We start from the raw sequence: 70832 nt of genomic DNA, 5'->3' as shown, positions 1-70832 counted from the left end.
GAATGCACTGAACTTTAAATGCATGGTTGGTCTTTCTGTGATGCTTTCAGGTGAGGAAGTACCTTCTGATGTTAGACTCCCGTAAGGATCATGTAAAGTTCTGGCGGCCTCAGGTCTTACTGATGGTGGCGAACCCACGCTCCTCCTGTCAGCTCATCTGCTTTGTCAACCAGCTAAAGAAAGGAGGGCTGTTTGTTCTTGGGCATGTGCAGATTGGAGATCTAGGTAGGACAACAGGGGTAATGGGGTTAGGGGGCAATTTAATGTTTCACAAGGCATATTGAGCAAAGATTTACCACATAAAGTGTGTTCACTTGCTTCTTAATCTCTTGAAATGTATAGAAAGGCTGTGTCTGCAGAATCTCTGGACTAAAACCATTTCCTGTGCATGTAAGCAGGGTCATTGTTGCTATGGCTGGTCGGGATGCTTAGAGATTTTGATAATATCACAGTCACAGTGTTTTTACACTTTGCAAGGACATCTAGCCTCCAATGACAATGAAAAGTGGTCTACAGAAATCTAATTTAAGATGGGAGGAATTCTTATTATTTTCTTATTTGAGCAAATCCACCATAATGCCTAAGGATGGTTTCTGTTTGTTCGTTTGTTTTTTCTCATTCCATTGTAATCTGGTCATTTCAATCAGTCTTAACTCGGGCATACCCACCTCCATAGGATGAGTTTATGATCTTAAAGGTATTGTTTGACAAAAAATATTTACTTGCCCTCATGTCATTTCAAACCTGTTTGACAGTTTCTTCTGTGGAACATGAAAAAGAAAGAAGATTATTCTGAAGACTGTTAAAGGGATATTTCACCCAAAAATGAAAATGACCATAAGATTTACTCATCCTCAATGCATCCTGTATGTATATGACTTTATTCTTTCAGACGAATCCAATCAGAATTATATTAAAAAAATGTCCTGGCTCTTCCAGGCTTTGATATGGCAGTGAATGGGTGTTATTTTTAAATGGTCCAAAAGAAGTCACACAGAAACAAAAAGCGGATTAATCCATCATAAAAAAGTGTGGCTTTCATTGTATGTACGAAAAACATTACTATCTTTTTCAGGACAAATACCTATATGATGAAAGTATTTTTTGATTGGAATGTACCTTTAAGATTACTAAACAGCCCTTCTGCTGTGAATCCATTTTACTTTCATGTTGTTGCACACTGATTGTCAGAATAGAAAGGGCCACACAACCAAATGTAATCTTTCTTTCTGTCTCTCACAGATGTGTTGCCAGCAGACCCGGTGCAGCCGCAGTATAATTTCTGGTTGAGTCTAGTGGATAAGTTGGGTGTGAAGGCCTTTGTGGATCTGACTCTCTCTCCGTCTGTCAGGCAGGGCACTCAGCATCTGCTCCGCATCACTGGTCTAGGTGAGACATTTTCTTATCGCGTTATCTTTATGGCACAGAGCCAGGATTAATCATTTAGACTATATCTTTGTTTACTGTACAAAGTACAAGTACTGTACATATCTAGTGAAATAATACAGTAAATACATTATTGTAGTGTTTTCAACACCATTTGTGTAAGAGCTCAGCTAGTTCAGAGATGGCATCTGCTCCACAATGTAAAAAATTGCAGTGTAAAAAAAGCATAGTGTATGTTAATCATTTATTTTTTAATTGATCCTTTATTTAACCAGGAAACTTCCATTGCGATACAAGATCTCCTCTTCCAGAGTCCTAGTCAAGATGGCAGCACAAATAGTTTCACATAAAAAAAAAAAACAATAGCATAAAAACATCACAAAAGTACTCCAAGAATACAGCATGTTTGCTTTAGAGCTGTTTTTAAGATAACAAAGTTATTCAGATAAAAAATTTTACACACTTGCATGCAGATGAACTTAAGTTTATCTGAACATAATCTTGAGCTGACTGTAAATGAGCACTGCTATCACACATGAAATCACATACTGTAGATTTTCTGATAAATTGCATTCTTCTTTTAAACATATTTTTAGTTGTAGTCTGTACTCTGTGTGATGCACTAAAAAGGCCAAGTGTATGGCAAAAAAAAGGGCAAGAAACAACTTTCTATGGACTTTTTTTTTTCCTCTTCAAGTTGCATGCAATAACAAACATGGCAAGATAGGTGCAGCCAGGTTTTTATACATTTTTAGACGATCAAAAGCATGACAAACAGCCTAATAGATAAATAAGTGACTCTTATGAGATGATTGTTTTTAATAATTCGGAAACATGGAGCACAAATAGTGTAGCCCATTTCACAAACAAATGACTCTAATGAGCTAGTTCCTTCTAATGAATCAAAAACATCTAAAACCACTGTAGCCTGATTCGTAAACAAGTGACTCTTATGAGCTGGTTCTTTATCATGATTCAAAAACTTGCAGCGTATCTATATTGATGTATTATGTAGTCGGACCATCATTTTTATCTTCTTTTCCAGGAGGCATGAAGCCTAATACCCTGGTCTTGGGCTTCTATGACAACTGCTATCCAGAGGACTACTTCCTGCAGGACCCTGTCTTTTGCAAGGGTGATAGGGGTGAGGGGGATAATTTTGGGGTGGACCTGCCATCCTTACAGGCTCACTTTCCACCCGTGCGCCATGCCGAGAGCCCTCGCGCTCTGCAGCCCGAGGAGTACGTGAGCATCATCTGTGATGCCATAAAAATGGGCAAAAACGTTTGTTTAGGCCGCTACTTTTTCCAGTTGCCGCCTGAGAGCAAAGGCAGGGGAAATGACAATGTGGACACCATTGACGTGTGGCCGACTAACCTACTGTCTCCAGGCAGTGCAAGTTACGCAGACGTGTCAAGTCTTTTCCTGCTTCAGATGGCGTGCGTGTTAAACATGGCCAACAGGTGGCGCCGTGCCAGGTTACGCATATTTGTCTGTGTGGCATCAGGGTCAGGAGACCAGGGCTGGCTGGCCAATGAGGAGCAGTTTAGAGAGTTGCTGGGAATGCTTAGGATTCGTGCCGCTATTAAGATCGTGGCCTGTGATAACGTGCCATGCATGTTTAGAGGGCCAAATTCAGAGGGTCAAAAAGTGCCAGAGGATTTCTTGTGTACCATGAACGGCTTGCTGAGGGAACACAGCTCTACGGCAGCAGTCCGCTTCCTGTATTTGCCCCACCCTCCCTCCAGTTCTGAGCTTTCACAGCAGTACCTGACGCAGCTGGATACGCTGACGCGAGACCTGGGCCCGACTCTCTTGATTCACGGGGTCACACCGGTCACATGTACTGAACTCTGAGAAACAATAACCAAAACATGTTTGTGTGATGAGTGGAATACAGGTGTATTTGATTCCTAATATTCTCAAAGGGCAGATGATTTTGAGGACCATATATCATAAACTGGGGAATTATTTCCTCTTGGTAAAAATGTTATTTAAAAACATATGGATGGAGTTGGTGTCATTGGTGAAAACTGCTATTTTGGGTTTATGTGTAAATACTACCAAATCATGATGTAGTGAACAGTTATTTTTGAGTTCTCCATGTGCCTCCATCTGTTCTCATTAACAGTACGTTTAGAGTTTGTGGAAAGTGAGTGCTTGCATATCCTGTGATCCATGTTTATGTGTTTGATCCATGTTTATGTGTTTGTGCAAGATGCAATATGGAAAAAACTAGGTTTGACTAATTAGGATGGAAAGAGTTTGCCTTAAAGGAGATGTGGTTACAGTTGCACTGTAATAGGGAAAGGTTAATGTGTATTTGCTTTTTGTTATTGTAATGCACTTTTGGAAAATTGTGTTAATCATTTCTGCTTTTTCTTGGTATAAAACAGTTTGAACCCCTTGTGAGCCATTGAGGAGCCCTTGTGGATTTGTTGGTGACATGGAAGAACTTTGATTGAATTTCTGCATTCATAGTTTATTTACTGTCATTTGAGCAATTATATAGACATGTTATTTATTATTACATTTGTGTGTGTGTGTGTGTGTGTATGAGAATGTAAGTCTTCTTGAGCATCTGTTTTCATTAGTAATTCTGGATTTCATATTGTGGACTTCAAGAAATTCCCCTGACCATTTGCATTACCTTTTTGCACCCTGTTGATTTTGTGTGTTTCTTGCAGTTTTTACAGTTCAAATGCTCTTTGTGCTCATGATCATGCTGATTGGGATGAAGCGGAGCTGAAAGCTCATGGACGGCGTCTGATTGGTCAGGGCTAAAGATGATGTTTGTGTTGAGACTCTGCTGGTCTTTGCCAGCTAAAAAAGGGACACTGGTTAAAATAATACTTGAATATTCTGCACATTTGCCTGCGTGTTAAGCATTAACAAAAACACAAGTCCAAGAATGTCGGGCTTTATCGTATCTGTAATAATAAGAGTCTTATGCTAAACAACAGATGTGTACAAGTAATTCCATTCTGTACATTTATTATATATATATATATATATATATATAAATATTTTAACAGTGCTTTCAGTGTGCAAAAATCACTTTACACAATCCAGCTTCCATATAATCTGAAGTATTTAGAAATCTGAGATCAGTAATCATTGAGGTGCATTATTTAGCTCAACAAACAGTTCAGTTTGGATGTACTGTGGCTCCTCAGCATTATATACAATAGCTCAATCATGTGACTGAGTGTAGAAAACTGTCATTAAACAAAATAATTCTGTTTTTTTCTTCATTGAGTCTTTTTTATGTTAAATATAATGTTTTTTCTTTCAGTCTAGACTGATTTTTAATGTCACATTATTGGAAAGCAATAAATACATGATGCATGTAAAAGTCATAACCAATAGTATAAAGTAGTTAATGTTCTTCAGTGCTATCCTATGGATATTTTTCACATTTCCACACTTCAACTGCATGAAAGGCCCATATAGTTAAAAAGTATAGTATCTAATCATTCATATGTTAATTACTGCCAACATAACAAGACATTGAAGCATCACAACTGGCATATTGCATTTAAAAAAGAGAAAAGAAAAAAAAGCTGATTCATTCAACACATAAGACAAGGGGAAACATGATGCCGTTGTAACTAAACAGATATCCATCATAAAAGTAATCTTTCAAGGTCTTGATGCCTTTTGAAAATTAAATGTTAGCTTATATAATTAATTATTAAACTTTTGAACCACAGTGTAGATATATATATTAAATTAAACAATATACATTTATTTAGGGAGGGAAAGTTAAATGTACATACCCTTCTCAATTTACCCTGCTGTAAAATGTAAATGTCATTGAACTGAATCATGAAAAGGGTCCATAGGTTCAGATTCCTGATTCTGATTCAAATACAAAAAGTTATTTTTATAAAGACCATATATCTGCCAACTTACCATAAAAACGAAAATTGTCCCTATTGTAATAATACATCTGTTTTCCTGCCACTGCAGTAAAAACAGTTTTTGTGCTAAGTTCTTACTGTTGATGCCATTATACGCATGTTTGTGTATCACATCTTTGTGGTCCACGGTTTGTGTCAGTCCTGTTTGTTTTTTGGCTCTGCCATCATCTCCCTTAACTGGGGTTCAATGCTATTAGCGAATTTTGCCATGCGTTGCACACAATAGGACGAGAGACGCAGCCAGCCCGGGAAAACAATCGACAGAGCAAAGTGCTGAAACCACAAAGGATGGTAAGTAAATTAATCCATAACATATTCATACTTCTAAATTATTAAAATAAAATGTATAGGACACTACAAAACAAACCCTGTATGTTTATATAGTACATACAACTGTTGAGATATATATTGGGAAGAGGGTATAAACGTTTATAAATCTGTTATCCCACATTATTCAAACTGACTGTGAGTGGTGTTTACCTGCAGTGCATGAGTTAAACATCCGCTTGTGTATGTCGTGTAACCCACAGTGTTCAGAGCATCTCTAGCAAACGAAGCGGCACTTTTCACCAGCGGACTGACAGGCACGTTATGAGTCATATTAGTGGAGACTACAAACGGGACCACACACTGGACAAAGGCAGAGAAACAACATTAAGATTCAGCAAAAACAAAGGTACAAGATATTTACTAGTGCTGGACTTACTTGAACCGTGATTCCTTTTGACCTGTATTCCGCATGCAGACAGCGAGAAAAATATGTTACAAATATCTAGGTGTAGGAGAAGAGGAAGACCCACTTTAGTTGTTATTTCTGTGTGTTATGCTGTAAGGCTGCATGGCATTTGTTTTGTGTGTAGCAAAGATGCACCTTAGTGGCAGAATACAACGACAGCATTGGCTGGGGCTGAGATGCAGCTTCTGATGATATGTTTATAATGAGGCCTTTCCCCCTGAGAGTAAGCACAAGCCCTCAGTTAAAACACAAACACAGTTTTCATAATAATCAGATATGATCAGATCCGGCTATGTGTTTACCTTTCAAGCATGGCTGGCAAAACGAGTCTGCTCATCTACAAAACAACACTTGTCATCAACATCGCCACCAAATCCGTATTGTCATTAGAATCACAGATCATTGCGCCACAGTAATATTGTTTAACATTACCATTTAAAATGACTGTTTTGTGTATTTATATTTCCTTCAGATTCTAATATGCTGATTTGGTGCTTGAGAATTATTATCTTATCAATGTTTTTCAATCTATGAAACACTACCATTTAAAAAATTCATTTAGTATTTAAATTAATAGAAACTTGGCTGTTTTTTAACATTGACAATATTATGTACCATTAATAAGTGAGAACCAAATCAGTATATTAAATTACATTTTCAAAAGTCTGTGTGTGTGATCAAGCAGAACAACAAAGATAATGATAAACAGTCTTTATTAATCCACATAGGGGTAATATCCAGATGGGTCAGGAAAACATACATGAGAACACATTCACAATAACTGACCGAGTGGAAAATGAGCGTCAGGAACTGATATAGGGCAGATAATGAGGGGTAGACAGGTGAGCACAATGAGGTGATTAACTAATAATGAGAACAGGAACAACCAAATATGGACAGAGGGAGAAACCACAATCAACAGTCCACAAAAGGCTCTCAAACTAGGTTGTTGGAAAAACACATTATTTTTCACATATTTTACATTACAACACCTCTCTCCTCAGTCTGGCATGAATGGCTCGAATAGTTCCTGTATCAAATGAAAGCCCGCATTCTGAAATATGAAATGTGCTGTGGTTGGTTAGCTGGGCCAGTTTGTGTTGTGATTGGCTCCACTTGGCGCCATCACAAATCCCTGAAAATATGCATTGTAGTCCAAACAAATCGTACGACATTCGTTGTAGTTTTTAAAAAGTAACTTTTGCAGATCTTTTTTCAACATTGTAGACTAACTAAAGTTAAAAAAGCATAATAGGACCCCTTTAATATTGGGTTTGTAGGCTGCAGTAAAAAAAAAAAAAAAACCTTGCCATTATCTTTATTTATTTTTCTATTGTCTAATATACCAGGGTTGCCAACTCTCACACATCTGGCGTGACACTCAAACTTTCAGCATCAATCTCATGCTGAAGTCCAAGCGCGAGTGTCACGCCAGAGGCCTGAGAGTTGGCAACCCTGAATATACTCTTCTAAGTTGTGCTCAGCAGTGTTTAGTAAGCCATAGGTCAATAGGTCGATGACTTGCAAAAGACTTACTAAAAAGACAAATCCCGGGAACCTGTTCAGCAGGAGCGTCTGTTAATCGCCCAGTTGTTTGGTTACTTTATGATTATGATTGCCATCAACAAAGCATGGCAAGACTTCTTCAGCGTGAATGAATGATAGGAAATGTGAATGATAGGAACTGTCAAGTACTAAAAATGTTGTTTCCAAACAACACAGAACAACTACTGCAAAGGGACAGCAAACTTAATCTTTCACCTTGAAGTGAAATGAAGTCACTTGTGTCCAACTATGTACACTCTCTTTCCACAGGAAAAAACCCCAACCACAGGGCACTTTACAAAGCTAAAACACATGGAGCTGTAAGTGCTAAAACTTTCAATATGAACACCAATGCTAAAATGCGAGCAATATAATCAGAAAACCATACAATATGATCAGAAAACCTCTGCAAATGGAGCTCCAAGATGAACTTCAACATCTGCCCTGGCCTTTTCAATCAGCTGACTTTAATATTATCAAATCCCTGTGGCCAGTTTTGGAGAGTAGATTAAGAAGCCAATTCCCTCTAACATTTCTGAAGCAATTGGCAGATTTTTCTTTTTTTTAGACAACATTCAATTGGAGACCATTTAAAAGTTATATGAATCTATTCAAATAAGGTTGTAAGCTGTATTAAAGGCAAGCGGTGGTAACATGCCACTAGAAAGAAATATTGCTTATTTCCTAGGTATTCACATCATGTTTTCCCAACCCCTGTATATGTTGTTTTACACATGCACACAAAGGACGAAAAAAAGGCACACATTCTGTAAACAAGCCTATGTATGCTGCTATGTCAAGATGATATATAACAAATATATCTTATAACAGGCCATGCATAAACAAGTTCACATACAGATAGTCTTACCTGAGTGACGGACAGTGTGTTACAGTTTATCACCTGTGTGATTCTCTGGAGACAGAAAAAAGTACTTCATGTAATAGACACTTTCATACAATCGATTCAGATTACAATAGAGCAGAAAGTCAAGCTGTGTGGTGTAGAAAAGCTGAGCCAGACCTGGTGTGGATCAGGAACATCCAGAAAATTTGCCAGAACCCCTGTATAGTTCATACCTACATTGTTCACTACAGAGAAAGGGACAGGATTAATAATGGATATGAATAAATGTAGACAGTACTTTGTACTGAGTGTGTTTTATTATACTAACTATTGAACTGTTGTAAGTTAATGATGATTTTTGTTTCCAGAAATGAAAAGCATTTAATCTATGGCCCCTATATGGCTTGCCAAAATTAATTTCATTCTTTTGCACCATCTTCAGTATTTTACACATCGTTGCTGATCTTTATCTTACCCAGAATTCCGATCTCTAGGCCCTCTAGCTGTTGTGCGATAGCAGAGTAGATGGAATGTCCCTCTGTGAAATCTGACTGAATCACACGTGTCTGCCGCTTGTACTGAGATTCTGAAACAAACACATACAGATTTACAGATTTATACTCTTTGTGCTCTGTCTAAATGTGTGAAAATAACATTTTACAGTCCTACAATTCCTAAATCTTAAAATGATGTAGTTGAGGCTTTGTGTACTGATGGATTTGTCTCTGCTCTGATCACTTAGAGAAGCTACATTTTTCATCTTGACTTCTACTTTGTAACTTACCTATTTCCTTGGAAACGCTGCGAAGCTTGTCCTCCGAGCGACTGATCAGAACAATGTTTAATCCTCGTTTGGCAAGCTAAGGCACAAATACACCCACAAAGATTCATGTATATAGTAAGAATAGTAAATATAACCATGCATTTCAACAGATTTTTATCCATCCGATCACAGGAGTCCCTCTTATTCTCTGTTAGATGTGCAGGAGTGCAAACACATTGTTTTTATGGACATCCTCTCATTAAACAGACATACTTACTCCTTCACAGAGGACAAGAACAACACAATGTGGTGGTCAAGAGTGTCCCAGATTTTTAGTTGATAACATACTTGACCACATCCATGCAGATTTTGGAAGTAATAGTGCTTTTGGATCCTCCAGACTAGTTGATTGTGGCAATTTCCTATATTGTCAAACGCTGCATTCTAATGAAAATTATTTGATATTTCTTGACTTAAAGTGAAGGCTAAAGCCATTTTAGGACACCAAAATCAGTCAAATATTGCATGTGGCTTAGAGGAAGCATCCAACTCAGATGAAAAAGTACAAATATCTGCAGTGAATTTTATCTTTATATTTTTTTTTGTATCAAAACAGATGCTATTAAACTCCCACATAATTAATGTTTGCAGAAAAGAGAGTAGCTTACTGACCTCTTCAGCATATGCACGACCAATCCCTGATGTTGCTCCAGTTACAACTGTGAGAGACATGAAGGTTTAGTGAAATATCCCATCCTTTCTGTTCCATTGTCAGTTATCATTAGATCACCTAACTTCAACCACTATAATTCTTTGTGTCTGATTTTTAAGGCTGTTTTCATTATGTCTGGAATATGCACATTTTATGTAAACAAGAAAAAGGCAGCAATGTTGAGTTTCTGGCTATGCAGATGCCCTGAGCAGAATGAGTACTGTACAACCAATGCAAAAGAACACCCCTGCAGAAAAAAAAAGCAAAGCAGGTCACACGCACATGCTGTGTTTCAGATGTTGGTGTGATGTCCCCATCCTACGTAACCACAAACATCATGCTGACCCTGCTGCATCACCTGCCGGCCTGCTGGACTCCCTGTGGTCCACCAGCTAATTACCAGGATTCTACTGGTTAACATGGTCCACCAGGTGGGCCAGCAGAAACCAGTACTGAGCAGTACAAACCCGCACAAATGTTAGAAATTAGAATTTTATGGCAAGCTATTTTAACATGCATTTTTTTAAGTTGTATGTTTTTTTATTACTAGTACACAATGTTATAGTAACTAGAATCTTTTTGAATCCTATATAATTAACTATTCATTAGATACTAATACTTATTACAGTGGTGACTAGCATCTGTTCAACTGGTCACTAATAGTTATTTATTTAAAAAAAAATAGTAAGACATCAAAATGTTATTAGTAACAATTAGAAAGGATTTGCATAAATGGATACTTGAATCTAATAAATTGAAAACTAAGTACTAGTGCCTGATGATTCGTTGCTAGAAGAACTATAATGACTACCAGGGACAACTGGAATGCACACTAGTTGGAAGTGAATAGCTAACACATTTTAGATATAACCCCATAAAATTCACATTTTAATTTGTTACCAGTAGCACTGCTGTATTAACTCATCACTCTTATCACAAATAATTTAATTGAAAAGAATTAATAGCAGCATAATACATTTTGGATCGCTAGTCAAAGGGAATAAATGCTACAACAGCTTGCCATACCATTAATAGTTAAAGAAGAGGAAAATTGTTTAGTGGCACTAGTATTATTAAACGTGATTGGTGTATTCCTGCTCCTCTAATGCATTTATACTAAACAATAGATAATTTTATAATTAAATAATAATCAGAAAACGGAACCCACTGTGCATCTTTGAAGAAAACCTTACCAGCCCATTGGCCATATATCCTCAGGTCCGTTTGCCAGATCTCAGAGAGCACGTACGCTTTGAACCCCTGCCAACACTGCCATGACCACCTCAGCAGGTAATAAACAACCGTAATAGAGCCGATGCTGCTCAACACCAAGGAACACCAGCTCCACTCTGCAGTGTCTCCCATCTTCTTTGCAACCACGCGTTTCTGTCACACTTGTACAATAAAACGAGCTTCTTCTGGTATGCTCCAAAGTTTGGAAAAAACTCCACACACACACATTCACAGGCGTAATTATATGCATGCTCCTCCCTTCGCCGAGGCCTGTCTGTCATTGGTCAGCAGAATAGAATTGAACAGATCCGCTGAAGTGTAACTCCTCTTCGAAACAAACATTGTGCTCGTGTTAACAGGTGAGAGGTCGTTTACTGTATGTAGGCCTGCTCTCCACAACTGTAATATTGTGTGGATCCTAAGTGTGGTTTTTGGGATATGTCTGTTATGTGGTCCGACCTGCCATTCACGTCAAAGTTTATCATTTACTAATGACATCCTGTTCGCACAATACATTACTGTACGGGACAGATAAAAAGCCATGTCTTATCCCTGACTGTAGCCTTGCTCATATCACAAACAATCGCTGTCATTTCTTGATCATTTGTAAACATTGATAAGTGTACACAGGAACAGCCCAGAGTTATGTAAGCTGTACAGTACAAGAGTAGATGAAAGATTAATGTTAAGAACATGCAGGTACAGCTTGTTCGAATCGTTCGTTTCTGTTTCTATTTTCAACACAAGATGGCGATATCGACTTGCCTCAATGGAGCTTAAATAAAAACTGAGAATAGGAGCTATTATCATCTGCTGTGTCATTTATTAATTTAACACCATATATGATAGTTTCCCAAACACAAGTATTCTGTTTCAGGTATGATTTTGTTATGTCTATCCATCAGTTTACACTATGACGCTTTTGAACTTGCACTGTGCCGCAAATTGGTCTGTTCTAAAGGGGTCATATGATGCAATTTACATTTTTCCTTTCTCTTTGGAGTGTTACAAGCTCTCGGTGAATATAGAAGATCTGTAAAGTTCCAAAAGTCTCAAACCCAAAGAGATATTCTTTATAAAATTTAAGAGTCAACCAAGGCCTCCTAAAACAGCTCGTTTTAACACGCCCCCACATGTCTACTACACTATGTGGAAATATTTGCACAACACCACCCAAATGTTCACGAAAAGAAAGAAGGCGTAACTTACAGGTAAGAAAAATCATCAAAGTAGTCCGTGTGACATCAGAGGGTCAGTTAGAATTTGTTGAAGCTTCAAAATTACATTTTGGTCCAAATATAAAAAAAAAAATTACGACTTTATTCAGCATTTTCTTCTCTTCCAGATCTGTTGTGTGTGCGTTCACGATGCTGCTGATGTGTTTTCTGGTGCGCCCAATAACAAAGATAACACGTCAGCAGTGTCACTGCAGTGTTGTGAATGCACAAAGAAAAGACAATGCTAAATAAAGTCGTTGTTTTTCTTATTTTTGGACCAAAATGTTTTTTTGATGCTTCAACAAATTCTAACTGAGCCTCTGATGTCACATGGACTACTTTGATGATGTTTTTCTTACCTTTCTGGACATGGACAGTATACCGTACACACAGCTTCAATGAGGGACTGAGAGCTCTCAGACTAAATCTAAAATATCTTAAACTGTGTTCCGAAGATGAACTGAGGTCTTACGGGTTTGGAACGTCATGAGGGTGAGTCATTGATGACATAATTTTAATATTTGGGTGAACTAACCCTTTAAGATAAGTGAGTAAAGACAAAAGTGAAAGATACATATAACTGTGGAAATCCCCCTCATTGGAGTTGTGCTTACAGACAGGAACACAGCTTCCTTCCACAGACAAGTGTTGAGTATGGTGTGTTTGTGATCTGCCAGTGAAGAAGGTATTTGTTTGCTTTAATTATTATTGTTATTATTTTATTGGCCTTTTACTGACTGATTTGAAAACTGTGCTCATGTTTTTCACCAGTGGCTTATTATTACATTACTTTAAGTGAACAGTTACTCACTATTGACCGTAACTAATATTGTTCACAGGTTTCTCTTTTGATCTGTGGATGTGGAACAACAAACTTTAAACATGAGCAGTCTAAAGGTGCTACTGATATTTTCATTTTATTTTTATGAATTTGTAAAAACTACCCACATTACGACAGCATACTAAGAAAGAAAGGAGATATATTAATTTGGAAGTTTTTAGGATCTTTTTAAAATCTGTTTTTCCAAAAGATGACACTGCAATATACTGCAACCTGTGTTAAATCATGTTATGCTCTGATACAGTTCAACCGTTCAATAAGAAGACAACTTTAATATAATAGCATTTATAATAACACTCATATAATAACATTTTAAATAGCAGAATATTGTGTTTTTTATAGTTCCAAACAATTCTGAGCAAATTAATCACTGAATCTCCTGAGTGAATGATTCAATGACTCACTTATAGTGACAAAAGTATTCTGTCATCACATACTGGCAATGATTTAACTTGTCTGTCTGCCTTGCAGTGTCCTGGCTGTCAGCAGTCTGATTTCAGAAAGTTGGATGGACAGAAAGCAGTCTGCAGACCTTGTTCTAAAGCAAAGAGGTGCGTGTTTCAGTTCTGCTGGGCGTGTCAGAGGGAGTGGCCATGCAACGCTTCAGCCACCAACTCCTGCGGGCTGCCGAACTGTGCTCTCCGTGCTGCCCTCCTCAGCGTCAAACAGATCAGTGACCCGCAAAGCTCAGTGGATGGATGCCCATACTTCAGGGCCTGTCCGGGATGCCAGGCCCTAGTAACACACAGTGGTGAGGGCTGCCCTTACATTATTTGTCCCAACTGCGAAGATGAGTTCTGCTTCCGCTGCCTCCGTCCACAGTGCTACGAAGATGGATATGATGATGAATATGATGAAGATGATGATAATGATGATGATGATGATCTTGAGATAGGGCCCTGTGTGATAGTGGATAATGCTGAGATCATTAATCGCATGGGACTCTAGTAGATGAGCATAAACAATTAAAAATAACTTTAGAATAAATAAATAAATAAATAAATAAAAAACTTCTGTTTTTGTCTTTTCTTTGAATCCAGAGATAAAGAAATTAATATTTTTAAGAAACTGTAAACATGTTTTAATGCTTAATTCTCACTATAAAAGCACCAAGTAATGTCAAGTCACCTTTATTTATATAGCATTTTATTCAATACTGAGTGTGTCAAAACAGCTTTACAGTGTTAAAACAGAAAAAAACGTGTGCTGCTAATGCAAGAGGACAATGGAAACAGTCAGTTTATCAGTTAAAGTCAGTTCAGTGTATTTCCAGTGAATTTATTATTATTAATTTTTTTTCTCGAGAATGGAAAAGTACCAGAGAACGTGATCTGTGATCAAGTGGTCAGAGACAGAATATAAAGGGAAGAGGGACTGCTAGCTGGGAAGCATTTCTTTTCTACTTTCATTCACTGACCAGCAGAGAGCGCTATATAAACCTAAGTCACCGGGCATCTTGTAATCACTGGCTAAATTAATAGTGTTTTGCAAGGGGGGGAAACGGCAAAAGAACGTTACATCCAATAAAAAAAAAAAATCATGTGAAAATGTATATTTATGAAGACTGCCAATAGGGGTACCTTTGTTATCTTTTTTTTCTGTTGTTTTGTGTCTGCCTCTGAACAGAAAGTGAAAGACGCAGGACTTTTGGGTATTCCCCTTCAATCTGTTCTCACGGGAAATACATACAGTACTAACATTTTGTGTCTCTTCGCACAAAGAAGTGGTTGGAATAGTTAGCTGGTGTCCAGTAAGTACTGATTTACAGTTTATTCATTTCCTCTCTTCATACATTCTGTAGTAAGAGTCCTTTAATTACGTTAAGACTATTTGAACTGTTTGAATTTCGCACTTGTAGGAAGGAATATTGTTTTCTTGTTGGCTGAGACATATTGATTCTCAATGTGCATGTTATTTTACACATAGATAATGTTCTCGGTAAATTATCATACTGTCTGTGGTAGCCTACAGTGCGTAACTGTGAGACAGTGTCCTCAGTTTCCCTGTCAGCACAGTTCTTTGTCTTACTTTTTCCTTACTAATCGGCTGACCCTCGTCTACTCTCTCTCTCTCTCTCTCTCTCTCTCTCTCTCTCTCTCTCTCTCTGTCCAGGAGGACTTGAGCCATGAATGTCCCAAAGGTAGACTGGCCGCTCCAGATCTTTGTGATCCATCATGACGTCAAACATTTCGCACAAGTTATTTTCAGGCACTTGTTCTACCAGAATACTATAGAAGGGAATTAAGCTCTTAGACTTTATTTAGCACACTATGTCAAGGTGTCTGATTAACTGTGACGCAGTTTTCCACTGATAAGTGTCTAGTAGAGCCTTCCTGGGTTAAAACTTTAAGGATCATTGAGCTATTGCTCAGTCATTTTGATTAGCCTATATTTGAGATGTGAAATGTAGCCCTAAAGCTACTAGTATAAGATTAGCCCTATTCAATTTGAAAGCTATGGCGCTGTTTTTGAATCAATAATGATGTAACTGTGTAAAGCTTAAAGGGGGTTGAAATGCTATTTCATGCATACTGAGTATTTTACACTGTTAAAGAGTTGGATTCCCATGCTAAACATGGACAAAGTTTAAAAATGTAAGTTGTACGTTTGAAGGAGTATTTTTGTACTGGTTTGTCACAAGTTGTCAGAAAGTTTTTTTCGAGTATGGGTCTGTGTGACGTTAGATGGAGCGGAATTTCATTATATGGGTCCTTAGGGCACGTCTGCCAGAAGAGCGCGTGCTCCCATATAGCCAGGCTGAGCACAGACATTCACTGATCAGAGCGAGAGCGTCGCGAAATGTCACAAAAGAAGTGTGTTTTTGGTTGCCAGGGCGAGACAACCCTGCACAGATTACCAAAAAAAAAAAAACAGCATTAAGGGACCAGTGGACGGAGTTTATTTTTACAGAGCATCAACGGAGTTGTGCAAGTGTTTGTGTTTGTTCCCTGCATTTCGAAGATGCTTGTTTTACAAACAAGGTCCAGTTTGAGGACGGATTTGCGTATCATTTATTTCTTAAGGATGATGCAATCCCAACGAAAAAGGGTCACGATCGTGTGTTGGAACCGCAGGCGGTGAGTAAAACTGCTTAAAATATCTCTGCCTCCTTGTTAGTGCGTCCCCTCCCATGCCGGAGACCCGGGTTCGAGCCCCGCTCGAGCGAGTTGTTGCTGCTGCTGCTCTCGTTCAGTTTCAGCCTCGGGATCTGATTATGGATCATAAATATACGCTGAATTTGACTGTTAGCCATGGTTTGTTTTGGTTGGTTTTTCCCTCACGATAATGAGACACAGCTTCCAAACGCTCTCAACGCAAAAGCCTACTCGCGCTCATGATTCTTTAGCTCCGCCCACACGTCACGCCTCCAGCCGGTCGTGTTTTTCCGGGAAAAATCGGTACAGACTATCTTTCTCTTATGAATATAATAAAACTAAAGACTTTTTGGAGTTATGAAGGATGCAGAACTACTCTATAGGTACTCAAGATTAACAGGATATTGAGTGAAAACGAGCATTTCACCCCCCCTTTAATGTGTGAAGCTTACTGTAGCATACTTCAGTACTGTATATTTGAAACAAAATATACAGGATATAATTTACACTTTCAGTTACACATTTTACTGGACATTATGTGTATATTTAATGCTAAATGTCTACCCAATGAAACATTAACTATACCCTATGTGATCTATAAAGGAATAACTCACTGTTAAACATGTTATTGTAAACATTACATATTTTATAATAGTAGGCCTTTTATTATTATAGCCTACTAATAAATATTCCAGATGTAGGTGCAGTCATTTTTACTTGGGAAAAACAAGTGAAAGGAATCTGTGAAGTGTAGTTCTTATTTTGTGACCAGATCTCACCAATTGTTTCCTTCTTTCCAGTGTCCCAGTTGTCATCAGTTTAATGTCATAGTTATGGATGGTCAGTGTGCAGTCTGCAGATCTTGCTCTGTAGTGAACAGGTCTGTGTTTCGTTTCTGTGTGGCATGTCAGAGAGAGTTGCCACACAGCGCTTCGATCACCAATTCCTGCACACTGCCGAACTGTGCGCTCCGTGCTGCCCTCCTCAGCGACACAAAAATCACTGATCCACACAGCTCTGCGAGAGGATGTCCATACTTCAGGGCCTGCCTAGGGTGCAAGACCCTGCTTACACACAACGGAAAAGGCTGCCCCAATATCATCTGCCCTCAGTGTAACACACATTTCTGCTTCCGCTGCCTCCGTCAGTGCTGCCCCGGGATACAGGATATTGAAACCCTTCGGCTTCTTACCCATCGACTGTCAAATTACCTGTTGACTAATGATGTAATTCCATGCCGAATTGTGGACAACAATCAGAGTCTCACTGCTTTTGGACTTTAATGTAAAAGATGTGACTATAAAAACTGATAAAAGGGAGAACATTAAAACCCACCTACAGTATAATGGAAAATGTTCAGCTAAGGCTGAACATTTTGTGATTTATAATGGAATATAAACATATTTCACCAAGATTATAATCAGGCATTGTAATATGCCTTCAAGGAAGTAATTTAATTTTAGTCAGTAAATAAACTTGGCCATTACTGAAAATATATACTAACTCATTTAAAACAATGTTTTTTTTTATTTTTTATTTATATATATGTTTTTTTTTAACCTTTATTGAGAACTGTTTCTCATTTGCAACAGCAACCTGGCCAAGATGAAAGTGTTAAGGTACAGATAACATAAAATTAAGCATGTAATTACAACAAGAAAGAGAAGTACACAATAAAGAATAATAAAACAAGAATAAAATGTGCAGATCATCAGATCAAAATATAGAGCTCCACTGATTAGAGTGTGCAAAAGAGTGTGCACTTTTCCAACTTAAGCTTTCCAAAGCAGTCACCAGGCCTTCATGGTTTAAGGGAATTGATACAGTCTCATCGTTAGGCTCAAAATTATAGAGATTCTTTAAAACTTTTCTTTTCATATCTTTCTATGTCATTTCATACTATATTTAGTGAATAAAAGCAATTACATTTAATGTAAATTTACAGTAAAATACTGTTAAAAATACGATTTTTGCAGTGAAAAAGAAAAAGTCATTGTATAATTTACAGTGATTTTTTTTTAAATTGACACTCCCAGAATTCCCTGCATGACACTTCATTTGATGTTTTTTTTTTTTTTTTTTTTTTTTTAAACAACATGTTTCTTCTTAGTTTTTCTTATCAGTTCAACATCTACATCTAATTTTGTTAAAATCATGTTTATTACATAGTTTCAGTATTGTGTGTCACCATGATGGGGTTAAGTGTTTCTGTGAATGATGCTGTGCACCTTTTATATGTAAGTTTTGCCGCCCTCAGCTCATAGAAATGCTGTTTGTGATGAGCTTTGGTTCATCATGTGACTTTCTCATCACCACCAGTTTTTGGTTTTTATCAGTAGGGCTGTTCGATTCCACAATTTTTGTAATCGATTCTGATTCCAATTCCTGGTCCTGGAATCGAATGAAATCGATTCCTCACTGTTGTTTTCGATTCTTTTCCAATTTTTTTATTTTTATTTTTATTTTTAGATAAAAAGGAACCTAATCTCACCATGATGACTGCAGGATAGGTCGTATAATTTATCCTTCCTATAATATGAAGCTGGAAAAAAAAATAACGATACGAACATTTAAGTTTTTTCAGCTTTGCCCGTGAAATTAATCATAGCCCAGCTCTGCATGAATTAAATAATACATGAAATGTCTAAAATAAATGTGCCCAGTTCAGTTGAATGATGAAGTTTACTTTGTATTTTTTGCACAATATTAACTTCACTGAAACAAAATAACCAGAACATTAATGACTGATAGAGCTCTGTCAATCAGATGCGCTCTCGTCCACTGATCTATGCTCGTGAGTCGTGACGTATTATTTATAATTATCATTGGCTGATAGAAATGTTTAAATATAAAAAAAATATATATATATATATATTTTTGGAATCGATTCCCAGCCCTAGTTATCAATGCATTACAATTGTAGGTGCAAAGTCCTATGTTAACTTCACTGGAACAGGAAAAAAGCTTCTTACTCGTCACAGAAGTCAATCAAAAAAGCGCAAGTTTAATCCAAACACAAAATTACAAAACAATACAAAATCCTGATGGCTCCTGTAGCCTTTCCTATGGTTTCACCTGTTAAACCTTTAACTGCTGTTACCTTGAACGTTTAAACAAGAGTTATTTTTTAATGACAGACGAAAACGGTAAGAAAACTGTTTCTCCCTTATTTCCTATACACGAACAACTACCTAGTTCAATCTTCCGCCCAAGTGGGCGTAACCATTAAAGAAACAGAACAGAAATTAGCCTGTACATCAGAAAACATAGGAAACATTACTGAAATATATATATAAAATAAATACAGGAAAAAACAGAACTACCTCAGAAAGAAAGATACAAATATGATATATTCAGTTTATGCTTAAAATCAACACTCCAAGAAACAATACCATACAAATTACTGAAACGTAAAATTGGCTCTTACAACAATGGTTCAAAACATATTTTGGTGCAGAGAAATGTAAAAAACACGTTCTTTGTGAATGAACCATCGGATCTTCTGCCATAAATAACTTTTTGCATTCCACGGGAGACAGATTTCTAAGGACACGAGGGTGAGGGTTTTCATTGTTGGATGAACGATTTAATGCTGATTTACACAAATACAGCATACATGTTGTGTCCATGTCATACACACATTTTAGTGTATTTATACTAACATGATTTTACTATGATAATGTATTAATCATTCTGTCAAACTTTGATTAACAAAATTTATCTCTCTCTGATCAGAGGTAAGAGGCTTGCGGTTGAAGCTCAGTACAACACAGCCCAATCTAACTAATCTGATTAACTTAAAATGGACTCCTATCAATCATGAGCTAGGGTGACACACACAAACACACACACAAGTGGGCCTAGTGAGATCAGACAGTCAGCAACAAGTTAAAAGTCTAGGGCAGGAGCCAGTCATGACTGACCGAAAGCCTTTAAGTGTTGTGTAACCTCCACCTCTTGACACCATTTTGACCTTGATCAAGACACTCATGCTATAACACGTGATGTTCTGTAAATTAGGCGATAAAACTTGGGAATGAAAGCTTAAGGGTAGATAAAACAGACAAAAATATGTCTGTCTTCCCTGTCAGGCACATAACTCGTGCTGCATGGTGCAATAAAGTGAACTTTGTTTCCAGTGGTTTATTAATATAAGCCAGCCACATAGTGTTTAATAGTGCTGTGGTCAAAGCTAGTATTGTCAGTGAGGTCCTTCTGTTAAGAGCATTAATGGGGGCAATAAAAAGGAAATATTTAACTGGATCAAGTGAAAGACAGTAACAATCTAGAACTCAACAAATCATTTACTTTAAGAGAAAAGAGTGGTGCATAACATACCGTTCAAAAGCTTTTGATCAACTTCATGAAACTTTTGATCAACTTCATGCATTTTTGCTGAATGAAAGTATGAATTTATTTTTAAATATCTTACTGATCCCAGAATTCTGAGCAGCAGTAGATTCTGTACATATAAGATTCAACCAGCATAGAGAGAGAAAACCCATTTCATATAAATAACTTTTTCTGTGGCTTTTAGCAGATAACTTTATTGTAAAATCTAATAATATTCTTCTTTCAATTTTGTATTTGTTTTATGAGCATCAACATCAAATTTAACCTTAAATCTGTAAATAAATCTTTATTTGATAATTCCAACGGAACTTTTAATGGGACTAATTGTGGTGACTAATCACCATCAGCTACTGTTATGTATCTATTTGCTGAATTATTTATTGCCATTCTGTTTAACAAATTAATATTTCAAATTTTGGTCAAATGAATTTGTATAAATTAGTTTGTATACTTTTGAATAAAGGTCTGAGTGCTGCTCCAGTCCTGGCTGGAGGACAGCTCAAGGATGTTGTCAGGATATAATCTCCACAGGTTTTGACCTTGGAGCGCTTACCACTTCACAAGTGCTGAGTGACCTCTCCCAGCTCCCAATCTCTTGTTTCATGTATCTCCATCCTTTCATTTTTTTGAATGCTGCATCTTGTAATATTTGGTTACCATGTAACCTTTCTTTCCAGTTTTCTGCAGAAGGCCTTTAAGCACTAATTTGTCTAATCTGCAAATATCAGACAGAAATTTAGCTTTTTAGTCAAAGTAAACTTGAAGAAGAGTGTAATAGGGTTGTGCTATAGGACACAATGTCACAATGAACAAAGAGGTATCCTGTTTAAGGCTTCCTGGGAACTCAAATCTCCTTTCACCTGTTGGGAGCTCCAAGCCAAGCTTATAAACTCAAGAAAGAGCAGAAAAGAAGGGAGGAGGCACATTGACACTTGGGATTTTTTAATGTGACATGAGGACACTTTAGTCATGTCAGTAGCTTTACAAAATCTGTTTATTCAATCTTAACAGTGGGGTTTCTTTATTGAGGCCACATGAATAGATGCTAGATACTAGATCATTTATTCTGGTTGCTATTATCTGACACTTTTAATACAGGAATAATTCCTCAAGGCTGACTGTGTCTGTTGCAGACATTTTGGGTGTCCAAGAGGACTGCCATATTGGCAACATAAACAAAAATTAGAGAGAGCACCCAAGGAAACAAAATGGAGCAGGACAGTACAAGTTCAATCCGTAACGTTTGTTGGCTCACTGCTGATCCCACAAAGCCATGGGATCAAATCCTCAGCTTAATTAGAAACCTTCATACAACATTTCTGTTGTAATATCTGTCATGACATTGCATTAAAAATTAAATAATCAGACAAAACTATCCATTTAAAGTTAGACTATAAAAACTGACAGTGGTTAAAAATAATTAAAAAATAATTAAAATGCCTAACGTTGTGACTGGAAGTGTCAGTATTTAAGTGTTGTTATTATATCTACTTAAAATTGTTAGACATCTTGAATGTTGCTGGGCCACAAGCTCATATGCACACTGAGGAAACAAAATGCCTTTTGCCATGTACTGTATGTGTGGATTATAGGCTAAAGAGTGTTAAGAAGTCACCGCTTGGATTGCCGGCCTGCCCCTCCTTTCTCCTCTGCTCGTTCCTTGTCTCTTGCCGTCTCTCTCTTTGTAAATCTGCCTATTCCCAGTTAGACCCAGGACTCAGAGACGCTCTTGTTCCAGTGGCTTCCTCCATTAAGCTCTCCAGATTGGGGCAGGACTCAGTCCAACAGAGGGCCTCCAACCTCCAGGGACCAAAAACCAAAGATCAGCCTCTCCATTTTAAAAAGAGAAAGGTGGATTTCTACATCTATATTTTTTAAACTATGCTTTTTAAAGACGATAAGACAAAAAACGTTTTAAAAAATTTTATTTTTTATTTTTTTTTAATCTCTTTTGAAATGGAATATCTGTCTTTTCTCCACCTTCAGTCTGAACTTTTACATTTTTGATTCAGATTTTTTTATTTCTCATTACTATTTCCTCTGTGGGAGTCCGGTTCTGGTCCCCCTATGGTTCTTCTCAGACTTTCTGTGTTCTAATGGGACGAGAACTCATCGTGGCTCTCAATTAGCCACACTTGCCAGGTTAGCCGATCTTTTGCTCTTTTATTAGCAATCCTTTATTAAGGGTAACAGTAGTTTCCAATATTGAATTTGCTAGAGTATTCCCTGAGGCTTAAAGGATTAGGACTTCCCTGAGGGATGCTAAGTAATCTTAGTCTTGGTGACTAGAAATATATGTATATATATTTTTTACATTGTATTAGAGTTTGAAAAATAATTTTATTTCAATATAAATGTATTGTTTTATTCCAGTATTTGATCTGTTAAACTTCACAATTAGTTTCATTATATTATTATTACTTTGATCAAAATTCAAAGTAATTTACACTAGTTAACTTTATTACTCCTACTTAATGAAATGTTTGCCTGTATCAAGCTACTAAATGATGTCAAATTGCTAATTATGCTAACTCAGCTAACATTCAAAGATATGGGTCTTTGTTGATAAAGAAATAGCATTGAAATAGTATTGTCCATTTACTGTAATGTTTCAATCACTTCACTACTAAACACACTACATACTTTATACATTAATAAATGCCAAAAATAGCTATATAAATATGTGAAATTCCTTTAGATGATAAAACAACTGTGCTGTAATGCTGTACATAAAAACTGACTGAATACATGGGGAGCTATGGTGTAACTTCTAATATCACAGACAGTAAAGCTCTCAAACACAGTAGCGTGAGTCTGACAGCAAGGTCCCGTGCAATCCTCTGTAATCCTGAGTTATTTCAGAGCTGGACAAAGGTCCAAAGAAAGAGAACAAGCCAGACCTAGAGGTTAAGAGGTGAGGGGGTAGACAGGACATTTATACAGAAGTCAGACAGATTGTTGAAAACATGAGTTAGAGGATGGAGAACAAAGAAAAACATCCAAGATCAAAACTCTTGACAGGTCAATAGAGTGATGATGGTGTAAAGAGATAAGGTTGATTAAGATTAAGATTGTTTAAGCCTCACGTTATTTGGCAGTTATTATGGCCAGGGCAAATGAAGGCAGAGCTCTTTAATTGTAATCTGCTTGCTGCTTGCTGAGCAATGGATAGAGGGAAGAGAGGGAGAGGGAGAGAGGGAGGAATGGCAGACAGCCTGGTACAAGTCATGTGACATTTCACCCCAACTCTACCTTTAAACACAGATGTCACTTGAGTCAGGTGAGGATGTGTCTGGTCAGCTGATCAGACCAAGCCTGGAGTCAGATATAAGGGCCCGTATTCACAAGACATTTTATCTTACCACTAAGAGTTCTCCAAAATAGCAGTAAAAGTTTTTAGCTAAGATTCGTCTCTTAAAACCTATTCACAAAGCTGCTGGGACAAACTTTACTAAGGAATAGAGAGAAGTCTTAAGCTAAGAGTAAGGGGCGGGGTTGACCTCGTTGCTATGGATGATGTCAGCGTGCGTACTAACGATGCACACAGTGATTGGCTGATAGTCTCTGTCAGAGATTTATTCATAGAAGTGTTGTAGAGCACAATGTTGCCACATTCAAATAAAGATTTTAAAATGCAGGCTAAGTGTCACTAATTAAACGAGTTCAGCTAATTGTCTGCCTCTTACATGTGTGCTTCTTGGAAACAGTTAGTGAATATGCATCCTTTTAATTAACAGAGTAGAAAAATCATGGCTGATAGAGATTGATGCAAACATTAAATTAAAAGAAAAATAAATCTGGTCTCAAGAACAGCTGTTATGTCTTGCCCAACTGGTTAATGAAAACAAAGACATAATCATTCAAAATGTAGAGTTGGGATAAGCTCCAAAACCAAAGGCGATACCTTTATAAAAGGTTATTATCATTGAATGCTTGTAAACTCTGTACATTCAGAGCCAGATTGCCGGCAACAGCCATTTTAGGATATTTTGTGGCTTGGTCTTATTGACTTAGGAGTCCTCTTCACTACCCCTAATCTTTCACAGATTTAGGAGCTAGTTTTAGAGCTAAACACTTTGTGAAATAAATTTAGGAGTCCTAAATTTAGGACTCTCCTAAATTGGTGAGTTATGATCTACATTTATCCTTAAGATGTTTTGTGAATACGGGCCCTGGGCCCCTGACCCTTATGCTGATGTTTGAGCCACTGTTACTCTCACATCACTACTACATAGAGCAAACTAAGTTAAAAAAGATATGCAATGTATTGTATGAAATGTATTTATACTTAACATCCCAGTATAAATAATACTAACTTTTTCTGCTCTGTTTTCATCCCTTGTCTCCCCCCCCTCCCCCCCTCTTTCCCTCTCATTCACTAAACCCTTATAAGCTGTATTTCTCAAATACATATGCACACATTTGCTCCATCTCTAAAACAGACAGTTATGGCTGGTAATTGTGTTATAGTTTTGGGCTAGTGCCCCTCAGTGGGTAGAACCCAAATCGAGAGCTGGGGGTTTTGGGTGTGTTTTTTTTTTTTTTTATCAAAATATAATATCCACACAATACAACACAACATCTCTCAGTGCCACCTGTTCTTTCACTGTCCCTGACAACTAACAGTAAAACAAAATGAAAATGGATGTCCAGAGAAACTCTAGCTTTCTTTGCCAGTCCCATCACCCACGATGGCAACAGTCCTCTGCTGGAAAGAGACGACGGAAACAAACCTCCAAGCAAAAAGCAAAAAACCCAGATGGCTCGTGGAGGTCAGTGTCCTCGAGCCCAGTGCTCCGCAGCCACAGCTGGTGGGGGAACTGTTTTCTCCTTCCTCTAGTCATGCTATCGTACTTGCCCTGTGAGGCCTGGGGCACCACCTTCAAAATCGCCATCGTAGGACCGTGGGCGTGTGACCCCATGTACTCCAAAGCCCTGCCAGACCTGGCTGCACGATTAGCTATGAGCCGAATAAACAAAAACCCCGACCTTAACAAAGGCTACTGGTATGAATACACACTAATTAATGAGGATTGCTCAAGCTCGAAAGCGCTGGCACGCTTTGCAGAGCTGGAGGGCTACGGATCGGCCTTTCTTGGACCGGCGAACCCTGGCTACTGCTCTGCTGCTACCCTGCTGGCAAAGAACTGGAACAAGGGCATCCTGTCCTGGGCTTGTCTGAAGGCTGACATGGATGAGGGAATGTATCCCACCTTTCTGCGGCCGCTCCCGTTGTCTTCTCGTGTGCTCTTCTCAGTGCTGCGCTTTTTCCGCTGGGCTCACGTTGGGATTATAACAGCGGAGAACAACATGTGGGAAGCGACTGGGCATGAACTTGCAGAATCCCTGCGTGCTCTTGGTCTGCCAGTTGGTGTGGTTGTTACCATGGAGATGGACAAGGAGGGGCCACGGCGAGCCCTGAAGAAAATACGGGAGACCGATCGAGTGAGGGGTGAGATCTATGAGTTATGTCCGAATTAAGCTTAAAAATGCAAATATGAATTTAGCTCAGTGACACTGAATAAAAAACTGGTGTAGAATTTGCTAGTAAATTTCACAAAGAATGACAGGGAATTAGCATGTAACACATTGAATTAAACGTATAATTTAAAGACTGAAAATTTTGTAAAACATACTCCAAAAAACATCAAAACATTGTTTTACAGTGTTACTCATTTAACAAAAATGAGAATCCAAAAAAAGACAACACGATAATTTTTATTTGTTTCAGTTGATGTAATCTACTTCAGGTTTACTGAGATAGCCTCTTATGTTTCTACATAGCGCCATTTGACAACACTGTATAGCACCTTTAAAGATAGGTGCTATAAAAGTGGTTCCCTTACGATTTCGAGCCCTTTTTATTTATTTTTTTGAGTATATAATTTTGTGTGATGTCTCTCCATGTGTTTTAATAATTATTAACTTTAACTTATCCTTTAATTTATTCCTCAATACTGTTTTCACATTCCCTCAGTCTTATCCCTCCCTCTTGATTTTCTGTGTGCAGTTGTCATCATGTGCATGCATTCCGTTCTGATTGGTGGAGAGGAACAGTATAATTTGCTAACCACAGCAATGGACATGAGAATGATTGACCGAGGCTACATCTTCATTCCATATGACACACTGCTGTATTCATTGCCATATAAAAATGCGAACTATCCAGTCCTGGCCAATGACACCAAACTGCGACGAGCTTATGATGGGGTCTTGACAATAACCATGGACCAAGGGGAACAAAGCTTCTATGAGGCCTTTAGTGCAGCACAGGAATCCTATGACATCCGTACCAGCACACCAGCTGAAGAGGTAACACAATCGTTCTGAACTTCCCTTAGTGTTTCAGAATTAGAGGTATAATTTTAATGTAATTTGTGTACAATAAGACATTTTCAGGTTGATTTTTTGCTCAGCTGAGTATCTGTCTTGACTGAACATGATTAACCACAACTAAAACCACTTTTAGAAAATAGTTACTTACCTGAAACTGAAACTGAAAATATATATATATATAAAAAAAACTTCAGTAGAAATAATTACTTCTGTAAATAACTTCTGTTATTTCAGCTTTTTGCAAAGGCGACATTTCTCATTTTTATTTAGTATAACTATAATAGCTAAAATTTAAAATAAAAATACTTAAAGTACAATCAAAATGAAATTGAAATACAAAAATAAAAACAAATAAAAAAAACTTTACATAATTTATTTCTGAATAATACTAAAAAAAACTATTAATAAAAATATGCTTACTTTTATTATTTTATTAATACATTTTCTTAGTTTGAAAAATTGTTTAGAATCCCAATCATGGTCTTATTTGTTCTATATTTTTGTGGATGTTTTTTTTCTTTCTTGGCAGGTCTCTCCATTCTTTGGGACCATCTATAACATGCTCTATTATACAGCCATGGCTGCAGAGCAGAACCGAGTTGCGAATGGAGGACGCTGGGTATCGGGTGATGCACTGGTGAAAAACGAGGGTGGATTTGAATTCAATGGCTTTAACCAGCAGATATCGGCAGGCACTGATGGAGAAGGAATGCAGGTCCGCTACGCCGTCCTGGATTCAGATGGCTCTGGGTCCAGCCTACACCGCACTCACATCCTGGAAGCACCACACACGTATGGGAAATATGGAGGGTTGAAGTACTTGGGGAAATCGATTCATTTTGCTGGAGCGTCTCCGAGAACTGACTCAAACTGTTGGTTCAGTCCTTATGTCGCTTGTAGTGGAGGTGAGAAAGCAGAAATTCTTGTACCATATCAATTTTATTACAATATATTTAAAAGCGTCAACATCACCACTGATTCTGTCCGTCGTTCTTTTCCTTTCATTGCAGGCTTGGATGGAGTGACCCTTTTCTTCCTCCTTCTCTTGTTCTGTGTGTTGATAAGTGCAGCAGGTGCATGTTTTCTCCATATAAGGTACACAATTAAATTGGTTGAGTTGCAGCAAATCATCTTGTATTTAATCACTTTATTGTATTACTGATAAACAAATAAGCATATTTGTGTCTATGTGTGTGTGTGTGTGTGTGTGTGTGTCCAGGAAACATGGGCAGGGGATATTCGGAGCATTTGGTGGAGGAGGAAATGGAAGCCCCACTAAGATAGTACTGACACTGGATGACTTGGTCTTCATCAACACTACACTCAGCAGGAGGGTCAGTCACATATGTTCTCTCTTCCTTCATTTCTCTTTCTCTCTGTCTTGCTCATAGACTTTATCCATGTCTCTCTCACTGTCCATTTATCTGTGTGTGTGTGTCTGTAGAAGCAGAATGAGCAGAGTATGGCAATAATCTAAATTAATTTAATAAAACTTTAGTGTGTGCTCTGCTGCATGTGTGATGATACTTAATAGGACTTGCTCTCTCGCTCGCTTCGATTTTTGTCTATGTCTCTCACATTCTCAGTTTCTCTCCATTCTGTCTGTAGAAGCTGAATGAGGAGAGTATGGTGAAGAGTCAACTAGATGTTAAAACCCCTCACCGCTCAGTTTCAGGTCGCAGTTACATTACATCGACTCCTGAGACGTCCAATGTTGCTGTTTTTGAGGTGTGTGAAATGTGAGCTTTTTTTGTTTAAAGACATACACTTGGGTAAATTGTTAGCATAGTGTTTTGGGACTAAATAGCAGAAGTACTTTATACCAGAAGTAAAAACATCCTCCAGTGAATTGCAAGATATAAAATAATTTTATTTCACAATTCTGGTTTGTTTTCCTCACAATTTTCCAGTTATAAACTCACAATTGCCACTTTAAAACTGCCAATTGCAAGTAAACATCTTAAAATTCAGACTTTTTTCTCAGAATTGCAAGTTTATATCTCGCAAAATGAATTGTCTGAATTGTGAGACATAAACTCAGAACTGTGAGGGGAAAAAGCCAGAACTGTGAGATAAAAAGTTGCAATTACCTTTTTATTTTTTTATTGATGGCAGAAATAAGCTTTCGTTAGGTTTTCCATTTCTCACTCCACGCTCACTAATGAAAACATAAGCTGATGTGTCAACTTTTAAAAACCTGTTCATCACTGCAGGCAAACTACATTAACAATCAGATTAGAGGAATGTTGCATAAATTAACCTGTATATTAATATGAACTACATATGGCCGTTGTTTGTACATGAGCTGTTGTGGAAAAGTATTAGTAGCTCTGCAGAACTTTCACAAAATTCTACACTTCACTTGCTCCTTGCATGTTTGTTTATAAAACTGGACATTATACTAAGTAAATTATAGACATAACTGTCTCATTACATTCAATAAAACCAAAGTACGGATAAAAGTGCAGTACTCTAAACTCTATTTAAACCATTTATCTTATTTAAATGAAATCCATAAAATTCTGCATGTTTTCCTCTAAATTCGGTGCCGAAATGTTGAAACACAAGGTCATCAGATTCTGTGTGAGCCTGTGGAGATGCGTTCAGTTGTTTTATTCTGTGCTGTCAGGGTGACTGGGTCTGGCTGAAGAAATGCCCTTGTGAAGATTCTGTTTCAGAAATCAGTGACAGCACTCAGACCATCTTTATAAAGGTAAGAGATAAGTGAATGAAAGTTCATCATTATTTAGCTTACAAGTTCTGGACGGGTTTTTAAACTAAATCTGAACACTATACTCCCCATCCCACCCTGTCTGCTTGTCCCCCTCTCCCCTCACTCTAGCTGAGAGACATGCGTCATGAGAATCTGAACCTGTTTCTGGGTCTGTTCTTGGATACTGGCATATTTGGCATTGTTACGGAGCACTGCACCAGAGGCAGCCTGGAAGACCTGCTCAACAATGAGGAAATGAGACTGGACTGGATGTTCAAGTCCTCTCTTCTTCTTGACCTGATCAGGGTGAGGAATTGAGAAGGCAGAATAGCTCAGTTAACAAAGGGTTAAATGAAAGCATAGATGAAGGTATAAGTAAAAACAGCTCAGTAAAATATGAAAGAAAATGTGTTAAAGAATGACTGGCTGTTAACTAATGAACTGTTAAGGATGTCACCTGCTCCCATCTCCTCATGCTTCTCTGTCACTTTCCCTCTGATTCCTTTTTATCTGTTCCTGTCAGGCAATGAAGTACTTGCATAATCGTGGGATCGTTCATGGACGCCTGAAGTCAAGGAACTGTGTGGTAGACGGTCGCTTTGTTCTGAAGGTTACGGATTATGGCTTAAATGAAATCATCAACTCTCAAAACATCATCCTGGAGGACACCAAACCAGAGGGTACGGGTAAACATGTGGAAACAGCTAAAACATGAGATGAGAAACAGGACATAAAGGCTCTCATTATCTCTTTTTATATATTCAGTCTTTCTGACTCGGATCTGTGTATATTTGGTACAGATCAGTTTTGGACAGCTCCAGAGATCCTGCGGAATCCTAAACTGAGGAAGAAGGGGACGTATCCAGCTGATGTGTACAGCTTTGCTATTATCATGCAGGAGGTGATCTCTCGCTGTGCTCCCTTCTGCATGTTGGATATGCCTCCTGAAGGTTAGACACCCTCACATACCAAGACATTATCTCATTCCACTCAGGTTTTCACCTGGTTAATGGACCAACTAAAGATGGCAATGATTTAATGGAGTTGGTTTGGAGCCATGATATGAATACAGTGTTCTAAGACGTGAATACTCAAGTTGTGTATGTCTGTGTGCAGAAATCATAGATAAGGTGCGCTCTCCTCCACCGCTGTGCCGACCCACTGTGTCTGTGGATGAAGCACCGCTGGAGGTGATTCAGATCATGAAGCAGGCCTGGAGTGAGGAGCCTGACAAGAGACCCACATTTGAGGAGATCTTCAGACAGGTACACCCTCTTTCTCTCTCTCAAACACACACACACACACACACACACACAAAGACAAAGGTAAAATTTAGCATTATTTTCAATGCATGCAATTTCACTAGTTCACGCTTACATATAATTAGCTGAGGTATGGTATGCGTATTTGGCGTGCTGTCCGGGGAAGGGCTCCGAGCTCGGGAATTGCCCGAAACTAGAGTACCCCCCCTTCCCCGTATATTGTAAAGTGAACTTGAAGTGAGGAGATGGGGTGGAGGAGGGATGCTGATAAACCGTCAATGGATAGAGGTAAGTCAGCGATATTTATACTGTGGGATTGATTACTTGATTGTGGTCCACCTGTGATGATTAGGCTAAGTATCTGACGCGCTCCTCCCGAATCTTCATTGATAATTACATAAAAAAAAGCAAATTAAAAAAACACAAAGACTTTCTTTCCAAGAATTAAAAAATAAAATAAAATTCACTATATAAAATATACAGAGGGAAAAAACAGCAACAAAAATCTCCTTTTTCCTGTCCCTTTTTTCTAACTTGCAGTTTAAGAACGTGAACAAGGGAAAGAAGACAAATATAATTGACTCAATGTTAAGGATGCTGGAGCAGTACTCCTCAAACCTGGAGGATCTGATCCGAGAGAGGACTGAAGAGCTAGAGGTAGAGCGTCAGAAAACCGACGCTCTTCTAGCCCAGATGCTGCCCAAGTGAGTCTCACTTCAGATGTTCAGATATCTTTCCACATTCCTTTTGTTTCTTATAATGCCATTCTGTCTTTCAGATCTGTGGCCTTGGCATTAAAGACAGGGAAGCCAGTGAAGCCGGAGCACTTTTCAGATGTCACACTGTATTTCAGTGATATTGTGGGTTTTACCACCATCTCTGCTCTGAGTGAACCTATCGAAGTGGTCGATCTGCTCAACGACCTCTACACACTCTTCGATGGGATCATCGCCATCCACGATGTCTACAAGGTTTACATTTTTTATCCTTCTCTTGAAATGTTGTGGAAATTGAGTAGATTCTTTCATGATCAGTGATGAGTTCAGTAAAAGCTACAAAAGCTGTCATTGGGTGGTGCCCTTTCAAAAGGACCAAGGTACGCCTTTGTGCCTTATTTAACATGAAATGGTGCAGATTTGTGCAGTAAAGTTGCATATTAGTATCTAAAGTTTACATATTAGTATCAAAAATGTATTTATTAGTTCCCTTTGAAAAGGTTAACACACCGAGAGATGATCTTTGAGTGAATCTTTTAATAAGACATTCTTTAAAGGTTTTTATGTTGTGAAGGAATAAATGAAAATAATAAATGACTTATACAATATTATGTAATTTGAGATAATATCTATGGTACATACAAACATTCCACATTTCACATTTTTGAAACAGTTTTGCATTTCACATTACATATCAACAGGTAGAGACTATTGGTGACGCGTACATGGTGGCATCAGGGGTCCCAAACCGCAACGGTAACCGTCACGCAGCAGAGATGGCCAACATGTGTCTGGACATTCTGCACTGCATCGGAACATTTAAAATGAGGCACATGCCTGACGTCAAAGTCAAAATCCGCATTGGACTCCATTCTGGTGAGAACCGCAAAAAAGCACACAAACACATATACAAACAAAATTCAAATGTCTGGGGTTTGAATTTTTTTTGTCATGTTTTTAAAAGAAGTCACTTGCTCTTTATTTTATTAAAATCAAATAAAGTTAAACTTTGTGGCAGCCTTGAATCTCTACACAGCAAACAAAGCCATAAGAGACCCAGAATATTCAGAGTACAGTTCAGAGTACAGTACGCTATTCAAAGTATAGTACGCTTTACGCCCTTAAACTACTGTATATGCATCATCTCACAACGTTAAAAATCAAACACATAATTACTCCTGTGGATGTATTTTTAATTGAAAAAGATGGTCTTGCCTTACATCACCAAAATGAACATTGTGCTAAATGTAAAAACTTATTTACACTTGATCCTCTGATGGCTGTGTATTCCTAGAACAAGTGAAATGTAAATCCCGGGCATCATCCAATTAACAGTTTCATCCAATTAGTGAGCATGCCATTGGCTCTTTCCCCCACCGTACAACTCGGCAGAGATCACATGGTGCTCACACAGGGGTTTCTGACACAACATGTAATTCTATGCAGTTGCTAATGTGCTAACTTATTATTCATGTGTATGTGACAGGTCCAGTGGTAGCAGGTGTAGTTGGGTTGAAGATGCCTCGGTACTGTCTGTTCGGGGACACAGTAAACACAGCCTCCCGAATGGAGTCCACAGGGTTGCGTGAGTACACTTATGTGTTTAATATGTATATACATCAGCACATGTCAGATAGTTACAATGTTAGCGCTTGTGGTTGTCTCCAAAGTCGTGATTCCAGGAATTTGTCTTTGGCTAAGGATCAGTTTGAAGACTAGTTTGTGTGTGTGCTGAACAGTGAGTGCATGTCAGTGAGAAGCTCAGAGGGCTTAAAGTGCAGAGTTCCCTGTAAGCTCTTAAGAGTATAAGCCAAATTAGAAAGAAAATTCTGCTTTAAAGCTAATGTCCTCTTAGAACTCGGGCTCTGATATCACCCTGAACTGTCTCACCTTTAATCAGACCTTCTGCCTCATCTATCCCAGAACATTTTCTTCAACCCTAGAACAAGTGCCAATATCTAAAAAAAAAAAAGGCTACATAAAATGTATTGGAAGTGACAGTAAATACATTTATAATATCACAAAAGATTTATATATATATATATATATATAAAATGCTTTTCTTTTTTCTTAATTTTTTATCATCAATAAATCCTGGAAAAATGTATAACAGCTTCAATAAAAATATTAATCAGCACAACTTTTCCTTAACATAATAATGTTGAATAGGTTATATTAGAATTATTTCTGAATGATTATGTGACACTGAAGAATGGCTTTGTCATTGTAGGAATAAATTAAATATTTTAATATGTTAAAATAAAAAAGCAACATTTCATAATATTAATGTTTTACTGTATTTTTTAATCAAATAAATGCAGGTTAGGTGAGCGAATGGGACTTCTATAAAAAAAAAAAAAAAAAAAAACTTTCTTACCCCAAACTTTTGAATTGTACTGTGAATTTTAGAGTTGAAGTACCTAGAAATTATTATTATACATTTTATCATATTGTACAAGAATGGTTTGTTTTCATATTCAGACAATTTGTTTCAAATTAAAGATGTTTTCATAGATTAAGCCACAGAGGTCACGCATAGTGATGTGATTTCACCTACGCAATGAAATGACTAAAACACAGTTGTCCAGATTATCTGATTGCAACAGAAAGTTACAGAATGTCTTGGGTGATGTAAAATGCTCAGTGCTTCAGTTTTAACTAGCTCAGAGTAAGGGTTGCCAGGTTTTCGCAACATATCCCCGTTAAAAATCGGTTTCCGGGGGTACAATACAGATGTTTTGACGGGGTTCCCCTGGTAAAATCCTCATTCCAGTTGATAACTTTCACGTTATTGATTAGTTGGGTAGTTTTTCAACCCTCGGACATGAAAAACAACCTGCAGCAACAGTGTTAAAGTATGCTAATTCCTCGGCCGCGGTCTTGGCAACACGGCTCAGACTGGACAGTCTTGGACATACTGCCATCTAGTGGTTTCATATGTCATTACTTCCAAGTGGAATTCAGCATAATATGTTCTTGATGAGTCTGTATTAATTCACAAGAGACCAGTATGGGCAATGATCAAGTGGTGTTCAATTTGTAACACTTTTTATTGTAACATTAATTAATTTACTATGTCTTTCTTTATTGTTTTGCTGTTCCTGTTTCTACAGCTTACAGAATTCATGTCAACCAGAGTACTGTTGATGTCCTGAAGAGCCTGAAACTTGGTTACAAAATAGATGGTAGGGGCAGGACAGAGCTCAAGGTACGCAAACATACACACACACACACTAACAGGTGTTTATACAGTTCAGGCACTTTTATGACTATATATATATGCACAACTATGCTCTAAACAGATAGCCTAATCATAAATAGTAAAATTATCATAAACCAATTCAATATTAGCTGTGTGATTGTTATGATTATATAGTAGATACATATTTCCAGAAATGCATCTGTTTTAAAGTTCTGGTGCAATTTCCAGAACAATGTTGTCCCTAATACATTCTTATCAAATGTTGATCTTGTTTATCAAGAAGACAACAGTGTCAGTGAAGACCACACTTGAGAGGGAACATGAGACATGTTGTGTGCAGATAAAAATCAAGACAAACGCCTCTTGAATGCTAGCCATAAAATTAACAAAAGAAATAAAAAAAATTAAAAAAAATGTATTGCAAAAAATTTAATGTTCTAAATTGCACAATAATTTTCACCACAGAATGTAATTACACACAATTCATTCTATGAAAATTACACTATTGCAAAAAGATTCATGATTTTCAGGAAAAAAAGACAAAAATAAATGAATTGTCATGCTGCACATATGTCCTTTGTCAGGCATTGTTAGTGAACAAATGAGGGTGAACATGTTTTAGCATTTGCCAAGAAACCTCATGGGATTGCACATGACACTATTCAGTATTGTGTTTAATGCCTCTAAAATGTCTTGAAGAATATAATATGAGCTTCTGTCATTCTCTAACAGGGTAAAGGTGTAGAAGAAACATTCTGGTTGGTTGGGAGAGAAGGATTCAACAAGCCATTACCTGTACCGCCAGACCTTACTCCTGGGTAAGAAAGAAACCAGTTCTATCACTAAATGATGTCTATAATCTAGAGATTTGATCATTTTTAATGTTGCCACAAAGGGCGAGCAACCATGGTATCAGCTTGGATGAGATTCCTGTGGACCGGCGGCAGAAATTCCTGGATCGACAGAAGAACATGGGGAAATGAGGTACAGAACAGAAACGTTTCAGTTACTTCAGTCTTTTTTTTTTTCAGTTTTCTGCTCAATGAATCAAAGAAAGTGTTTAAAGTTCACTAATGCAGTTACTGTTGCATTTATACACATGTATATCTACATTTCATGTCAGAGCAACTTGAAATGCCAGTTCACCCAAAAATGAAAATTCATTTTCCCCTGTGTGGGACACAAAAAATATATATTTTCTAAACTCAGTGGGGTCTTTTGTTTTCCACAGAAGAAAGAAAATGAAACAGGTTTGGAAAACATGAGGGTGAGTAAATTATGACATAAGTTTTTTTTTTTTTTTTTTTTTTTTTTTTTACAACTTAAGGTTGTTAAACTTCTGTACCCATGCTGTTCTGTTCCAATAGGTTGTGATGCTCATGTTTCTGCACCAGCCTATCAAATTTAGGAGAAAGTGGGGCAAGGGGATGAAAGGGGTGGATTGAGGTGTTCACCCCCTCGGTTACCCTTTTCCGCTTTATTCGTTCCTAAAAAGAGTGGAAAAGCTCACTAAGACATCTGACAAGAAGCAAAAACACTTGAACCGAATGCCAACTCATCAAAACCATCAGCTCAACAAGACGGCATGGACCAACTGCAATGGATGGTCACAGAGGACTTTTTTAGAGGACTGTATAGAGTTTATACTGCAGTTCATCTAATACTAAATTAAAGATACTGCTGAGATAACAGTTCATCAGGACAAAAAAATGAGAGCAGCAACACAAGCTTCATACATCGCTGAAGCGATCGCTCCAAGTTAATCCTTCCACTTCTGCTGAGAGATTTTTTCTTTATTCTATTGTTTATATATACATAAAAAAAACAAGCAAAAACAACAAATTGGTGGTGCTTGTTTATAATGGCACCTGTCAATTTAGACATAATTCAGTGGAAATAATGCCAATAATATGTTGATTTAAAATGATTTAAAATACCGTGTTAATTTTATTTGCTAGCGATATACCAGGCTTTAAAAACTAGGCGTTAGTTCAAAAAAAGAACTTCTTCACATTCTTCACATTTTCGTTTTTAAAAATGCTTTCATTCAGTTTAATTTCATGTGGCACTGTTTGGCCTTTCTAGAAGGTGAAATGCATTCAGAAGAGTTTTCACAGCCATGCAAACACCTTTCAAATCCAAGATTATATGGCAGACAATTATTTGTGTCTTTGAGTTAAGAATAAGAGATACATTAAAAAGGAAACTCGTAAGCTGAGACCACTGATCCATAATAGAGAACATATATAGATCAGTGGCTGAGACTCAAATTTTCAGGTTTGTAATAGCATGGCACATAATCCTGATACCGATGCATGATATACCCTGATGTCAAACCCTGCTTCAAAGTCCTGACATGCAGTTTATTACCAAAGAGAAAACTTGTCAGAGATTTATCCAAAGATTTCCTCAGCACTACTTTGCCTGCTCATACACTCAGTAAATGCATGCATGCCCTAAAAGGGGCATAATACCACATGACAAGAGGCAATTTTGAATGTGTGGTCTGGATATCTTCATTAAGATAGGAGGGTTCTGGCGCCTGTGGCTGACTGTCCAGGATGACGTTCTGTCACCTGATACCTAACCCACAATCTGGGGAGCTACAATCACAGCAGGATGTAGCTGAATTTCAATTGCAGTCTTGCCATTTTATCTTGTTGTCTGTGATTGTGTGAATAAAAGCTGATTTTAGTGAGTGTGTACAATCTTTCTTAGTAATTACTGTATCCATGTACTTATTTAGCTCCATATAAGCAAGTGAACCAACACCAAAAAAGGTCATATGATTTCCTCATTCATCATAGCTTTTGTTTGTTTGGAGAGTTTCAGATAATGTGTCAACACAAAGTCTTCTTCATGCACGTCCGAGTAAGAAATATAAACTACAAACTTGGATGTTTCTCCTAAACTTTAGCAAGAGTTGTGTGTTGACAGTGTGGGCAAAATAGTGTTAACACACAAGAGGCAAAATATCCTAGTGTTCATTTTGCCATGATGGATTATTATTATTTCCCACATTTGAACGAGCTGTACATCCGTGTGACTTTAAAAGAAGGACAGACATCACTGTTTTGCGTGAATATGTCAGGGCTAATATGACTGATTGATAAAGACGTGCGGAGGATTGGGTGTCAACTCGCGCTCGGGTGACTCGAGTAAACGGAGTCTGAGCTGAATTATAATTCGCCTAGAACTAGGACATGGTAGCTCCGCCCATTTATCAAGTAGCAGCCCTCTGATTGGACAAAGATACGCGAGTGAGGCGGAGTCCACGGGTGTGTCATGAAGCGTGACCAAACTATGATTGGCTTTCGTCTCCCTCTATCAGAATCCGAATAGCGGCTCCTAGAGCCAAACCACATTTTACACATTAAGGAACTGTTTCTGGTAAAGTGTTGCTGATACTAACACAGGATAAATATAGTTTTAAAAACCGAATAAGTTTAAATGGTCTTTCAAGAAAGCAAACGCCTTAATTTGACCAAAGAGAAATAATTTCCTTATGTTTTATTTTAAATACTGTGTTGATGATGAAGCTCTTTCTTTGAATTAAGACGAGCACAACTGAGATTAAATCGACGGAGAACTCACTTGACATGCACTTCACGGACCGCCACGGACTACTACAGTAACATAAGGTAAACCTCGGGAAACATGAAATGTGTAAATCATGTCTGATATATTTAACCTGAAATCTGAATTAATGTCGTCACCTCCTATTACTTAACGCAGGTTTGTAACAACAGTTGTCTACTGTGCCATCCATGACAGGTGTAATATTTTGCGGGGGGATACGTGGCTTAATAAGAAGTCAGATTGATAGGTTTATGGACATGCGCATCTTTCTGTATTGGCCCGTTGTGTCAGCACGCGCACATTGCTGCTGTCACGCGCGTGTGAATGCTCTGTTTGTCTGCATGTTGCGAGGGCGCTAACTGCTTGGCAGCGCTCCGCTCAAACTGTTCCGCTCTTCCCCAACCCCCGTCGCACTGCTCAGGCTACGAGGGCGGGGCCAGCCCAAATAAATGTGGGGAGGGGGGAAAAAACCGAAGACAACAAACCTTAAAAATGTAGGCCACGGCGCGTGACCCAATTCCTCATGAACAACACAGCGAGAGTGAATGTGGAGCACGGTTATTATCCTTCACGCCCGGCACGATTCCAGGGCGGGTTCTACACTGTGTGTTTTTCTCTCTGTGCCAGGCAATATACTAGCGAAGAAAGAAATGTTACATTTAATCAATTTACTGTTATAAATGACAACAATGTATCAAAAGTTTTTATTGTGAGTATTTTTATGTCATGACGCATCTAGTTGACACAATACATGCAAAGTCAATAAAATAGGTATTTTTTAATATATATATATATATATATATATATATATATATATATATATATATATATATATATATATATATATATATATTGTTGTCTGAAACCTGCAATAAGCCCTGAAATCTCTATACTGACCATAGCCCTCCATAAACAGGAAATATTTAAATCACATCTGTGCACAGCATGAACTTATAATCTTTTTTCTTAACATTCAAGCAATTTTGGGTCTGTGTGTGTGTGTGTGTGTGTTTTATAGATAATGCTTGGGGTGTGGTTGTGAGATACTGGTGCTAGATCAGAAAAAAGAATCTTCCATTTAGGTATAGCCTGTGGGCTGACCAGGTGGTAAACTGCCTCTCTTCACCTGTTGATTACACACGGGGAGTGAGCCAGTGTCAATTTCACTAGGTGTGTGTTGTGATCTGAAGTCAGGGTGGGCTGGGCTGTTCCAGGCTTTTGTGTGGCAGTATTGGGTATTCTTGGTTTTGACCATAGTGAATACAGAAAGAGAAGACTGTAGTGTGTGACAGATATTTTGTTTTGGGCCCCCTGGAGAAGGCGATCAGTCTGAAGCTGACCTACTTTTCTCCTTTACTCCATACCTGCAGAGCTATTTATACCCATGGCACAGGGTTACAGGAGCAACTCAGACCATCTCTCCCCTCACAAACGCACACATAGACACTTTCTCCAGTGCTCATACAGTTATGTGTACACATCTAGTACCATCTCAGAGTTTTTTTTTATCTTCTTATTATCATTTTCTCAGCCTGGCCTGTGGAGAGCAAACCCACCCACCCACACGGGGTGAAATCCACATCCCCTCAAGGAGTGCAGTGAGGGTGAGTTGTATTCTTTTAAAGGATCTGGTCCCAGTATACATGTGGAAGCCTGTTTCACATATCAAAGCATGAATGCCTAATGAATGGCTTTCCGTTTAATCTATGTAATAAGCATCAACCCACATCTGTAATTATTTGTTTGTCCCAGAATGTTTAGAGACGGAATTACAGTGTTGTTGAACCATAACTGGGTTATTTATCACAAAAGAAAAATTCATGTTGATTCTTGCGGAGTTGCAAAATGAATGCTTCAAAAGGTATTCTGGGTTCAATTAAAGTTAAGCTCAATCAACAGCACTTGTTGTGGCATTATGTTGCTTACCACTAAATAATAAAATAAATATTAAAATGTGCTGTTTCTTTTTTCTTAAAAAATAAAAAATCTAGGTTACGGTAAGGCATTTACAGTACAGTGGAAATGAATGGGCTCAGTCTGTGAAGCTCTAAAATACCTACTGTTTTAATCGTAAATAAAATGTAAATACACAGGAAGTACTAACCTTTTAAAATTGTCTCCAATTGTACAGCTCTGTTGCTATACCAACATAAAGTTGTAAATCATAAAGCCCTAAGGCAACTGTCTTTATAAAATTAAAAGCTTCACATTTCTGCTTTTAAAATTTGGCTTCATTTACTTCCCTTGTAAGTGCTTTCCTTTTTTTTAAAGAAAACCAGGGATGAGTCTAATTTTTTTTTTTTTGTGGTAATTAACATTTAAGGTGTGGTCACATTTACTTGGAGAAACTGTTACTTACTGTTTGGAGAAATATTCTTTCTTAAATATTCTTAAAAAATAATTACAATCAAAACTAGTCCTTACTTAAAGAGCTGATATTTTACTGATTGTATGTCTCTTTATAGTCACAGGAGAAGAAAGCAGCATTGTGCAGTCAAAGGGATGGAGGACAGGAGGCACTTGCCTCCAGATAGAGGTGGCAATGCCAAGCGCTCCGCCTCAGCAGAGTGCAACACAGAGGATAGAGTGGTCAGGAAGGAGCAGGGTGACCCTGAGACCTCGACACAAATGCGTGTGAGAAAAGACGATCTCTGTGTTGTCCCTCGCAAGGTGCCTCGTTTCCAGTATGTGGATTTCCCTTCTCTGCACCAGTGCATCCAACAGCTTTCCGTGCCTCCGCTCAGCGGTTGGCTGGGATCCTGCTCATTGACAAAGGCACCAGACTATAGGCCCACCAGTCCTAAGGATAAGGTTCCCAAGTTTAAATATGTGGACTACCCATCTCTCCACCACTGCATTCAGCAGCTGTCCGTGCCACCTTTAGAAAGCTGGAGTGCAGGGCTGGTCAGGTTTAATGCAGAGGGGAAACAGGACGATTCTGGGACTGTGAAGAATAACTTAAGGAAAGAGGCAGGAGATCAAAACATCGAGGACAGGAATAGAGTAACAGCAATTTCTTTCCCAAGAGACACACGCACCTCAGTCTCAGGTAAGGAGGAGAGGCCTCAACACGACTACACCTCAGAGGTGCCACAGAGGTTAGAGAAAGGTAACGCACCTCTAAGGTTCTGGGCTAATAAACCAGAAGCTGCTTTACAATCCGATTGCAGATCCAGGTCAGAATCTGGTTCTGGATCTGATAGTGATGCAGCAGTGGCGAGAAACGACAGACCATCGGTTATTAACATGGTGTACACAGATAAGCAGAAGCACTGGACAAAGGCAGATCAGCTGGAAGAACAACTGACCTCTCCTGATTCAGTCGGACGGGTAACGTGGAATACCCTCCCAGAGTCAGTCTGCCCATTCTGCCAACAGATGTTCACAAACCCTGAGCAGTTCAGGGCTCATCAGCGGAGCCATAGAGATAAGGTGACTAAAGTTACCTGTTAAATAAACCAACTATTCATAGACAATGATTAAACCTCAATTTCTTTTGTGACATACACAACTATATTCTCTGTATGTAAATTAAAGTGTTAGTTTACCCAAAAAATGAAAATTCTGTCATTAATAACTCACCCTCATGTCGTTCCAAACCCATAAGATCTTCGTGAGCTTCGGAACACAAATTAAGATATTTTTGATGAAATCCAAGCTTTCTGATCCTACATAAACAGCAACATAACTACCATGTTCAAGCCCAGAAAAGTAAGGTCATCATTAAAATAGTCCATGTGACACCAGTGGTTCAACCTTAATTTGATGTATCTATGAGAAAACTTTTTGTGTGCAAAGAAAAAAAAAAGACTTTATTCAACAATTTCTTCTGTTCTGCAAGTCTTCGATGTGTGAACCAACCTCATTTATAAGCAGAAGACACTCGCTGCACATCAAACAGTCTTTGTAAACGTCTGCAGATTTTAGGAGAGAGTATGCCATGAATTTTTTTGTCTAGCATTTTTGTTGTTGTTGTTGAATCAAGTTTTTATTTTTGTTTTCTTTGTGCACAAAAAGTATTCTTGTAGCTTCATGAAATTAAGGTTAAACCATTGATGTCACATGGACTATTTTAAGTGAAGTGACGTGTGGTCAAGTATTGTGTCCCATACTCAGAATTTGTGCTCTGCATTTAACCCATCCAAGTGCACATAAACAGTTGTGAACACACACACACACACACACACACCCTGAAAACACACCTGGAGCGGTGGGCAGCCAACACTGATGTCCCTACTACCTTTCTGGGCCTTGATTGTGGTATTTCCATTGCTGTCTATCCAAGGTCAGAAAGCAAAATAAGATATTTTGAACAAGGTGAGTAACTAAACAATTTCTGGTCCCCATTCCACAGAATTTTTTTTCTTTTTCAGTAAGGGGCCAACAACTAATTACCCACATTCTTCAAAATATCTTCTATTCTGTTTAACAGAAGTAGTTCATACAGGTTTGGCCAAATTTTCATATCTGGGTGAACTAACACTTTTTTAGTTCCTTTTTAAGTAATTTGTTACAAGGTCTGTGGTCACAATTTTTTAAAAAAAAATTTTTTGCATTCAGCTTCATTATTTTTAATAAAAAATCACAATGTGTTCACAGAGACCAAACTGATCTGCAGAAGTACTGAGTGAGAACTGCTTTTGGTAAACAGTTAATGCCACATCAAATGGAATCGTATCATCAGAGGCCTTCTTGTGTTGTTACCGGCCGAAGTGGTATCGCTGACGGGACTAGAGGGAGACGTTTGGGTTCAGACCTTAGGAATTGGACTGATGTCTAAAAAGACAACTGAAAAAAACGAAACAAACAAGCATACAATATGCATGCACATACAGTACTCAGAGTATCCAATTCATGTTTCAGAATAGGTCAACATTTACTGCCCTATATAAGGACCATTAAATATAATGGGGTTTCAGCTCAAGATGGGATTAGAACAAGATTTGTGGTCTCTTCCACACATAAAACAGCGTGTTTACAGGGGTGGGTGAAGCTCGATGGACTGGTGCATAGGAGGATGAATTGTATTACATATATGTGTTCCCCACACTGTGTGCATAGTGGCAGGCTAAATACTTAGCTTTGGGTGCCTACAAAATAATGACTATTGTTAATGCTGCACAAACAAACAGGCTTGTTAATATTGTTAATAGCGTTTTATTGTTTTGTATTTTTTTATGTTTTTGGAAATTAATGTCTAGTGGCTTCGAGCTAGTAGCTTTAAATCTTAAAAATTTGTCGCTTGTTTTCAAGTTTTTAATTGTGTAAGTAAAGTTTTTTTCATACAGAAATAAATGTTTGACTTTTCAGTACAGGCATGCCCTCTGCAAGAAAACCTGTTTGACAGGTTACCTCTCAGGTTCTTAGATGAAGTATTTACGCTTTATGTAAACATAAGAGCTAATCCAACATCAACATCTACAGTAAGTAACAAAACTCACTTTTTACATTTAAACCTTGAGTCTAAATGGACTTTTAAATATTAGGGAAAATGTATATTGACCTTTTGTTTATAAACTTTTGCAAGAATACAATACATTTTTATTACAATAAAGTTCTGACCTGCTAAAAACATTTATTTTAAGGACTATGCATACATAACTTCACAAAGTTCAAGTATTTCACATTTCACTGATTTTAAAGAGAAACAGTAACATTAATTGCTTCTTTTATTCATCTCAGAGACGGTTTACACAACAAATTTCAATATATGTTTGTAATGGAATATTATGGGTTATATTATGGACTGTATATTTTAACTCATAGGATACACAAAAAAATTTCAAATCACTAAAGGTTTAGGCTAATTATTATGTGATGAATCTCCAGGACTTTCCAGAGCTCAGCTGTGCTGTGGGGTTTTCCGTAAACAAATGGTGTTGCACATTCATTTTCACGCAAAAGAGATCCACAGCACAGCACACCAAATTTCGTTGAGGATTTTAAATTAATCTCACTCAAACAGATCTCATGAAACGTCCTCGAAGAACCACAAAAAAGTGCGTGAAAAATGAGGGTATAAACCCAAACAAGGAAGAGCTGAGAAGCGTGAGAAAGACAGTTATAAAGTGGAATAGAAGAGGAAGGACAACAATGGGAACTGGTATTTGTTATTTATTAACCATTTTTACGTTTTTAATTATAAATTATTAATATATATATTGTATATATTGTTTTTATAAATTCACAAACATTGACAAATGACTTTCACTTTCACTTTTCCTGAGGAAAGTACGACACAACATGTCTAATAGATTTTCAGTTACTCTTACTGCACATTTCAAACGTTAGAAAACCCAAAAAACTTCTAATTATCGTTCTGTAGGAAATTCACAAGTGTGCGATTTGACCGATGATCTCAGCGAGGAGGAAAGTATTTTAAAGGTGAGAATATTTTTGTGCTGAATACATTATTAGCTTGTAACTATGATGTCAAATAAAAGACCCTTAAAAGCTGCTTAAAAATGGCAGGTCATCATATACAGTAATATCTAATGGAGCGCTGATGGCAGCGATATTTGTTTAGTCATTGGAATAAACTGATCAAATTAGTCACAGTATTTTTTGTCTGTTCTGTAAAGGCGCTTTCTCCTCCCTCTCAAACTCAGTCCATAATAAATAACCAATCCGTAAAGACTTCTGGATCCCAGGAAGATGGAAACAATCTAGATCCCACAAACAAAGTAAGCACTCCATATTAACTTCATTTCATTGTCATCAACTAAATCTGAACCAAACTCATCATAGTGTCATGTAAATCTTTATTAATTTCCACCAATGTCTTACATTTTTCCAAAGAGTTTATGTGCACTTAAACCTGCATATATAAAAGGTAGTGATAAACTGCTTCAGTGCACTAGATGCCCAACCACTCAGCTCCTCTGTGGCTCCTGCCTTTACCCCTGCACTTCTGCTGCCTGCACCAACAAGCTGTGCCCCCTCGTCTCCACACTGCTAACCTGTGAAGTGGTCTCAGATCCAAAGAGCAAAGTGCTTGGTTGTCCAATGTTCAGAGCCTGTCCCAAGTGCCATAATCTGATTATGCATGAAGGAGGATGCAAGTTTGTTACATGCACATCATGCTTTCACAGGTTCTGTTTCATCTGCTTGCAAGATGATTGTAGCAAGGATAATGCAAACTACTGGAATCTACATTGCACAAAGCCGAGAGCAGAAAGACAGAGATTTATGTCACCACAAACCTGAACAGAGATCCCTCCCAGGGTTGAACACTATTGTCTAAAATAAAAATGCAAGATTTGTCAATTGCAATACAGAAGTAATCAGTAACACATTTCATAAAATGATTCAATATAAAAAAGAAATCTAACATTGCAATGATCCCATCTTTCTCCTGTGCTTTGAATCTATGCCTTACACCTGACTGACTTGGTGGACTTTGGTTTGCAGGAATAACAACTCAACAACTTCAAAAACCTTTTACACTGATTACACTGGCTGATTTGTATCCATGTAAAACACATTTTAAAATGCTAGGCATCGTACACTTACCAACTTTGTAAACATGCGGTTTCCTATGAAATTTGTCAACCAAATCTGGAGACTGGTTCTGAATTTCTGCAACTAGCATCCACTTCTGCAGACTGTAAATCAGAGGGAAATTGGGACAAAAGTCTTGTAGTATATTTCAGCCTTTCAATTATTACATAAACTAAGCTCATTTTTTTATCATCATGACTTCATCTCATGTTTTTACAATTTCATGCCATTCTTCTGTCATCCTCTTAGCCCGTTAATAAGGTTTTGGGTACAGTACAAAATAAAAACTCTGCTGACAGTTTTGAAAAACATAGAGTCTATTGACAGGATCTGGTAAAGAGACTGGATCCAGTATTCGGGTGTGGAGATTCAATCTAACTGTATTCATATTAAAGTCTTGCACAACAGAGCATTATCCAGATTCAGGGTCCTATTGTCAGGCACTTTAAATCTTAGGGAAAGAAAGATATTAAGGTACAGTCAAAATCAATTTGACAGATGGGTTTATCCAAAGCAGGGACAGTCATTTCAGGGATAAAATCAGGAACTTAAAGGAATCTCAATATCTAAATTTGTGTTTCAAAGATTAACCAAAGTCATTTGGAACAATACAATGGTGAGTAAATTAATACAGTTTTCATTTTTGGGTGAACTATCCATGTAATAACATTTTGATTCCTGGGGTGACCCTATATTGGATTCATCCTGCAACATATGACTACCGTAAATAGTGCATTTATACAACTGTTGTCATGAACACTGATGGACATTCAATCCACCATCATTTCGAAACCTTATCCCACACTGACCACAAACATAAGATTTCTATCTCATATGAAGGCAGAAGTGGTGTCTGAGTCTCAATATGTGATGTGCACACGCTGCAGATGGAGCAAGTGTACCGCCTTTCTCTTGTATCTATCCTCTAATGGATCTTTGAGATGGTGCTCACGGTTAAAGTCTCGGAGGACCCCAGGACCCCTGTGATTGTTGTTTTGGAGCTTTGGGAAGTTGGTTTGTTGGCCTGAGCTTGAGGATGACAGGAAATCAAAGTCAGAAAAAAGGAAAAAAATGCATTTTTTTGTATAAAACTGTACTCACTGCAAATTAATATCAGCCCCATTAGCATGGAATATTACTTGCCTTGGTTAGTGTACTGGAAGTTCATGTTTGATTGGCAGCTCTCTGACTGCAATGGCTCAGGTCTCCAGTCTTCCAGTAGTCGAGACTGAGCCAGAAAAAAAGGCTGTCTGAGTGGGACACTAGGATCGGGTCACCATAAACCTCCTCTTTCTCTTTACAGCCACTTCAAAGGATGAATCCTTTTGGTCATATTGTGTTGCTCATTCTTGATATTTAATCAATACTGTACAAAACATGCACCGTAGAAAAAAAATTCTGTTCAATTCATTTTAAAAAAGGCAACTATACCAGAAACGATAAAATGTTAACAAACCATTAAAATGTACTGATAATCACCATGATAATACAAATGGTACATTAGGAAGCCACATAATGAGTCTGAGTTCATGAAAAAAATGGCCTGTCCATAAAAATACTCATATACAGACAGGACAGAGGGTCATACAAAGACTAAACACCATCAGGGCAACACACATGAAAAGAAAACAAATATTCACAACATAACAGCATTTTAATAGTCGTCTTCCTGTGAAGGATGCATTTTTAAGCAACTTGAAACTTGAATACTGTCATACGAGTGTATATGGGTCACCAACACTTCGATAGCACCACAGTTGAGGGTAATAACAACCCACAAGGGTTATAAATGCACAAGGAAAGAGTAAACTTGATGCCAAAATGTGCCAGCTGTTACGAGATGGTTTGTTATTGCGAAATCATTGACAGTCTGTCATTTTAAGTTATTTAAGCCTTTAAACGCAAGTTTTAATCATCTTCAGATATCAAATATCTTACCATTTGTCTCATCTAATCTATAGTGGGTTGTTTTTCAAGTTTAAAGTCTGAGCGCACACGCCTCCATGGGGCTTCCCATAGACTGATCCTCACCACAATACATTATTTCCTTGGACCTACACACCTCATAATCATGTTCTGAGTCCACGGCAGGCTCGGGTGTTGCCCAACATTAAGGCTATTTAACTGCTGACACCCACGCTTAACCCTGCTGTGACTGATGGGAGGGTTTGTCCCCAGTGTTTGGGGGTAAGGCATTACTTAATCAGATTACTTTTTTCAAGTAACTAGTAAAGTAACGCATTACTTTTTAATTTACAAGAAAATATCTGAGTAATTTTTTTTTATTTTTTTTTACCATTCATTGACTGACAAATCTCCTGTCCCCATATTGGGAGAAATCGCAAGTACAGGGGCGTTGTGTGCACTGTGTGAACATGATGTTACTGTAGTTAACTAGACTAAATGTGAAAGTAAATTAATTCATCTCACTCATAAAAAACAGGGCCCGTATTCAAAAAATATCTTAAGGCTAAAAGTAGCTCATAACTCACAGGTTTAGGAGAAAATCTATAAATAATGGGCGTGTCAATCCTAAATTTAGGACTCCTAAATTTTTGCTTTTTGATTTGAGTTTTCACAAAGCATTCTAGCTCTAAAACTAGCTCCTAAATCTGTGAAAGGTTAGAAGTAGTGAAGAGGACTCCTAAGTCACTAAAATTAAACCATAAACTATAAAATGGCTGTTGCCGGCAATCTGGCTTAGAATATAAACATTATAAAAACATTTGACGATAATGAGCTTTTAAAACGGTATCACCCTGGTTTTAGATGGTATCCCAACTCAAATTTTCCTTCGATTATATCCTTGTTTTTGTTAACAAGCTGGGCAAGAAGTAACAGCTGAGCTTGTGTCCAGTTTGGTTTTCCTTTACGTAAAAGGCTTTTTATATTCATATTCACTAATTATGAGAAGCACATGTGTAAGAGGCCTGAGACTCGATCCCACAAGGTTTAGGAGTCAAACTCTGTGACCATTGGGCCACGACGTCCCCTTTTTTGAATGGCACAGAATAATCATCACAACCAATTTTATTATGCCACAACAGATACATTTTGGCAAAGTTACTAAACTATACATTTTAGGGGAGTCTCCAGGTAAAATAAGAATATTATACAAATGCTTAATAGTTGTAGGCTCATTAACTTGGAGTATAGCCGGTAAATCATTACGACAATCACTAACCATTACACAATCTGTAAATTATTTAGCATATTAACAAGTATAATGTCATTTTATGCTGAAACATACCTTCTTGAAAATCTTGTGTTTCAGTGACAACGCACCAATATTTTCAGAGTCGCTTTAACGCGAAACAGGAAACTCATGAATATTCATGATGCTCCGCCCAACGACACCAAATATCTCAGACACAGAATATTTCCAATATTTCAGAACACCGGCGGTGACAGCAGCGTCAATCCACCTGTCACTCAAGTGGCCACGCCCTTAATTATGCAGAGCTTTATGGCTTAATATAATTTAAACGGACGAGTTATACAAAAAAAAATAATAATAATAATTCACCCCAAAAATTTCTGGGTAAGCTCTTGGTACAAACTGCTGGTTTTCAGCTGAAATTTTAAGTTTCTGTTTCTTGTTCATGTTGTAAATGGAAAATGTGCATGCATTTTCGTTAACTGCAGATTTAGCATCAGCATTAATATTCATAATATGTTGATACAGGTAACAACTAGCAATTGAGTTTGTCCGTACTGCACTAACACAACAATAGCAGAAGATAACCGAAAGGTGTCGCAAACGCCTCGCTATGAGGGATACACTAGCGCAAGAGAATTGCCAATGACTGGAAAGAAGGGGATTCCGCATTTAATAATTAAAAAATGCACTACTACGTGAAAAACAGAATCGTGTAAATTTTCCTTAAGAATAATTCTTAAAAAACATCCGACGTGCATTTCCTCCAAATTAACATATCCACATTCACAAAATGGTAATTAAAATAAACACTTTATGTGGAATAGAAAATCTGTCACTCGAAATGTGTTAATTAAACCCAGAAGATTCTGAACTGTCTTGATCAACGAATCCATCTCTAGACATCAATGAAATCACTGCAGTCTCCGTGAACTGGCATTAGCGGGTTTACCAGTCTCATAGATGTACAGTCAGAGGGGGGGCATCTGAGTGTGCGGAAGAGAGCTGTACAGTAAACAATTCTGGTACGCTTGCAGGGATACACAGCAGAATTGCATGCTAGTGCAGACGTCGTATGCCGCATGTGCACGCCTGTCAGTGGAGCCTGGTTGCACACAACCGTACAAGCTGGACCAGGAGGAAAACAAGCTCGAGCGCTTATTTGGGCTCTCCTCGAGGGCGCGTGATTGCATGATGAGATTGCATGATGAGAGAGAAGAGAACTCCTGCTGTCATGAACGAATGTAAAACATACCACATATTTTAGGCAGACAATTGGTGGATAAAAAAAAGCAACTCGCCCAGCAATGGAGAACCAGACGGCGATGGAACAGCAGAGCTATGAAGACGTGCGGAAAAGCGGTTATCTCCGCAAACAGAAATCTATGCACCGGCGTTTTTTCGTTCTCCGAGCTGCCTCGGAGCAGGGCCCAGCCAGACTCGAATATTATGAAAACGAAAAGAAATTCCGAAGCAAGTCACCAGTCCCAAAGAAAGCAGTGACCCTGGACTCTTGCTTCAACATCAACAAACGGGCAGATTCAAAGAACAAGCATATGATAGTGCTGTATACCCGCGGGGAGAGCTTTGCCATAGCCGCGGACACTGAGGAGGTCCAAAACGAATGGTACCAGGCCATGCTGGATCTACAATGTAAATGTGAGCCTTTAAATTATAATAATTATTGTACCCTGAGTCGAATTCATTCATATATTGCTGCAGCATGGACCTTGGTGGTTGTAGCTGCTTAACCTGCCCATCAACTTGCGCGTTGATGATGGGAGCCCCCTTGTCTTCACTGGATCTATATTTGCAAAGCTGTTTGGATTCAAATGCATGTTCTACCCCACCCGTCTGTTTAATGTAGCAACCACACCTGGAAATGTGGACGCACGCGGTAATAAAACAGCCAAATTGATCGCGGTGCATGTTTTGCAGAGCCGTTCAGTACATTCATAAATTGACGAATTTGTAATTTGATTTCAATTAGATTTTTAAACGAAAATCGAAATACGGAATGGTCAGTATTTAAATGCTCTCAGCACTAGACAGAACTACTATAGTGCGTAACGCAAGAGTGGCGCATTGTGCGGCGGACGCTGCAGCAGCGTTCACGACTGTTTTTGTTTTTCTACACATTTTGTGCAGGTTGTGCGTGTAACCTACATTTCTGTCATAGCGATTCTGCCGGGGAGGGGAGCCGCGGCAGCCGTGCGTGTTTATTGGAATACGGGTCTCCTCTTGCCCCATCCCTTGTGTTTTGGTAGAATACGATCCCCCCACCCCGCCGTTGAATGAACCGATCACCGGGTTGAACAGCTGGCCATCAACGTGATGATATGGAGTCATTAGTTGCCGAGCAAGCGATTTTATAAGTCTTCCTCGGTTTGATTAGCGTCTGTAAAGGCTATAATGGATTCACTTGTCTGTAGTGTTTGTATCATGTATCACGCTATACTGCACGGAGAGCATCTTTAATTTTCTCCGTTTTCACAAGCAGGCTACAAAATCTTTAAGTGCAACATTGGTCAGACAAACTCGAATGGTATGCAAAAAAATCAGTTTGAACCAGTTAGCATATTATAGACTAATCAGTCAAAATGAGTCCTGATCTCATTGGTTTTGGGTGGCACAGGTCTAATTTCTTGTTCTGAATTGAATGCTGCCACAAAGTAACAAATTAACATTTGCCCTTTTGACCTACAAAAAATCTGGGTGAGGATAAAATGTTATAATTTGTGGTAATAAAGTAATTGAAATAAATGTGTGTATATTTAATAAAGATGTTTTAATGGCTGTTCTGTTAATAAGATAGAAAAGGCACTAATCATAACATTAATAACACAAAACTTCCTTCAGCTAATGGTGTGCTATATGAAAAAAATATATATTATTTGAAGTTAGAATTTTAATTTTTAATTATGATTATCAAGTAGATAGATATACACAATCAACATAGTGCAAAACACACTTTACATTAAAATTCCCTCAAATATGCATATTTATTGATAATTTTTATTTTATTTTATATCTATAGGTAAGACTCCCGATGAGTGTGGCAGTGGAGGAGACTGTGGACTGCCTTCCCCTGGCCCTGCCTTTAAGGAGGTCTGGCAAGTTAAAGTCTGGCCTAAAGGTTTGGGCCAAGCCAGGAATCTAGTGGGAATCTACCGACTTTGCTTGACAGACAAAACAGTCAACTTTGTCAAACTCAACTCTGATGTTGCAGCTGTGGTCCTGCAGTTGATGAATGTGCGACGCTGTGGCCACTCAGAGAACTTCTTTTTCATTGAAGTGGGTCGTTCTTCCATGACGGGTCCTGGAGAATTCTGGATGCAAGTAGAGGATTCAGTGGTGGCGCAGAACATGCATGAGACCCTTCTTGAGGCTATGAAGGCTCTGAGCGAAGAGTTTCGTCAAAGAAGCAAATCCCAGACTGTTGGTGTAAGCTGTGGAGGAGGAACTGCCTCTAACCCTATCAGTGTACCTTCTAGACGACACCACCCAAATCTGCCACCATCACAGGTTGGCTTTTCCAGACGGGCTAGAACTGAAACCCCTGGAGTCTCCAACAGCAATACGTCTCCTACTCCACGGCACGGATTCTCTAGGTCACGAACAGCAAGCATTGGGGCACGTACAGATGATGGAGGGGGGAGAGCAACAGCACTCAGCACAAGTCCGAGTCTCAATGGTTCTTCCTGCTCAACTACCCCAACCCTGAGGCCTAAACCTACACGAGCACCCACTCCAGCAAAGATCACCCTCAGCCTAGCACGATACACCCCTAACCCTGCACCTTCCCCAGCCCCCAGTCTCTCATCCAGTTCGGGTCATGGGTCAGAATGTGGGTTGGGTGGAGCTGTCTTTGGAACAATGCCCATCTGCACTTATGCTCGAATTCCTCAGAGAGTGTCCATGTCAGGATCACCCAGTGATTATGGTTCATCAGATGAGTATGGCTCCAGCCCCGGAGAGCACTCCCTGCTAGCCGCAGGAGTACCTGCTACTCTTGTTGAAGGTGGAGCCAGTTATATCCTGATGGGTCACCGAGAAGGGTCTCACAAACGAGTTCATGGACGCAGGATTCTACGTCGTTCATCTAGTCGCGAGTGTGAGGCTGAGCGCAGGCTGCTCAGCAAGCGTGCTTCCCTACCCCCCATCTCTACCCAAGAGCGTTTGGTCCCACGCCGCAGGGAGGAAGAAGAAGAGGATGAAGAGGACTATGCAGTGATGTCACGCAGTGCAAGTAGAGAGTCTTTCACATCTCGCCGAGGCTCAGGGGGTTCAGCTACAACATCATTAGTGCAGGAAAACTCAGCAGATAAAGGTGTCAGTACTAAAGGGGGGCCTGAAGACTCCTCAATTGATAGTGGATACATGTCTATGCTACCAGGTGTTACGGCTCCTCCTGCTTCATTGTCACTGTCAGTTACTGGTTCAGATGTAGTGCCAAAGGGTGGAGATGAATACATGGCAATGACCCCCAACAGTAGTGTCTCACCCCCTCAGCACATCCGCCTACCCATCAATGAGGGCTACGTGATGATGTCTCCTAACAGCAGCTGTTCACCAGACTTACATGGCTTAAGTGGAAGCATTTGGGGCAGCAGGGGCAGCATGGAGAGTCGGGCAGGCAGCGACTACATGAACATGTCACCTATATGTGCCAGGTCAGCTTGCAGTACTCCTCCATCACACCCAGAGCAGCAACCACTGCAGCCAAAGATGGTTTATTCTTATTTTTCGCTGCCTCGTTCATACAAACACACTGCCCTCTCAACCCGTTTTGAGGATAATCTGGAGAGGGTTTGTATGGGTAGAGGTGAAGCAGGAGGAAAAGTTGGGCATAGTGGTTACCATTGTGGAGGGGACACACCTGTGGGCTCAGGTGGTGGTGGACAACTCTCTCTGTCATCATCATCTTTTTCCTCTAGTTCAGCTAGCAGTGAAAGCCTTGAGGACAGGTCATTGTCTGTTGGTGGAGTGGGAAGAGCAACTAGGTTGGGTGCAGGACACAGGGTAGGGGGGGCTCACCCCAAAGTTTCAGCCCAACACCATCACCAGCAGAGATGTGGGCCAGGTGTTCAGAAACAGGGTCATTTACAGTCAAGGAAGTCATCTACTTTTTTTGTGGATGTGTCCAAAGCCAATACGCTGCCGAGAGTCAGAGAGACTTTGCTCTCAACTGCATCCCAGAGCCCTGGAGAGTATGTGAGCATTGTATATAAGGGTGACCGAGGAGGACATAAGAAGGGGAAGACTACAGCTGAGCCAGGGAACTCTATGACACAAGGACATCAAAGAGCCTTTCACCGGCCACAGACATGTCAAGGTGGATCTGCAAACCTTCCTCGGAGCTTCTCCGCACCCCTCTCCACCTCCATCTCTTTATCGTCTGAATATGTAAACATGGACTTAGGTAACTCACCTTCTTCTCTCACTACCCTCTCTTCTTTTAAACCTGCCCCAAAGGTCAGAGAGGAGATCATCAGAGCTCCTCAAGTAGAACAAGAACCGGAAATGGGACTCAGTATGACAGGCTTGACATCTACAGATGTGGCTGCTGCTCCTTTTACAGACTATACTGAGATGAAATTTGGATTGGTTGCAGATACAACATCCAAGTCACCAAAAGCTGGCCAAACAGCTCTGCCATCCTCCATGGAGCAGGAGCATAACATGAATTTCCCTTCACCCAAGGCTTTTTCAAACGTGGATCAGGGTGCCCGTCTAGTCAGGGCGGAATCAACAGCAAGAAGGCGGCATCGCTCAGAGACATTCATCACTCCCCCAACTCACCCCCTCTCCCCCTCTGCTTCCCCTTGTCCTTTTTCTGAAACACTACCTGCTGGTCCAACACGACAGCAAGGATTAGAGAGCAACCTTTGGTCTAATAATCAGCCACCCTCTCCACAGTGTGCCAGTTCTGGAGTAGCAAATCTCCCTGCTGCTCAGGCATCTTCCTTAACCCTGGAACAAGGCCTGAACTACATTGATTTGGACTTGGTCAGTAAGGAGAATCAAACCAGTGTGGATGGACACACTGGACCTCATTCATTTTTCTCTCCTGGAGTAGGAGGGTTAACTGGGGTATTGGGTGGAGCAGGAGGAAATCCTAGCTCCAGCATCAACACATATGCCAGCATTGATTTCGTTAAATCAGATGAATTGAGAGTTCATCAGAGCAGCAGGAAGGACAGCAAAGGTAAAAACATTGTTCTTTTACCAAAAACCTATTTACTGCATTCCTAAAGCCCAATTCATATGTTTGCTTCTCCATACTGTTAGCATTTGTCTTTTTAAAGTATTAATCTCTAGTGTTTTTACATTCTAACCAAAAAGCCATGATGTGACTACTGAAAATGGACAGTTGTGTCACTGCTCAATTTTTCTTTTTTTTTGAATCCTTATCTCATTGAAGAAGAATTATAAAGGCCATAAAGTCACAATATCATTGGTCAACATACTGTTTTTCATCCAAGACAGAATGATGCCATTTTTTTATTTGTTATTCAGTATATTTGTGTTGGAAATTTAAAATATTTCCTGCTGAGGCTCACGCAGTGATTGTGATGGGCTTTTCAAGGGTTATTTTGGGGCCTCTCTCCTATCTTTCTTTTTGTTATCGAACAATAGTAAATATCGTAAGCAGGCCTAGTTCTGTATTTGGACTGCTCTCTGCCTGGTTCCATCAGGGAAGAGGAGGCTGAGTGTAAGAAGAATCAGACAACTTTTGCGTTAAAGTATTTTAAAGTACCTAAGATCATTTAGGTTGTTGGTTGTGAGTGTGTGCTTGTTTGTTAAAGTTCATGAGTGCATGGTAAGGGCAGTGTGAGTACAGACATACAGTATGCATGTTTGTGCCTGTGTGTGGATAGAGAATATAGCATATCTGTGGCTTGTCTAAGTGTTTATAAGGGATACCTCTGAGCAGCCCTGTATCCGCATATATATTTAACTCACTGTGATTGTAGATAATTATGGCTATTTAACTTCAGTCTTGCTGAAAATGTTCCTGAATGTGGTTCTGCTTCTACTCATCTCTCTTCTCTTTCTCTCTGTGTTGATTTCTCCAAAATATTTAAACACTGTGGCTCTGTGATGCATTCAACATTGATTGTTTGAGGAGCCCAACATAGCAACACTGATTCAACCAAAGGTTTTGAGGGTGAGATTACCTACACTACTTTGCAAAACTCTTAGGCAGTTAGTATTTTCACCAAAAAAAAAAACGTATAAGAATTTTCTCTCTTTTGCTGTTGTATGTCAGTAGGAAATATCAGTTTTATCTGTACATTTCCAAACATTCCTTTTGCATCAATTGTAATAAATCAGTGGGATTTTTGTATGGACAACATGATGAATCAGAAAAAACTGAGATCCAGAAGACTAAATCCAAAAGAACTGTGGCAACGTTTCCAAGACACTTGAAGAAACCTACCTGCAAAGCTAGAAACCTATGCACAAATGCACTGAGGACAAAAGCTGTTTTAATTGCAAAGGGTGGTCACCTTGATAAATAAAATCCATTTACTACATTATTTTTGAAAGCATCATCATTTTACAGTATTTTTACACAAGTGCCTTTTCACATTACCGTAGCTTTGCAGGTAGGTTTCTTCAAGCATCTTGGAGCTGCCACAATTTGTCTACATTTAGTCTGTCTTAGTTCTCTGTTTCTTCAAGTTATTTCAGACGGACTCGATAATGGTGAGATCAGATCTCTGTGTGGAGCACTGGCTGTTCTCACGATATTTATATTACAATTAACGGCAAAAGAAAGTTTGGAAATGTAAACTTATATTTTCTACTGACACACTACAGCAAAATATAGAAATAACTGGCTCAAAACTTTTGTTGTTGTTGTTATTGTTGGTGAAATACTAATGGCTGACGACTTTTGGATGGTAGTGTATTTTTCAAACAATATATAGGAAGTGCTTTGTAAAGTGCCATTTTTGGTGCTGCAGCTGCCACTGAAACTGTACACTTCAATTTCAACTTTTTAATCTATTTTCTGTAGAACAGGTGAGTGGTGCTTGCCCATTCAAAAGTGTCACAATGCTAGGGTGTTACTAGGGCATTTCTATGTGGTTGCTAAGTTGTGTCTATTTTGAGTAAGAGACCCATCTTCAATAACTCAGATTTGTAGAAAAAATGGATTTAGCCTAGTCCAAAACTTTTAAAAAGAAAGAAATGTCAAGGTGTATCCTTGACTTCACAATTTACTTCAGTGTTAGGCTTGATAAACGTGCTAAAAACCATCTTACTTAAACTACTTAGCATCAGGGTGGAAAGTGTGCGGGGGTGGAAATTGTGTAAGACGAATAGTATGAAAGATAAAGAAAGGTTTTTAGTGGTTAAAAGATAGATGACACCAGAAAGCAAAAGAATGGACTAACAGAGAGTATGTGGTCTCTGAAAGACAGTAAGGTTGTGACTTGATAGACAATGAAAGATTAACAGAGACAGACAAGGAGTCAGATCGTCAATGCAGGTATTGTGTGACTCAAAGTGACGCTCTGAAGGCTTTACCTCATACAAACCCAGTCACCACAGTGGTGCTAAGAAAAGGGGAATCTGCTACGACCCGAAGCTGTCTAGACAGGCAGGTTGCTGTTGGTCAGAAGAGCTGTAATCTAGTCTAGAGGAGAATACATTCCTTTATAGTGGACCTGAAGGAGGGCATTTACACACACCAGCATTAATGCATGGCAGTGTACTGTATGTGTGAGTTTTGTGCATGTGCAGTGATGCATTACATTACCCAGCTAAAATTATCATCAGTTAATGGAGAAAAAAAATCTGATTTGTCCTCAGTGTAACTCTTCCCAGTAACACACCTCTCATAGGGCAGAAGTTTAGGATCAGTATGTTTTTGTCTGAATGCATATTTGTTGTAAAAGTACAAATCTTTGCTCTCCTTTTGAAAACTGCTTTCATGTGCTGATTTTGCATCTTATGGTTTGTATATATTTTTTTTCTGTTGTATGAGTGTTGAAGAAGGTCTTTGTAGTCTACATCTGATCCTGCAACCTTATTGGACCTGATGAAGCAAAACCTCTTACTAAAGAACAGTGTCATTCTATTCAAAGGCCTATTCTGCATCTCAATACAAATAGTGCAGTGATCACAAGATGTCTTTCATCATTTTACAACATAGTAAATAATGTTGGCTTAGAATTCTGTCATCTTAAAGCCTTAAACTTGCACAGATATTTTCAAACCATCAAATTAATTTACAATTAATTTAAATAATACATTTACAAGTACAGTGATAAATAGAGAAAATGTAGTTTTATAGTAATAATAATGTGGCTTAAAAGGATTGTTCACCCAAAAATGATTTACTCACATTCAAGCCAACCTATGTGTATGACTTTCTTCATCAGATGAATACTATTGGAGTTTCATTTAAAGAATGCCCTGGCTCTTTCTAGCTTTATAATGGCAGTGAATGGTGGTAAAGATTTTGAAGAAAAATACAGTGCATCCATAATATAAAAAGTGCCTCACATGGCTCCAGGATATAATGAAGGCCTTATGAAGTGAATCGATCATGCATTTGTGTAAGACAAATACCCATATTTAAAACCATAAACCATAATCTTCTGCTAACTTTTGTACGTCTATATACGAGAGAGTGGCATCCAGCGGATAGCAGATATTTTGTTTTGCTCTCTCCTCTGATCTTCTGTTTTCGCAACTTCTCAGGTTTATAAAGTTTTAAATATGGATATTTTTCTTATAAAAATGCATCAGAGCTGTGTGGAGTACATTTTATGATGGATGGATGCACTTTATTGGACTTCTTTTGGACTATCGAATAGCAACATCCATTCACTGCCATTATAAAGATTGGAAGAGCCAGGACATTTTTCTTATGAAATGTTTATATACCTAGGATGGCTTGAGGGTGAGTAAACCATGTGGTGATTTTCATTTTTGAGTGAACTATCCACTATCCAACTATCCCATGCTAAATAATATTTGAGAAGTGAATAATTAAAGAATTAGTTCACTTGCAGAATTAAAAAATCCTTATAATTTACTCACCCCCATGTCATCCAAGATGTTCATGTCTTCTGTCTTCAGTTGCAAAGAAATTAAGGTTTTTGAGGAAAATATTCCAGGATCTTCCCGACGAGCATTTGTGGTTAAAATGTATATCCATTTAATGTTTTTTTTTAAAGAAAATAACAGATCGTTTTACTAAATAAGATGTAGAGCTCTCTGAAGCTGCACTGAAACTGCAATTTGGACCTTCAACCCGTTGGCCACCATTGAAGTCCATTATATGGAGAAAATCCTGGAATGTTATTTCTTTGTGATTAAGAAAGAAAGATAAGAACGTCTTGGATGACATGCAGGTGGGTAAATTATCAGGAAATTTTTATTCTGGAATTGAACTAATCCTTTAATGTCAGTGTAACACCTTTAAAGTATTTCCTCAGGAACAGACTGAAATTTAAGTTGTTATTTACTGAATCGCAACATCACTGTTATAGTTGATATTCACTAATTGAATGTTCTCTAATTGAATTTAATGCTGTACTGTTGACTGAACAATTTGACTGTACTGCTAATATACATGCTTATACAAGGTTATATTTCAAGCCTTGTTTATTCCATTTGAAGCCTAAAACTTTATAAGACATTAAAAAATGTGCTTTTGTAGTGGAAGAAAAAAGATTTGATGCTTATTTTGGATGTTTGATTTGTCCTACGTCAAAGGAAGACTCATCCGTTTCGTTTCCTTAGTGATACTAATGAGAATGTTGTCGTTTTCTCCCCCCTGCTTGTCTGTCTTTGTCTCTCAGTCTGTGCTTGTCAGCCAGAGATTCAGCACCGTCCTCTCCAAGTCTTTGACAGCATCCCACACATACATATATACGTGCTCATTGGAGTCAAGGTGTAAAATCTAGACTGATAGTCACAGGCCCTCAACCAAAACATCTATTTATCCTGCAGCTCTAGTTACTATTGCCGTGCATGTTTTTCTTATTAAATATAATGTGTTAATAATTAGTTATAATACACCACGGTCCTGGAGATTGGCCGATTGACCCTTTTCACAGACTGTAATAATGTGGTTCCACAGTTAATGTAGCAAAGTTTTATATAAATGTTTTATTTTAATTTTATGTACATTTATAACACTATGCTTTGTGTTATATTACCTATTACCTATATTACATTGAATTAAAACTAGTTAATGCTGATGTCAGTGTTTCTAACACAATGGCTGAGGGAGGAATGGCAAATTTCTCTCCCCTGAACACTGTAGTCAACTTAAATTTTTCCTCCATTGGAAAGTCATAGAAATGCTATTGTGGATTTTTCTTTTGCTATTGAAGCAAATGGGAATGGAAATACACACGTGTTGTAGTTTCCATTCACCACTAGGAGTTTACACTATGACCAAAAACCCTGGGAATGTGAAAAGTGTCCATATTTTACACCTTGTGTGGCCATCCTCATCAAACACCTGAACCAGCTAATCAAGGTCTTCAGGATTATTTGAGAATCACTGAGCATGTTGGCCCTAGACTGTGCAGGAAAGTAAGATTTTGCTTGTGTATAGCTGTCAATAAATGATTATGAAATTATTAATGCTAAGTCTTGTTAGGTTGCCCATAGTTCTTAGGCTGGTGCTTGTGCATCTGATCCTGTCAATTATTATAATTTTTTATTATGTAAATATTCTACAAATGTTCTAGTAAATATTGCTTAATTTTAGTGATTAAGTGGATTTTAGAAATCCAGGGATAATTTACAACATGTTTTTTGCACATGCCTTCCATAATGGACAGTAAGTCAATACATTTTTTAATTCATCTTTGAAACCCTGAAAATACATTTCATTCTAGACACTGTCTGTATAAGACTGTCAGTGGAAACCGATGCCATATATGTTAAGCAAACACCATCTACATATACATATATATATATATATATATATATATATATATATATATATATATATATATATATATATATATATATATATATATATCAGACATGGGGACTTGTGACTTGGTGACTTGGACTCGAGTCGCTATTTTTAGGACTTGAGACTTGACTCGGACTTGGAAGTTAAAGACTCGGGACTTGACTTGACTTGAGACACGATGACTTGAATGACTTGAGTGTTAATCACATAATGTTTTCAGTTTGAATATAAAATATATAAATTATTTTTTAAAATAAAGTTGATTACTCAGCTGGAGCGCAGGCTGAGAATAGCGTCGAGACTGGATCAGGACACTATCATCAGTCATGCCCTCTCTACCTTACACACACCACGCCCACTTAAATCAGATATCACATCACATCAACATGTCAGCCTGAGGGTTACCGACGGTCATCGCTTTTGTCTTCAATAATTCGCGCCTAAAAACGCGTGGAAAACGCTGGGTGCGCCGCTTTCTCCTTCTTTCCAAAGCGCTCGGGCAGAAGTGCTCCTGGGGCGTCTGTCGTTGCTAAGCATCCATGACACGCTCTCTCTCAATGGAGACGCGGAAATTTCAGCAAAGGATAAATGGATTTGCAGCACTAAAAATCGCTCGCAGTAGCTCTGCTACTAAATTCATTTCAAAATGGCAATCCATATACAGCTATGAACAGCTGTTCCTTCATCTTAGCTGAGATTTCAACGTTGATACGGGAAAGGATGAAGCTGATTGGTTAGTTATTGTCACATGACCTGCGGTGCGCTTGCGGCATTGCGCGCGCCTACATTGGAAATAGCGAACTTGCGCGCGCAAAAGACGTGATGTGAACGGCCCCTAATGATCCGCTAGCAGGCCGTCAAAAAAACGCATTCCAGGGGCGGCGCTAGGGCTGGGCTAAGGGGGCATAAGCCCCGAATATTTTGTTACCTTGTCTTTCTCATAGAGCAAAACAATTAATCAGAAAAACAAATGTAGCTGCCGCGATTACCCAATCATGAGAAGTGCACATTACACACACACACACACACACACATATACATATATATACACACCCCATCACTCTCCTTCTTGCTCAAATAGCCCTTGATGCCTTCAGTGTGAATCTACAAATTTCATAGTCATGAAAATAAAGAAAACTCTTTGAATGAGAAGGTGTGTCCAAACTTTTGGTCTGTACTGTACATAACAAAAAAGTATGAAACAACTGAAAATACGTCATATTTATATTCTATACTGAGAGAGAGAGAGAGAGTGTGTGTGTGTGTGTGTGTGTGAGAGAGAGAGAGAGAGAGAGAGAGAGGAGAACTGTAACAAAGTTTAATGTTGTATGTAAACTGTGTTTGAGAGAGAGAGAGAGAGAGAGAGAGAGAGAGAGGTGTTCAGAGAGGAGTCTGTTGGGTGTTTAGCTGTTATTTGTTTTATGGACTCAATGTTGAAAATGTAAAACATTTCAAACACTGTTGGCAGAAGTGAAAAATAAATAATTTTAGGAAGTTACAATTTTGTTTGATTCCATGATGTATTTTACTGAACATGAGTATTTACAATGCAAATCCAAATTATTTTAATTTACTTACAGTTACTTATATCTTGTCTTTTAACTTTATTAAGATAAGATTCTGCAGGTAAAACAACAATATTAAGGTGACTTGACTTGGACTTGACTTGACATAGCTTGTGACTTGACTTGACTTGACTTGCCCAAGAAAAAAATACTTGGGACTTACTTGAGACTTGAAGGTTAAGACTTGAGACTTACTTGAGACTTGCACATGTGTGACTTGGTCCCATCTCTGATATATATATACAGTATGTGTGTGTGTGTGTCTAGGAGAAAGTGTGTTTGTGTGTGTGTGTATGTGTGTGTGTGTGTGTGTGTGTATGAATATGGGTATATGTGTGTGGGTAGGTGCTTGTCTGCAGGGAGAGAGATTATGGTTAACTCAAGTGGGTGTACCGAGAGCAGAGCCAATTGATCTGTCTGCTGTTAACAAACCATTCACACACACACATACTGTCACACACAAACACTCACTCATGTGTATGCACTCAGAGCAGGAGGCACAGGTAGACTGATAGTTGGGATGAGAAATAGTGAGTTGTAATGAGTGTCTTAGAATGCTGGTATAGTAAGGTTGGAAGAGAGAGATTGTGTGTATTGTTGGATTCATTTCATTGCTCTAGACTCGAGAGTCTGTGGCATTTTATACAGTAAGGTGAAGGTGGCAGCTGGCCAGTTCACTCACATATACAGCAAATATGTAGGACTCTTCCAAGAAGCATGCCATGCACCCTGTCTACTACTAGTGATGTCACAAATTAGCATTTGTACTGAGAGATGACATGGCATCGCTGATGGAGACAATGTTGTCATTTTGTGCACTGTTCTTTTATTCCCTTTATTTTACCTGTTATATACACAGCTAAAATATTTTCTTTCTTCTATTTAGAAATGTCTTGACAATTATTGTGTGTCTTTATTTCTGCACAATGATCATGTGGATCAACAACGAGTGTGAAGTCGCTTATGCTAAACAGCAGCATTTATTGGATCAAAAATATAGTCAAAACAGTTATATTTAATGTTCCTGCAAAGCTGCATTTCCAGCAGCCATTACTCCAGTCTTCAGTGTCACATGATCATTCATTCTAAGTTCAAGTCATATTTTGGGGGGGATTCAAAGGCCTGTTTTGTCTCTCTTGGCCTTTCACATTTGAGTCACACTCTGTCCTCTGCGACAGATCCATACAACATTCTCTGTCACAAATCAAACACCTCCCACAGTACATAAACAGACCCAAACACATGCAAACCACTCTCTATGTGTCTCTCTCTCCACTAGCATATGCAGACACACACACATCTGTCCTAGCCTATGTGTCTTTGAGCTTGCCTCACTCATGTCTGTTTTCTATATTTGGCAATGACAGTGTTGGTCTGTTAGAGAGAAAAGGAGGAAGCCACCAATTCAGGATGGAGAAGCAACGTTGTGATCCAGATTATAGTCAAATGATCTAGCAATTTATTATAGACAACTGGATGTGTTGTCTTTTCAGTCCTCCAAGTTATTTTCATGAGTCACACTGTGTGCATGTTTGCATGTAAAGAAATGATCTATTCACTCTGTACTTTAGCATAGAGGTGGAATATTTTCATTACCACCATTTGTGTGTCCCAATTATGTACTACAGCTTCATATGATTAACGGGATATTGAGCTTAGTTGAACTCACTTTATTTGTTGTATTGTTGCTTCAGGAACATTTAAGACTTGATTCATTTGAATCTTCCTATTAGACTTGCACCAAAAGAAACTGTAAAGGAAAAGCGTTGTCTATATTTCTTGAATGACCTAACATTCAATTGTTAATAATTAGAGGTAGTAGGCTATTGTTGTGGTGGAGGGATGCTGGAAGCATTGTCAGTTGAAGCAAGGCAAGAATTTTTTATATATGCGTATATGTTACCCTGGATCACAAAATCTGAAAGCTGAATAAATAAACTCTCCATTGATGTATGGTTTATTTATGGTCAATATTTAGCCGAGATACAACTATTTGAATGTCTGGAATCTGAGGGTGCAAAAATGTTGAGAAAAACACCTTTTAATTTGTCCAAATGAGTTCTTTGCATTGCATATTTCTGATCAAAAATGAATTTAGCTAAATATCTTCATAGAACATGATCTTTACTTAATATCCTAATGATTTTTCGCGTAAAAGAAAAATCAATAATTTTGACCCATTCAATGTCTTTTTTGGCTATTGCTACGGATATACCCCAGCGACTTAAGACTGGTTTTGTGGTCCACGGTCACAATTATGCTCATTTTTACCTTCACCAGGTTGAAATAATAAGTAACTATAAATGCTATAGTACATCAGTAGATCAGCATGGTCTCTTTGCTGAATTAAAAGAACACAAACTTTAATTCTGCAGGATTGCAGCATTGCAGTAAAGTGAAGCATATTTGTACATTTTGTATGTGTTATAGAAGTATGGGGAGCATGAGATCATATTACGACTGCAGTGTCTATAGAAATTTCACATGCTCAAAGTCCAGTGTGACCGTGGCTTTAGACAGTTGTCGTGTGTGTGTGCTTACATCGACTTTCACAGGGAGGAGTGTTTGCAGTGTGTGGGCACACTCTCACTTTTACACAGGGAGGAGTGTTTGCAGCTTGAGCACTGTGTGCTGCGTTTACAGTGTGTGAGGTGCTTCTCACTCGAGTGTAGGCTGTTCACATACTGCACTACATCTTTGACTGTGAACCTGTCTGGCCTTTTTGTGCATATAGACTGATGTGTGAGTGTGTATGTGTGTGGGCATCCGGGATATGATATCAGATTTGTGTAAGTCCACGTATAGCAATACTGTCAGTAAAAAAGACAGAAATAGAGTATTTTGATATTTCCTAAACATGTCTGACAGTAAAAGTGCAGTGAAGAAAAAAAGATAAGAAATTGAGAACTCCAGGTAAAAGTAAATAAATAAATAAATGAAAATGTGGAAATCCCATGGGACCTGTTCATTGATGATTTTATACAGAGAGTAGAAGAAATAGACATAAAGAAAGATTCTCAAGTAAACAGAATAAAAAAAATCTAAGTGATGATCAGCTTCTAATTACGTTTCCTTTTAGATATTTTTCAAGTGTGTGTTTCGCTGCTTGAATGTGTGTATGTGTGTGTGTTTGTGCGTATCTGAATCTTTTCCCACTGTCTCCTGTCTCTAGACTAAACTGAAAGTGGTTTGGTGCCTCTGTGACTATGTTATCCTCTGGTATGCTGTTTGTTTTAACATTGAGACTAAGAGTATGAGACTGCGTAGGTAATGGCCTACAGTAGACTGGCACCAGTGTCCTCTAATGACCTCACATCTGAAGGCAGCACTGTGAAAACACATCATTTTGTGTTTGCTGCCTTGAGAATTCAGATTAATAAAGGCAAAAGATAAACCAGATGTTTATGGCAAAAATGAATCTCTGATAAAATAAGCACAACAAGTTTTCCGGCCAAATTTGCTAATTCAAAAGTAGTGGAAATAATTAATTTTTCAGGGTTTTTTTAATGTTTTTGAAGTCTCTTATGCTCAATGCTGCATTTAAAAACTGGAAATGGGAAAAAATGGAAATATTGTGAAATATTATTACAATTTAAAATGTATTGTCTATTTCAAAACACCTGTATTTTAAATTAAATTAAACTTATTCATGTGATATCAAAGCTGAATTTTCAGTAGCCATTACTCCAGTCTTCAATGTCCTCAAGAAACATTCCTTATTATTATCATAAATTATTTATTGTTATTATTATTATTATTTATTTTATTTTTTTAACTGAACCCCAACTTTTGAATGTTAGTGTATATAATAATATATTTTAATGTATTTATTTTACTGCTCACCTGCAATAGTCATTAGATTTGTACTTTTGATGCCTAATCTGTCTCTGTCTGTTTTTCTTTTTGCAGATTGTTAAAGTGCTCCTGCTTTCGGACCAGTCAGCACCTGTCCTTCCTGCGTGAGTGTGTTTGTCTGTGTGTGTGTGTGCACCTGATGTGTCCTGAAAAATGGTGCGATTCTCCACATCCCTCAGCAGTGGACATGTAACTGCCCTTGCCTCATAAAAACATTTACTCTCATTAGTTGCCATTGGTTCCATTGAAAATTACATTTGTGCCAAAAAACTATCGTTCATTTCCGTCAGACATCACTGAGATGGACATGTCCTTCAGCCGCTTGTGAAGGGCCACTGCGACTCTGACTGCCAACCAGGAGCCAATGGTATTCCTTTTCTCCTCTACCACATACTTTCAATTATTGTAAGAGAGATGTTAAATAGTATAATGATAGATCAAAAATATATAGCAGACATAATATTACTGAGAATATATCTATCTATATATAAATACAACTTTTTTTTTAGAAAAGTGCCTCATTTTTGATTGTAGCCATTTTTACACAGGTCTCAATGTGCTCTGTAAGAAATGCTTTAGTTTTTTTGTTGTTGCTGTTATTTTGTTTTGCTTTCCCATTCCTTTGTGTTCGCTATGCTGAACAAAGTCGAAAGACAGAAAGTCACAAGTAATTGAAGTGAAGAAAAACTACTGGATAGATGGAAGAGCTTTATTTGCCATGGTTTATATAAACAGATTGCCTTACTGTGCTGTATTTGTGTATGTGCTTGAATGTGTGTTTGTGTGTGTGTGTGTGTGTGTGTGTGTGTGTGTGTGTGTGTGTGTGTGTGTGTGTGTGTTTGTGTGTAATCAGTCGTCTAAGCCTCAGCCATGTTGTGCCTCAGTACACTAAAAAAGATCTGGACACACACACACAGCAAGATCAAAACTGATTGCATATACTATACTGCTGTGTGATTAAAACTTTATTGACTCAACACAAATAAACACTAAAACACCTTCATATTATCCACTCTTTCTTCTAATTATCTGAGCATAGTAGCATCAGATGGCTATGAGCACAAAATCAGATGACTGATAGGTGTCTGATCAATATAATGGAAACTGTGTGTGTGTGTGTGTGTGTGTGTGTGTGTGTGTCCATAGCCTATTGTCTTTAGTCACATAACCAGGGTTGTGTTTTAATGTAGTGCTTCCCATCCCCAGGTTATTTTGGTCACACACACTCACATTCAGATTTAAAACTGTGCCTCCCTCAAATGCAGCTCTGTTATCACAGACTCAGCTGCTATATGAATTTAACACATACACTTAGCCAAATGCCGATATCCAAATTTCTCCATCAGACTTGTTGATGATACTCTGACTGGTTTTTAAAGTCAACTTACTTTTACACACACACATGCTTAACTTGCCCTATAATAGAGAATGTGACCCAGTTTCCTCTGCTTTCGCTTATTTTGTTCAGTATTGCAATTTACAAATGAGATTTACAAGGGATCTTTTTGCCATCTGGGCTATGGGCTTTTTTGAAACGTAGCATGTTGTTATTTTTTATTGATTCATAATTTTTTTCTTTTCTTTTTTTCTAAACACCTGTTTTGACTTTTACGATTAATTTTGTTGGCTTCTGCAATTTTCTAATTAATCTAGATTTTGTTTTGTGTAGTTTATGTAACTTGCAAAAACAAAATGATCCTGTTTTAGTGCCAAATTCATAAAGTAAAACATGCTTTTTAATACCAGATTTTTAGTAACCAATATTTTCCTCGTTTGCCTGCACAATCTGCGTATTTTCTATCACCTATTTTGCCAATGTAGTCTCAATATCTCACATAGTACAACAGCTGCCTTCAGTTACCAGGAATCAACATGAAGCCTTATAGTGCTTATATGAATGCCTTTTCTATCATGTAAAAATAAGAGTTTCCTTAGGTTATGCATATTATATGGTTCATTTATATGTAAAAATGTGACATTCAATGCAGTGTTTCTAAGTGTTTAATAGAGGTTACATTTGCTTAAAGTATTTATACTCATAATTCTCATCACTTATACAGTGGTTGTTAGTGATTACAGATAACATGCATACCTCCCACCAAAACGTTCACATGCTTCATAATCTTTACTAGGGATTAAATCTAACAGAACAACAACAGGTGGTGAATATAATGTGGAGTGGGCTTAATAAAGTCCCCTTCCGAGTTTTAACCTCTGTGTTTACTTCTCATTCTGAGCCAGACATATGCCTTTTTAATCCACCTCATAGGTAGACCATTACAGAAACAAAGACAGTCTTTGTCCAGTCCAACTGCAATGTGTGTTTGGCTATTCTCTTTTATTTTCTATATTTTGATTGCCTTATTGTCTATATTAGCTATTATTTAACACACGGCAGCTGTAAAAGATGCTTTTTATTCTAGAACAGTGGAAATTATGTTTGAAGATTCTAGCAGTGGGATTTTTCTTTTTCCAGAATGACAATTCTATTGAGTCTGATTTTGTGTATAAAATTGTATGTCCCCAGACTTTCTTTCCAGAAAACATTAACATGGTATTAACTGGTGTAGAAATACAACCAAGGTCATATATACTGTAGGTATGGACTATTTATGTATAGTCCAGAAAAAAAAAAGATACTAAAAAAGAAAAATAATCCTTTATTGTATTTAAGTACCTGCAATTGTTGGGGAAAAGGGTCTGACATGCACAATCAGGGGTCTGTGTAAAGTTGCAAAGTTGATCTGTTCTTCTGTATATCTAATTCTATGAAACATTAAATTACAGTTGTGTATAAAGGGGTTTCATTAAGAGAGTGAATAGGCTGTGGGCTACTGTACAGTTCTGTGAATAAAAGGGAAATACTGGGCTTGGGTGGGCAATGGGAGACTGTATGGTATGGATATAGTAGAAATGTTTGTTGAATTCAGAAATTCCTCAATGATTATTGCCTGTGATTAAGACAATGTCACTCCAATTTAAGAAAAAAAAAGATGAAAAAAGAATGAGAGAACCGAAATGAGTGTCCTGTGTCTTTTTTAAAATAGCCGTCCATGTTGGAAAGGTGTGTGCGCGCGCGTGCATGTGTTTGTGTGACTGAAGTCTAGACAGACACCCGCCTCTTAAAGACTTCCAAGGATAAACCACCTGCTAAGCCTCATGATCATAACAGGCACGAGTGTGAACGTGAACGCGCGTGCGTCTGCGTGTGCCGACGGACAGTCTGGTCCCCATTTCACTCTGAGGCGGCCATTACCCCTTGAAAAACACAACACCACATCCCTCGCAAGGGAAGATAGAAACGTTCACAATCGTTCAGTGCGTCTGTGTGCCAAAGTTAGGACTCTGAGGACATCGTGTGGTTAGTGTGTGGTAAAACATCAACAACGGCTGCTGTTTTTATGAAGTGCACAGAAATCTGCCCCCCCCCCCCTTTTCTTTTCAGTAATTAACATTTTGTCTAACTAACATCTGCTGTTACGTTCCACATATAAAGTAAGACATACATGTTTGAAAACATGAGCGTGACTTGGTCTTACACTAGAACTCAGGGGCAGCATGCTCAGCTAAATTAAAGGTTAAAAAAAATTGTTGCATACCTGAATATAAAATAATTGCATATATTTTTTCCTCTCTGTAGGTATCAAGTCAGCATTTTAATGGTGGTTCATGATCATCACACATTTGACCATGAGCACATTGTGCCAAACAGCAGTAAAATTGTGGAAAGGGAGAATACACTTAACGTTACTTACTGGACTTTTGGACACTTACTAGACGATCTGTTCTATGAGGATGAAGTGTAAAAAAAAAAGATGCTGTAAGGTGGCTGAAATCGCAATATTTTCATCTCATCAACATGCATGAAATAAAGATTGGCTTTTTTCTTTCTCTTATTTTGTTTTAGTTTATAACCACAACTTTCTAAATATAAAACTCTAAGTTTGATGTTTACATATGTGGGCAGGTACAGTAAACTTGTTAATAAAAATGTGTGGGGTCGCTGAGTTGCAAAACATATAAAACACATCTAAAATACTTATTTTGCTGCTGATTATCTAAACTGTGGTAAAATGTGGTGACCAAAAAGAACCGGGGTCATCTAATGTTCAGCACTGATAAAAGAGGAGTTTGAGGAACTTGAATTGCACAAAGGTCCATACTTGGCTCTAGACAGTATAGGCCTACCCTACCCTTATCAAAAAGTAGTAAACTGAAAGTTTATTTTACTGAGTATACTTAAGAAAAGTTCAAGTATATTTTTTTATGTAGCAAGTATACAAATATTAGTGTTCTAGTAGTATACTTGTGTACTGTTTCAGTACTCCTTGGGACTAAATTGG

General features: G+C 38.2%; 6 protein-coding genes and 1 long non-coding RNA gene across 12 annotated transcripts in view; 6 read left to right on the top strand and 1 right to left on the bottom strand.

Annotated features, from left to right (window-relative positions):
* The window catches only part of slc12a9 (solute carrier family 12 member 9), an 11739-nt gene extending 7111 nt beyond the window's left edge, over positions 1-4628 (top strand). For both annotated transcript variants that reach the window (XM_026249801.1, XM_026249792.1), the window contains exons 12-14: positions 51-225; positions 1243-1389; positions 2432-4628. In XM_026249801.1, the coding sequence (XP_026105586.1) occupies positions 51-225; positions 1243-1389; positions 2432-3243 (1134 nt within the window). In that variant the 3' untranslated portion in view covers positions 3244-4628. The remainder of the gene's footprint in view (positions 1-50; positions 226-1242; positions 1390-2431) is intronic.
* A 211-nt stretch (positions 4629-4839) lies between these two features.
* On the bottom strand, positions 4840-11384 carry LOC113077428 (very-long-chain 3-oxoacyl-CoA reductase-like). The gene is made up of 11 exons (XM_026249845.1): positions 11103-11384; positions 9870-9916; positions 9219-9294; positions 8910-9020; positions 8612-8679; positions 8459-8503; positions 6348-6382; positions 6181-6262; positions 6016-6081; positions 5790-5939; positions 4840-5582 (listed from the first exon to the last, which is right to left on the bottom strand). Exons 1-11 carry the CDS (start codon positions 11272-11274, stop codon positions 5445-5447), a joined length of 990 nt encoding a protein of 329 aa, XP_026105630.1. The 5' UTR covers positions 11275-11384; the 3' UTR covers positions 4840-5444.
* Positions 11385-12939: 1555 nt separating this feature from the next.
* Positions 12940-14186, top strand: LOC113069165 (probable E3 ubiquitin-protein ligase RNF144A-A). Its single transcript, XM_026242186.1, has 3 exons — positions 12940-13044; positions 13199-13256; positions 13672-14186. Exons 2-3 carry the CDS (start codon positions 13242-13244, stop codon positions 14146-14148), a joined length of 492 nt encoding a protein of 163 aa, XP_026097971.1. The 5' UTR covers positions 12940-13044; positions 13199-13241; the 3' UTR covers positions 14149-14186.
* Positions 14187-14608: 422 nt separating this feature from the next.
* LOC113077347 (uncharacterized) lies at positions 14609-17935 on the top strand. The gene is made up of 3 exons (XR_003281306.1): positions 14609-14950; positions 15313-15340; positions 17096-17935. It is a non-coding gene; the product is annotated as an uncharacterized LOC113077347 (long non-coding RNA).
* Positions 17936-25047: 7112 nt separating this feature from the next.
* Positions 25048-37574, top strand: LOC113077325 (retinal guanylyl cyclase 2). 2 transcript variants are annotated; one of them, XM_026249755.1, is made up of 20 exons: positions 25048-26100; positions 26659-26960; positions 27514-27889; positions 27995-28079; positions 28204-28318; positions 28593-28712; positions 29614-29697; positions 29827-30003; positions 30221-30377; positions 30498-30647; positions 30814-30962; positions 31500-31663; positions 31738-31930; positions 32377-32551; positions 33162-33260; positions 34789-34883; positions 35610-35695; positions 35773-35861; positions 36109-36144; positions 36245-37574. In XM_026249755.1, the coding sequence occupies exons 1-18, from the start codon at positions 25284-25286 to the stop codon at positions 35858-35860; spliced, it is 3432 nt and encodes a 1143-aa protein (XP_026105540.1). In that variant the 5' UTR covers positions 25048-25283; the 3' UTR covers position 35861; positions 36109-36144; positions 36245-37574. The 2 variants fall into 2 exon arrangements, with proteins under 2 accessions (XP_026105540.1, XP_026105541.1); XM_026249756.1 differs by lacking the exon at positions 36109-36144.
* Positions 37575-38195: 621 nt separating this feature from the next.
* Positions 38196-46147, top strand: LOC113077308 (uncharacterized). Of its 3 annotated transcripts, none has more exons than XM_026249745.1 (8): positions 38196-38518; positions 39988-40060; positions 40922-41888; positions 43056-43879; positions 44286-44559; positions 44782-44840; positions 45065-45139; positions 45255-46147. In XM_026249745.1, exons 3-4 carry the CDS (start codon positions 40959-40961, stop codon positions 43065-43067), a joined length of 942 nt encoding a protein of 313 aa, XP_026105530.1. In that variant the 5' UTR covers positions 38196-38518; positions 39988-40060; positions 40922-40958; the 3' UTR covers positions 43068-43879; positions 44286-44559; positions 44782-44840; positions 45065-45139; positions 45255-46147. The 3 variants fall into 3 exon arrangements, with proteins under 3 accessions (XP_026105530.1, XP_026105523.1, XP_026105516.1); XM_026249738.1 differs by having other exon boundaries at positions 45038-45139; positions 45289-46147; XM_026249731.1 differs by having other exon boundaries at positions 45038-45139.
* A 3890-nt stretch (positions 46148-50037) lies between these two features.
* On the top strand, positions 50038-69504 carry LOC113077274 (insulin receptor substrate 1-B-like). Of its 2 annotated transcripts, XR_003281288.1 has the most exons (4): positions 50038-50772; positions 52151-55321; positions 66544-66678; positions 66780-69504. XR_003281288.1 is itself a non-coding variant. In XM_026249703.1 (3 exons), the coding sequence occupies exons 1-3, from the start codon at positions 50421-50423 to the stop codon at positions 66549-66551; spliced, it is 3531 nt and encodes a 1176-aa protein (XP_026105488.1). In that variant the 5' UTR covers positions 50038-50420; the 3' UTR covers positions 66552-69504. The 2 variants fall into 2 exon arrangements, 1 of the variants encoding a protein (XP_026105488.1); XM_026249703.1 differs by having other exon boundaries at positions 66544-69504.
* Positions 69505-70832: the final 1328 nt, after the last annotated feature.

The sequence above is a fragment of the Carassius auratus genome, chromosome 5 (assembly GCF_003368295.1).
Source record: "Carassius auratus strain Wakin chromosome 5, ASM336829v1, whole genome shotgun sequence".
NCBI classification, from domain to species: Eukaryota; Metazoa; Chordata; class Actinopteri; order Cypriniformes; family Cyprinidae; genus Carassius; species Carassius auratus.
The sequence above is the reverse complement of the archived record's forward strand: the minus strand, read 5'-3'. Positions and strand labels throughout refer to the sequence as shown.

Bases quoted from the DNA above. Each gene is read 5' to 3' on its own strand.
- LOC113077428 (XM_026249845.1), bottom strand. From the start codon at position 11,274: ATGGGAGACACTGCAGAGTGGAGCTGGTGTTCCTTGGTGTTGAGCAGC. The intron at 9,917-11,102 runs GTAAGGTTTTCT...TGTCTCTCACAG, and splicing joins GATATATGGCCAATGGGCTG to TTGTAACTGGAGCAACATCA. The intron at 9,021-9,218 runs GTAAGTTACAAA...TGTTTGTTTCAG, and splicing joins CAGCGTTTCCAAGGAAATAG to AATCTCAGTACAAGCGGCAG.
- LOC113077325 (XM_026249756.1), top strand. From the start codon at position 25,284: ATGAAAATGGATGTCCAGAGAAACTCTAGCTTTCTTTGCCAGTCCCAT. The intron at 28,319-28,592 runs GTCAGTCACATA...TTCTGTCTGTAG, and splicing joins ACACTACACTCAGCAGGAGG to AAGCTGAATGAGGAGAGTAT. The intron at 30,963-31,499 runs GTACACCCTCTT...TCTAACTTGCAG, and splicing joins TTGAGGAGATCTTCAGACAG to TTTAAGAACGTGAACAAGGG.
- LOC113077308 (XM_026249745.1), top strand. From the start codon at position 40,959: ATGGAGGACAGGAGGCACTTGCCTCCAGATAGAGGTGGCAATGCCAAG.
- LOC113077274 (XM_026249703.1), top strand. From the start codon at position 50,421: ATGGAGAACCAGACGGCGATGGAACAGCAGAGCTATGAAGACGTGCGG. The intron at 50,773-52,150 runs GTGAGCCTTTAA...TTATATCTATAG, and splicing joins GCTGGATCTACAATGTAAAT to GTAAGACTCCCGATGAGTGT.